Genomic DNA, 72089 nt, shown 5'->3' on the forward strand with positions numbered 1-72089 from the left:
TATTTACACACTGCAGGTCATCATACGCCTCAATATATTTACACACTGCAGGTCACCATAGACCTCAATACACACTGCAGGTCACCTTCCACCTCAATATATTTACACACTGCAGGTCACCTTCCACCTCAATATATTTACACACTGCAGGTCACCATACACCTCAATATATTTACACACTGCAGGTCACCATACACCGCAATATATTTACACACTGCAGGTCACCATACACCTCAATATATTTACACATTGCAGGTAATCATACACCTCAATATATTTACACACTGCAGGTCACCTTCCACCTCAATATATTTACACACTGCAGGTCACCTTCCACCTCAATATATTTACACACTGCAGGTCACCATACACCTCAATATATTTACACACTGCAGGTCACCATACACCTCAATATATTTACACACTGCAGGTCACCATACACCTCAATATATTTACACACTGCAGGTCACCTTCCACCTCAATATATTTACACACTGCAGGTCACCATACACCTCAATATATTTACACACTGCAGGTCACCATACACCTCAATATATTTACACACTGCAGGTCATCATACACCTCAATATATTTACACACTGCAGGTCATCATACACCTCAATATATTTACACACTGCAGGTCACCATACACCTCAATATATTTACACACTGCAGGTCACCATACACCTCAATATATTTACACACTGCAGGTCATCATACACCTCAATATATTTACACACTGCAGGTCATCATACACCTCAATATATTTACACACTGCAGGTCACCATACACCTCAATATATTTACACACTGCAGGTCATCATACACCTCAATATATTTACACACTGCAGGTCATCATACACCTCAATATATTTACACACTGCAGGTCACCATAGACCTCAATACACACTGCAGGTCATCATACACCTGAATATATTTACACACTGCAGGTCATCATACGCCTCAATATATTTACACACTGCAGGTCACCATAGACCTCAATACACACTGCAGGTCACCTTCCACCTCAATATATTTACACACTGCAGGTCACCTTCCACCTCAATATATTTACACACTGCAGGTCACCATACACCTCAATATATTTACACACTGCAGGTCACCATACACCTCAATATATTTACACACTGCAGGTCACCATACACCTCAATATATTTACACACTGCAGGTCATCATACACCTCAATATATTTACACACTGCAGGTCACCTTCCACCTCAATATATTTACACACTGCAGGTCACCTTCCACCTCAATATATTTACACACTGCAGGTCACCATACACCTCAATATATTTACACACTGCAGGTCACCATACACCTCAATATATTTACACACTGCAGGTCACCATACACCTCAATATATTTACACACTGCAGGTCACCTTCCACCTCAATATATTTACACACTGCAGGTCACCATACACCTCAATATATTTACACACTGCAGGTCACCATACACCTCAATATATTTACACACTGCAGGTCATCATACACCTCAATATATTTACACACTGCAGGTCATCATACACCTCAATATATTTACACACTGCAGGTCACCATACACCTCAATATATTTACACACTGCAGGTCACCATACACCTCAATATATTTACACACTGCAGGTCATCATACACCTCAATATATTTACACACTGCAGGTCATCATACACCTCAATATATTTACACACTGCAGGTCACCATACACCTCAATATATTTACACACTGCAGGTCATCATACACCTCAATATATTTACACACTGCAGGTCATCATACACCTCAATATATTTACACACTGCAGGTCACCTTCCACCTCAATATATTTACACACTGCAGGTCACCCACCTTCCACCTCAATATATTTACACACTGCAGGTCACCATTCCCCTCAATATATTTACACACTGCAGGTCACCATACACCTCAATATATTTACACACTGCAGGTCACCATAGACCTCAATACACACTGCAGGTCACCATACACCTCAATATATTTACACACTGCAGGTCACCTTCCACCTCCATATATTTACACACTGCAGGTCATCATACACCTCAATATATTTACACACTGCAGGTCACTTTTACACACGTAGAGGAAAGAAAAAAGAACAACAAAAATAAATACATTCCCAACATGTGTAACGGATGTGAAACGGCTAGGTTAGTTAGCGGTGCGCTAAATAGTGTTTCAATCGGTTAGGGCCGCGGCTTTTGTGGAGCGATGGGTAACGTGGGTGACTGTTGTTGATGTGTGCAGAAGGTCCCTGGTTCGCGCCCGGGTATGGGCGAGGGGACGGTTTGCAATGTAACAGTATAATTTTAAACCGTCCCTCACCCATACACGGGCGCGAACCAGGGACCTTCTGCACACATCAACAACAGTCACCCACGAAGCATCGTTACCCATCGCTCCACAAAAGCCGCGTCCCTTGCAGAGCAAGGGGAACTACTACTTCAAGGTCTCAGAGCAAGTGACGTAACCGATTGAAACGCTAAATAAAGGTGATCTGGTCTACCTGGTTAAATAAAGGTGATCTGGTCTACCTGGTTAAATAAAGGTGATCCGGTCTACCTGGTTAAATAAAGGTGATCTGGTCTACCTGGTTAAATAAAGGTGATCTGGTCTACCTGGTTAAATAAAGGTGATCCGGTCTACCTGGTTAAATAAAGGTGATCTGGTCTACCTGGTTAAATAAAGGTGATCCGGTCTACCTGGTTAAATAAAGGTGATCTGGTCTACCTGGTTAAATGAAGGTGATCCGGTCTACCTGGTTAAATAAAGGTGATCTGGTCTACCTGGTTAAATAAAGGTGATCCGGTCTACCTGGTTAAATAAAGGTGATCTGGTCTACCTGGTTAAATAAAGGTGATCCGGTCTACCTGGTTAAATAAAGGTGATCTGGTCTACCTGGTTAAATAAAGGTGATCTGGTCTACCTGGTTAAATAAAGGTGATCTGGTCTACCTGGTTAAATAAAGGTGATCCGGTCTACCTGGTTAGATAAATGTGATCTGGTCTACCTGGTTAAATAAAGGTGATCCGGTCTACCTGGTTAAATAAAGGTGATCCGGTCTACCTGGTTAAATGAAGGTGATCTGGTCTACCTGGTTAAATAAAGGTGATCCGGTCTACCTGGTTAAATAAAGGTGATCTGGTCTACCTGGTTAAATAAAGGTGATCCGGTCTACCTGGTTAAATAAAGGTGATCCGGTCTACCTGGTTAAATAAAGGTGATCTGGTCTACCTGGTTAAATAAAGGTGATCCGGTCTACCTGGTTAAATAAAGGTGATCCGGTCTACCTGGTTAAATAAAGGTGATCTGGCATACCTGGTTAAATAAAGGTGATCCGGTCTACCTGGTTAAATAAAGGTGATCCGGTCTACCTGGTTAGATAAATGTGATCTGGTCTACCTGGTTAAATAAAGGTGATCTGGCCTACCTGGTCAAATAAAGGTGATCTGGTCTACCTGGTTAAATAAAGGTGATCTGGTCTACCTGGCTAAATGAAGGTGATTTGGTCTACCTGGTTAAATAAAGGTTATCTGGTCTACCTGGTTAAATAAAGGTGATCTGGTCTACCTGGTTAAATAAAGGTGATCCGGTCTACCTGGTTAAATAAAGGTGATCTGGTCTACCTGGTTAAATAAAGGTGATCTGGTCTACCTGGTTAAATAAAGGTGATCTGGTCTACCTGGTTAAATAAAGGTGATCCGGTCTACCTGGTTAAATAAAGGTGATCTGGTCTACCTGGTTAAATAAAGGTGATCCGGTCTACCTGGTTAAATAAAGGTGATCTGCTCTACCTGGTTAAATAAAGGTGATCTGGTCTACCTGGTTAAATAAAGGTGATCCGGTCTACCTGGTTAAATAAAGGTGATCTGGTCTACCTGGTTAAATAAAGGTGATCTGGTCTACCTGGTTAAATAAAGGTGATCTGGTCTACCTGGTTAAATAAAGGTGATCTGGTCTACTTGGTTAAATAAAGGTGATCCGGTCTACCTGGTTAAATAAAGGTGATCTGGTCTACCTGGTTAAATAAAGGTGATCTGGTCTACCTGGTTAAATAAAGGTAATCTGGTCTACCTGGTTAAATAAAGGTGATCCGGTCTACCTGGTTAAATAAAGGTGATCTGGTCTACCTGGTTAAATAAAGGTGATCTGGTCTACCTGGTTAAATAAAGGTGATCTGGTCTACCTGGTTAAATAAAGGTGGTCTGGTCTACCTGGTTAAATAAAGGTGATCTGGTCTACCTGGTTAAATAAAGGTGATCCGGTCTACCTGGTTAAATAAAGGTGATCTGGTCTACCTGGTTAAATAAAGGTGATCTGGTCTACCTGGTTAAATAAAGGTGATCTGGTCTACCTGGATAAATAAAGGTGATCCGGTCTACCTGGTTAAATAAAGGTGATCTGGTCTACCTGGTTAAATAAAGGTGATCAGGTCTACCTGGTTAAATAAAGGTGATCTGGTCTACCTGGTTAAATAAAGGTGATCCGGTCTACCTGGTTAAATAAAGGTGATCTGGTCTACCTGGTTAAATAAAGGTGATCTGGTCTACCTGGTTAAATAAAGGTGATCTGGTCTACCTGGTTAAATAAAGGTGATCCGGTCTACCTGGTTAAATAAAGGTGATCCGGTCTACCTGGTTAAATAAAGGTGATCCGGTCTACCTGGTTAAATAAAGGTGATCCGGTCTACCTGGTTAAATAAAGGTGATCCGGTCTACCTGGTTAAATAAAGGTGATCTGGTCTACCTGGTTAAATAAAGGTGATCTGGTCTACCTGGTTAAATAAAGGTGATCTGGTCTACCTGGTTAAATAAAGGTGATCTGGTCTACCTGGTTAAATAAAGGTGATCCGGTCTACCTGGTTAGATAAATGTGATCTGGTCTACCTGGTTAAATAAAGGTGATCCGGTCTACCTGGTTAAATAAAGGTGATCCGGTCTACCTGGTTAAATAAAGGTGATCTGGTCTACCTGGATAAATAAAGGTGATCTGGTCTACCTGGTTAAATAAAGGTGATCTGGTCTACCTGGTTAAATAAAGGTGATCTGGTCTACCTGGTTAAATAAAGGTGATCCGGTCTACCTGGTTAAATAAAGGTGATCTGGTCTACCTGGTTAAATAAAGGTGATCCGGTCTACCCGGTTAAATAAAGGTGATCTGGTCTACCTGGTTAAATAAAGGTGATCTGGTCTACCTGGTTAAATAAAGGTGATCCGGTCTACCTGGTTAAATAAATGTGATCTGGTCTACCTGGTTAAATAAAGGTGATCCGGTCTACCTGGTTAAATAAAGGTGATCTGGTCTACCTGGTTAAATAAAGGTGATCTGGTCTACCTGGTTAAATAAAGGTGATCTGGTCTACCTGGTTAAATAAAGGTGATCTGGTCTACCTGGTTAAATAAAGGTGATCTGGTCTACCTGGTTAAATAAAGGTGATCTGGTCTACCTGGTTAAATAAAGGTGATCTGGTCTACCTGGTTAAATAAAGGTGATCTGGCATACCTGGTTAAATAAAGGTGATCTGGTCTACCTGGTTAAATAAAGGTGATCTGGTCTACCTGGTTAAATAAAGGTGATCCGGTCTACCTGGTTAAATAAAGGTGATCTGGTCTACCTGGTTAAATAAAGGTGATCTGGTCTACCTGGTTAAATAAAGGTGATCTGGTCTACCTGGTTAAATAAAGGTGATCTGGTCTACCTGGTTAAATAAAGGTGATCCGGTCTACCTGGTTAGATAAATGTGATCTGGTCTACCTGGTTAAATAAAGGTGATCCGGTCTACCTGGTTAAATAAAGGTGATCCGGTGTACCTGGTTAAATAAAGGTGAACTGGTCTACCCGGTTAAATAAAGGTGATCTGGTCTACCTGGTTATATAAAGGTGATCCGGTCTACCTGGTTATATAAAGGTGAACTGGTCTACCCGGTTAAATAAAGGTGATCTGGCCTACCTGGTTATATAAAGGTGAACTGGTCTACCTGGTTAAATAAAGGTGATCTGGTCTACCTGGTTAAATAAAGGTGATCTGGTCTACCTGGTTAAATAAAGGTGATCTGGTCTACCTGGTTAAATAAAGGTGATCTGGTCTACCTGGTTAAATAAAGGTGATCCGGTCTACCTGGTTAGATAAATGTGATCTGGTCTACCTGGTTAAATAAAGGTGATCCGGTCTACCTGGTTAAATAAAGGTGATCCGGTCTACCTGGTTAAATAAAGGTGAACTGGTCTACCCGGTTAAATAAAGGTGATCTGGTCTACCTGGTTATATAAAGGTGATCCGGTCTACCTGGTTATATAAAGGTGAACTGGTCTACCCGGTTAAATAAAGGTGATCTGGCCTACCTGGTTATATAAAGGTGAACTGGTCTACCTGGTTAAATAAAGGTGATCTGGTCTACCTGGTTATATAAAGGTGATCTGGTCTACCTGGTTAAATAAAGGTGATCTGGCCTACCTGGTTAAATAAAGGTGATCTGGTCTACCTGGTTAAATAAAGGTGATCTGGTCTACCTGGTTATATAAAGGTGATCTGGTCTACCTGGTTAAATAAAGGTGATCCGGTCTACCTGGTTAAATAAAGGTGATCTGGTCTACCTGGTTATATAAAGGTGATCTGGTCTACCTGGTTAAATAAAGGTGATCTGGTCTACCTGGTTAAATAAAGGTGATCTGGTCTACCTGGTTTAAATAAAGGTGATCTGGTCTACCTGGTTGAATAAAGGTGATCTGGTCTACCTGGTTAAATAAAGGTGATCTGGTCTACCTGGTTAAATAAAGGTGATCTGGTCTACCTGGTTAAATAAAGGTGATCTGTTCTACCTGGTTAAATAAATGTGATCTGGTCTACCTGGTTAAATAAAGGTGATCTGGTCTACCTGGTTAAATAAAGGTGATCTGGTCTACCTGGTTAAATAAAGGTGATCTGGTCTACCTGGTTAAATAAAGGTGGTCTGGTCTACCTGGTTAAATAAAGGTGATCTGTTCTACCTGGTTAAATAAAGGTGATCTGTTCTACCTGGTTAAATAAAGGTGGTCTGGTCTACCTGGTTAAATAAAGGTGATCTGGTCTACCTGGTTAAATAAAGGTGATCTGGTCTACCTGGTTAAATAAAGGTGATCTGGTCTACCTGGTTAAATAAAGGTGATCTGGTCTACCTGGTTTAAATAAAGGTGATCTGGTCTACCTGGTTGAATAAAGGTGATCTGGTCTACCTGGTTAAATAAAGGTGATCTGGTCTACCTGGTTAAATAAAGGTGATCTGGTCTACCTGGTTAAATAAAGGTGATCTGTTCTACCTGGTTAAATAAAGGTGATCTGGTCTACCTGGTTAAATAAAGGTGATCTGGTCTACCTGGTTAAATAAAGGTGATCTGGTCTACCTGGTTAAATAAAGGTGATCTGGTCTACCTGGTTAAATAAAGGTGGTCTGGTCTACCTGGTTAAATAAAGGTGATCTGTTCTACCTGGTTAAATAAATGTGATCTGTTCTACCTGGTTAAATAAAGGTGGTCTGGTCTACCTGGTTAAATAAAGGTGATCTGGTCTACCTGGTTAGATAAAGGTGATCTGGTCTACCTGGTTAAATAAAGGTGGTCTGGTCTACCTGGTTAAATAAAGGTGATCTGGTCTACCTGGTTAAATAAAGGTGGTCTGGTCTACCTGGTTAAATAAAGGTGATCTGGTCTACCTGGTTAAATAAAGGTGATCTGGTCTACCTGGTTAAATAAAGGTGATCTGGTCTACCTGGTTAAATAAAGGTGATCTGGTCTACCTGGTTAAATAAAGGTGATCTGGTCTACCTGGTTAAATAAAGGTGATCTGGTCTACCTGGTTAAATAAAGGTGATCCGGTCTACCTGGTTAAATAATAATAATAATAATAATATAAATAAAGGTGATCTGGTCTACCTGGTTAAATAAAGGTGATCTGGTCTACCTGGTTAAATAAAGGTGATCCGGTCTACCTGGTTAAATAAAGGTGATCTGGTCTACCTGGTTAAATAAAGGTGATCTGGTCTACCTGGTTAAATAAAGGTGATCTGGTCTACCTGGTTAAATAAAGGTGATCTGGTCTACTTGGTTAAATAAAGGTGATCCGGTCTACCTGGTTAAATAAAGGTGATCTGGTCTACCTGGTTAAATAAAGGTGATCTGGTCTACCTGGTTAAATAAAGGTAATCTGGTCTACCTGGTTAAATAAAGGTGATCCGGTCTACCTGGTTAAATAAAGGTGATCTGGTCTACCTGGTTAAATAAAGGTGATCTGGTCTACCTGGTTAAATAAAGGTGATCTGGTCTACCTGGTTAAATAAAGGTGGTCTGGTCTACCTGGTTAAATAAAGGTGATCTGGTCTACCTGGTTAAATAAAGGTGATCCGGTCTACCTGGTTAAATAAAGGTGATCTGGTCTACCTGGTTAAATAAAGGTGATCTGGTCTACCTGGTTAAATAAAGGTGATCTGGTCTACCTGGATAAATAAAGGTGATCCGGTCTACCTGGTTAAATAAAGGTGATCTGGTCTACCTGGTTAAATAAAGGTGATCAGGTCTACCTGGTTAAATAAAGGTGATCTGGTCTACCTGGTTAAATAAAGGTGATCCGGTCTACCTGGTTAAATAAAGGTGATCTGGTCTACCTGGTTAAATAAAGGTGATCTGGTCTACCTGGTTAAATAAAGGTGATCTGGTCTACCTGGTTAAATAAAGGTGATCCGGTCTACCTGGTTAAATAAAGGTGATCCGGTCTACCTGGTTAAATAAAGGTGATCCGGTCTACCTGGTTAAATAAAGGTGATCCGGTCTACCTGGTTAAATAAAGGTGATCCGGTCTACCTGGTTAAATAAAGGTGATCCGGTCTACCTGGTTAAATAAAGGTGATCCGGTCTACCTGGTTAAATAAAGGTGATCTGGTCTACCTGGTTAAATAAAGGTGATCTGGTCTACCTGGTTAAATAAAGGTGATCCGGTCTACCTGGTTAGATAAATGTGATCTGGTCTACCTGGTTAAATAAAGGTGATCCGGTCTACCTGGTTAAATAAAGGTGATCCGGTCTACCTGGTTAAATAAAGGTGATCTGGTCTACCTGGATAAATAAAGGTGATCTGGTCTACCTGGTTAAATAAAGGTGATCTGGTCTACCTGGTTAAATAAAGGTGATCTGGTCTACCTGGTTAAATAAAGGTGATCCGGTCTACCTGGTTAAATAAAGGTGATCTGGTCTACCTGGTTAAATAAAGGTGATCCGGTCTACCCGGTTAAATAAAGGTGATCTGGTCTACCTGGTTAAATAAAGGTGATCTGGTCTACCTGGTTAAATAAAGGTGATCCGGTCTACCTGGTTAAATAAATGTGATCTGGTCTACCTGGTTAAATAAAGGTGATCCGGTCTACCTGGTTAAATAAAGGTGATCTGGTCTACCTGGTTAAATAAAGGTGATCTGGTCTACCTGGTTAAATAAAGGTGATCTGGTCTACCTGGTTAAATAAAGGTGATCTGGTCTACCTGGTTAAATAAAGGTGATCTGGTCTACCTGGTTAAATAAAGGTGATCTGGTCTACCTGGTTAAATAAAGGTGATCTGGTCTACCTGGTTAAATAAAGGTGATCTGGCATACCTGGTTAAATAAAGGTGATCTGGTCTACCTGGTTAAATAAAGGTGATCTGGTCTACCTGGTTAAATAAAGGTGATCCGGTCTACCTGGTTAAATAAAGGTGATCTGGTCTACCTGGTTAAATAAAGGTGATCTGGTCTACCTGGTTAAATAAAGGTGATCTGGTCTACCTGGTTAAATAAAGGTGATCTGGTCTACCTGGTTAAATAAAGGTGATCCGGTCTACCTGGTTAGATAAATGTGATCTGGTCTACCTGGTTAAATAAAGGTGATCCGGTCTACCTGGTTAAATAAAGGTGATCCGGTGTACCTGGTTAAATAAAGGTGAACTGGTCTACCCGGTTAAATAAAGGTGATCTGGTCTACCTGGTTATATAAAGGTGATCCGGTCTACCTGGTTATATAAAGGTGAACTGGTCTACCCGGTTAAATAAAGGTGATCTGGCCTACCTGGTTATATAAAGGTGAACTGGTCTACCTGGTTAAATAAAGGTGATCTGGTCTACCTGGTTAAATAAAGGTGATCTGGTCTACCTGGTTAAATAAAGGTGATCTGGTCTACCTGGTTAAATAAAGGTGATCTGGTCTACCTGGTTAAATAAAGGTGATCTGTTCTACCTGGTTAAATAAATGTGATCTGGTCTACCTGGTTAAATAAAGGTGATCTGGTCTACCTGGTTAAATAAAGGTGATCTGGTCTACCTGGTTAAATAAAGGTGATCTGGTCTACCTGGTTAAATAAAGGTGGTCTGGTCTACCTGGTTAAATAAAGGTGATCTGTTCTACCTGGTTAAATAAAGGTGATCTGTTCTACCTGGTTAAATAAAGGTGGTCTGGTCTACCTGGTTAAATAAAGGTGATCTGGTCTACCTGGTTAAATAAAGGTGATCTGGTCTACCTGGTTAAATAAAGGTGATCTGGTCTACCTGGTTAAATAAAGGTGATCTGGTCTACCTGGTTTAAATAAAGGTGATCTGGTCTACCTGGTTGAATAAAGGTGATCTGGTCTACCTGGTTAAATAAAGGTGATCTGGTCTACCTGGTTAAATAAAGGTGATCTGGTCTACCTGGTTAAATAAAGGTGATCTGTTCTACCTGGTTAAATAAAGGTGATCTGGTCTACCTGGTTAAATAAAGGTGATCTGGTCTACCTGGTTAAATAAAGGTGATCTGGTCTACCTGGTTAAATAAAGGTGATCTGGTCTACCTGGTTAAATAAAGGTGGTCTGGTCTACCTGGTTAAATAAAGGTGATCTGTTCTACCTGGTTAAATAAATGTGATCTGTTCTACCTGGTTAAATAAAGGTGGTCTGGTCTACCTGGTTAAATAAAGGTGATCTGGTCTACCTGGTTAGATAAAGGTGATCTGGTCTACCTGGTTAAATAAAGGTGGTCTGGTCTACCTGGTTAAATAAAGGTGATCTGGTCTACCTGGTTAAATAAAGGTGGTCTGGTCTACCTGGTTAAATAAAGGTGATCTGGTCTACCTGGTTAAATAAAGGTGATCTGGTCTACCTGGTTAAATAAAGGTGATCTGGTCTACCTGGTTAAATAAAGGTGATCTGGTCTACCTGGTTAAATAAAGGTGATCTGGTCTACCTGGTTAAATAAAGGTGATCTGGTCTACCTGGTTAAATAAAGGTGATCTGGTCTACCTGGTTAAATAAAGGTGATCTGGTCTACCTGGTTAAATAAAGGTGATCTGGTCTACCTGGTTAAATAAAGGTGATCTGGTCTACCTGGTGAAATAAAGGTGATCTGATCTACCTGGTTAAATAAAGGTGATCTGGCCTACCTGGTTAAATAAAGGTGATCTGGTCTACCTGGTTAAATAAAGGTGATCTGGCCTACCTGGTTAAATAAAGGTGATCTGGTCTACCTGGTTAAATAAAGGTGATCTGGTCTACCTGGTTAAATAAAGGTGATCTGGCCTACCTGGTTAAATAAAGGTGATCTGGTCTACCTGGTTAAATAAAGGTGATCTAGTCTACCTGGTTAAATAAAGGTGATCTGGTCTACCTGGTTAAATAAAGGTGATCTGGTCTACCTGGTTAAATAAAGGTGATCTAGTCTACCTGGTTAAATAAAGGTGATCTGGTCTACCTGGTTAAATAAAGGTGATCTGGTCTACCTGGTTAAATAAAGGTGATCTGGTCTACCTGGTTAAATAAAGGTGATCTGGTCTACCTGGTTAAATAAAGGTGATCTGGTCTACCTGGTTAAATAAAGGTGATCTGGTCTACCTGGTTAAATAAAGGTGATCTGGTCTACCTGGTTAAATAAAGGTGATCTGGTCTACCTGGTTAAATAAAGGTGATCCGGTCTACCTGGTTAAATAAAGGTGATCTGGTCTACCCGGTTAAATAAAGGTGATCTGGTCTACCTGGTTAAATAAAGGTGATCCGGTCTACCTGGTTAAATAAAGGTGATCTGGTCTACCCGGTTATATAAAGGTGATCTGGTCTACCTGGTTAAATAAAGGTGATCTGGTCTACCTGGTTAAATAAAGGTGATCTGGTCTACCTGGTTAAATAAAGGTGATCTGGTCTACCTGGTTAAATAAAGGTGATCTGGTCTACCTGGTTAAATAAAGGTGATCTGGTCTACCTGGTTAAATAAAGGTGATCTGGTCTACCTGGTTAAATAAAGGTGATCTGGTCTACCTGGTTAAATAAAGGTGATCTGGTCTACCTGGTTAAATAAAGGTGATCCGGTCTACCTGGTTAAATAAAGGTGATCCGGTGTACCTGGTTAAATAAAGGTGAACTGGTCTACCCGGTTAAATAAAGGTGATCTGGTCTACCTGGTTATATAAAGGTGATCCGGTCTACCTGGTTATATAAAGGTGAACTGGTCTACCCGGTTAAATAAAGGTGATCTGGCCTACCTGGTTATATAAAGGTGAACTGGTCTACCTGGTTAAATAAAGGTGATCTGGTCTACCTGGTTAAATAAAGGTGATCTGGTCTACCTGGTTAAATAAAGGTGATCCGGTCTACCTGGTTAAATAAAGGTGATCTGGTCTACCTGGTTAAATAAAGGTGATCTGGTCTACCTGGTTAAATAAAGGTGATCTGGTCTACCTGGTTAAATAAAGGTGATCTGGTCTACCTGGTTAAATAAAGGTGATCCGGTCTACCTGGTTAAATAAAGGTGATCTGGTCTACCTGGTTAAATAAAGGTGATCTGGTCTACCTGGTTAAATAAAGGTGATCCGGTCTACCTGGTTAAATAAAGGTGATCTGGTCTACCCGGTTAAATAAAGGTGATCTGGTCTACCTGGTTAAATAAAGGTGATCCGGTCTACCTGGTTAAATAAAGGTGATCTGGTCTACCCGGTTATATAAAGGTGATCTGGTCTACCTGGTTAAATAAAGGTGATCTGGTCTACCTGGTTAAATAAAGGTGATCTGGTCTACCTGGTTAAATAAAGGTGATCTGGTCTACCTGGTTAAATAAAGGTGATCTGGTCTACCTGGTTAAATAAAGGTGATCTGGTCTACCTGGTTAAATAAAGGTGATCTGGTCTACCTGGTTAAATAAAGGTGATCTGGTCTACCTGGTTAAATAAAGGTGATCTGGTCTACCTGGTTGAATAAAGGTGATCCGGTCTACCTGGTTAAATAAAGGTGATCCGGTGTACCTGGTTAAATAAAGGTGAACTGGTCTACCCGGTTAAATAAAGGTGATCTGGTCTACCTGGTTATATAAAGGTGATCCGGTCTACCTGGTTATATAAAGGTGAACTGGTCTACCCGGTTAAATAAAGGTGATCTGGCCTACCTGGTTATATAAAGGTGAACTGGTCTACCTGGTTAAATAAAGGTGATCTGGTCTACCTGGTTAAATAAAGGTGATCTGGTCTACCTGGTTAAATAAAGGTGATCTGGTCTACCTGGTTAAATAAAGGTGATCTGGTCTACCTGGTTAAATAAAGGTGATCCGGTCTACCTGGTTAGATAAATGTGATCTGGTCTACCTGGTTAAATAAAGGTGATCCGGTCTACCTGGTTAAATAAAGGTGATCCGGTCTACCTGGTTAAATAAAGGTGAACTGGTCTACCCGGTTAAATAAAGGTGATCTGGTCTACCTGGTTATATAAAGGTGATCCGGTCTACCTGGTTATATAAAGGTGAACTGGTCTACCCGGTTAAATAAAGGTGATCTGGCCTACCTGGTTATATAAAGGTGAACTGGTCTACCTGGTTAAATAAAGGTGATCTGGTCTACCTGGTTATATAAAGGTGATCTGGTCTACCTGGTTAAATAAAGGTGATCTGGCCTACCTGGTTAAATAAAGGTGATCTGGTCTACCTGGTTAAATAAAGGTGATCTGGTCTACCTGGTTATATAAAGGTGATCTGGTCTACCTGGTTAAATAAAGGTGATCCGGTCTACCTGGTTAAATAAAGGTGATCTGGTCTACCTGGTTATATAAAGGTGATCTGGTCTACCTGGTTAAATAAAGGTGATCTGGTCTACCTGGTTAAATAAAGGTGATCTGGTCTACCTGGTTTAAATAAAGGTGATCTGGTCTACCTGGTTGAATAAAGGTGATCTGGTCTACCTGGTTAAATAAAGGTGATCTGGTCTACCTGGTTAAATAAAGGTGATCTGGTCTACCTGGTTAAATAAAGGTGATCTGTTCTACCTGGTTAAATAAATGTGATCTGGTCTACCTGGTTAAATAAAGGTGATCTGGTCTACCTGGTTAAATAAAGGTGATCTGGTCTACCTGGTTAAATAAAGGTGATCTGGTCTACCTGGTTAAATAAAGGTGGTCTGGTCTACCTGGTTAAATAAAGGTGATCTGTTCTACCTGGTTAAATAAAGGTGATCTGTTATACCTGGTTAAATAAAGGTGGTCTGGTCTACCTGGTTAAATAAAGGTGATCTGGTCTACCTGGTTAAATAAAGGTGATCTGGTCTACCTGGTTAAATAAAGGTGATCTGGTCTACCTGGTTAAATAAAGGTGATCTGGTCTACCTGGTTTAAATAAAGGTGATCTGGTCTACCTGGTTGAATAAAGGTGATCTGGTCTACCTGGTTAAATAAAGGTGATCTGGTCTACCTGGTTAAATAAAGGTGATCTGGTCTACCTGGTTAAATAAAGGTGATCTGTTCTACCTGGTTAAATAAAGGTGATCTGGTCTACCTGGTTAAATAAAGGTGATCTGGTCTACCTGGTTAAATAAAGGTGATCTGCTCTACCTGGTTAAATAAAGGTGGTCTGGTCTACCTGGTTAAATAAAGGTGATCTGTTCTACCTGGTTAAATAAATGTGATCTGTTCTACCTGGTTAAATAAAGGTGGTCTGGTCTACCTGGTTAAATAAAGGTGATCTGGTCTACCTGGTTAAATAAAGGTGATCTGGTCTACCTGGTTAAATAAAGGTGATCTGGTCTACCTGGTTAAATAAAGGTAATCTGGTCTACCTGGTTAAATAAAGGTGATCTGGTCTACCTGGTTAAATAAAGGTGATCTGGTCTACCTGGTTAAATAAAGGTGATCTGGTCTACCTGGTTAAATAAAGGTGATCTGGTCTACCTGGTTAAATAAAGGTGATCTGGTCTACCTGGTTAAATAAAGGTGATCTGGTCTACCTGGTTAAATAAAGGTGATCTGGTCTACCTGGTTAAATAAAGGTGGTCTGGTCTACCTGGTTAAATAAAGGTGATCTGGTCTACCTGGTTAAATAAAGGTGATCTGGTCTACCTGGTTAAATAAAGGTGATCTGGTCTACCTGGTTAAATAAAGGTGATCTGGTCTACCTGGTTAAATAAAGGTGATCTGGTCTACCTGGTTAAATAAAGGTGATCTGGTCTACCTGGTTAAATAAAGGTGATCTGGTCTACCTGGTTAAATAAAGGTGATCTGGTCTACCTGGTTAAATAAAGGTGATCTGGTCTACCTGGTTAAATAAAGGTGGTCTGGTCTACCTGGTTAAATAAAGGTGATCTGGTCTACCTGGTTAAATAAAGGTGGTCTGGTCTACCTGGTTAAATAAAGGTGATCTGGTCTACCTGGTTAAATAAAGGTGATCTGGTCTACCTGGTTAAATAAAGGTGATCTGGTCTACCTGGTTAAATAAAGGTGATCTGGTCTACCTGGTTAAATAAAGGTGATCTGGTCTACCTGGTTAAATAAAGGTGATCTGGTCTACCTGGTTAAATAAAGGTGATCTGGTCTACCTGGTTAAATAAAGGTGATCTGGTCTACCTGGTTAAATAAAGGTGATCTGGTCTACCTGGTTAAATAAAGGTGATCTGGTCTACCTGGTGAAATAAAGGTGATCTTATCTACCTGGTTAAATAAAGGTGATCTGGCCTACCTGGTTAAATAAAGGTGATCTGGTCTACCTGGTTAAATAAAGGTGATCTGGCCTACCTGGTTAAATAAAGGTGATCTGGTCTACCTGGTTAAATAAAGGTGATCTGGTCTACCTGGTTAAATAAAGGTGATCTGGCCTACCTGGTTAAATAAAGGTGATCTGGTCTACCTGGTTAAATAAAGGTGATCTAGTCTACCTGGTTAAATAAAGGTGATCTGGTCTACCTGGTTAAATAAAGGTGATCTGGTCTACCTGGTTAAATAAAGGTGATCTGGTCTACCTGGTTAAATAAAGGTGATCTGGTCTACCTGGTTAAATAAAGGTGATCTGGTCTACCTGGTTAAATAAAGGTGATCTGGTCTACCTGGTTAAATAAAGGTGATCTGGTCTACCTGGTTAAATAAAGGTGATCTGGTCTACCTGGTTAAATAAAGGTGATCCGGTCTACCTGGTTAAATAAAGGTGATCTGGTCTACCTGGTTAAATAAAGGTGATCTGGTCTACCTGGTTAAATAAAGGTGATCCGGTCTACCTGGTTAAATAAAGGTGATCTGGTCTACCGGTTAAATAAAGGTGATCTGGTCTACCCGGTTAAATAAAGGTGATCCGGTCTACCTGGTTAAATAAAGGTGATCCGGTCTACCCGGTTATATAAAGGTGATCTGGTCTACCCGGTTAAATAAAGGTGATCTGGTCTACCTGGTTAAATAAAGGTGATCTGGTCTACCTGGTTAAATAAAGGTGATCTGGTCTACCCGGTTAAATAAAGGTGATCTGGTCTACCTGGTTAAATAAAGGTGATCTGGTCTACCTGGTTAAATAAAGGTGATCTGGTCTACCTGGTTAAATAAAGGTGATCTGGTCTACCTGGTTAAATAAAGGTGATCTGGTCTACCTGGTTAAATAAAGGTGATCTGGTCTACCTGGTTAAATAAAGGTGATCTGGTCTACCTGGTTAAATAAAGGTGATCTGATCTACCTGATTAAATAAAGGTGATCTAGTCTACCTGGTTAAATAAAGGTGATCTAGTCTACCTGGTTAAATAAAGGTGATCTAGTCTACCTGGTTAAATAAAGGTGATCTGGTCTACCTGGTTAAATAAAGGTGATCTGGTCTACCTGGTTAAATAAAGGTGATCTGGTCTACCTGGTTAAATAAAGGTGATCTGGTCTACCTGGTTTAAATAAAGGTGATCTGTTCTACCTGGTTAAATAAAGGTGATCTGGTCTACCTGGTTAAATAAAGGTGATCTAGTCTACCTGGTTAAATAAAGGTGATCTAGTCTACCTGGTTAAATAAAGGTGATCTGGTCTACCTGGTTAAATAAAGGTGATCTGGTCTACCTGGCTAAATAAAGGTGATCTGGTCTACCTGGTTAAATAAAGGTGATCTGGTCTACCTGGTTAAATAAAGGTGATCTGGTCTACCTGGTTAAATAAAGGTGATCTGGTCTACCTGGTTAAATAAAGGTGATCTGGTCTACCTGGTTAAATAAAGGTGATCTGGTCTACCTGGTTAAATAAAGGTGATCCGGTCTACCTGGTTAAATAAAGGTGATCTGGTCTACCTGGTTAAATAAAGGTGATCTGGTCTACCTGGTTAAATAAAGGTGATCCGGTCTACCTGGTTAAATAAAGGTGATCTGGTCTACCTGGTTAGATCAAGGTGATCTGGTCTACCTGGTTAAATAAAGGTGATCTGGTCTACATGGTTAAATAAAGGTGATCTGGTCTACCTGGTTAGATAAAGGTGATCTGGTCTACCTGGTTAAATAAAGGTGATCTGGTCTACATGGTTAAATAAAGGTGATCTGGTCTACCTGGTTAAATAAATGTGATCTGGTCTACCTGGTTAAATAAAGGTGATCTGGTCTACCTGGTTAAATAAAGGTGATCCGGTCTACCTGGTTAAATAAAGGTGATCTGGTCTACCTGGTTAGATCAAGGTGATCTGGTCTACCTGGTTAAATAAAGGTGATCTGGTCTACATGGTTAAATAAAGGTGATCTGGTCTACCTGGTTAGATAAAGGTGATCTGGTCTACCTGGTTAAATAAAGGTGATCTGGTCTACATGGTTAAATAAAGGTGATCTGGTCTACCTGGTTAGATAAAGGTGATCTGGTCTACCTGGTTAAATAAAGGTGATCTGGTCTACCTGGTTAGATAAAGGTGATCTGGTCTACCTGGTTAAATAAAGGTGATCTGGTCTACCTGGTTAAATAAAGGTGATCTGGTCTACATGGTTAAATAAAGGTGATCTGGTCTACCTGGTTAGATAAAGGTGATCTGGTCTACCTGGTTAAATAAAGGTGATCTGGTCTACCTGGTTAGATAAAGGTGATCTGGTCTACCTGGTTAAATAAAGGTGATCTGGTCTACCTGGTTAAATAAAGGTGATCCGGTCTACCTGGTTAAATAAAGGTGATCTGGTCTACCTGGTTAAATAAAGGTGATCTGGTCTACCTGGTTAAATAAAGGTGATCTGGTCTACCTGGTTAAATAAAGGTGATCTGGTCTACCTGGCTAAATAAAGGTGATCTGGTCTACCTGGTTAAATAAAGATGATCTGGTCTACCTGGTTAAATAAAGGTGATCTGGTCTACCTGGTTAAATAAAGGTGATCCGGTCTACCTGGTTAAATAAAGGTGATCTGGTCTACCTGGTTAAATAAAGGTGATCTGGTCTACCTGGTTAAATAAAGGTGATCCGGTCTACCTGGTTAAATAAAGGTGATCTGGTCTACCTGGTTAGATCAAGGTGATCCGGTCTACCTGGTTAAATAAAGGTGATCTGGTCTACATGGTTAAATAAAGGTGATCTGGTCTACCTGGTTAGATAAAGGTGATCTGGTCTACCTGGTTAAATAAAGGTGATCTGGTCTACATGGTTAAATAAAGGTGATCTGGTCTACCTGGTTAAATAAATGTGATCTGGTCTACCTGGTTAAATAAAGGTGATCTGGTCTACCTGGTTAAATAAAGGTGATCCGGTCTACCTGGTTAAATAAAGGTGATCTGGTCTACCTGGTTAGATCAAGGTGATCTGGTCTACCTGGTTAAATAAAGGTGATCTGGTCTACATGGTTAAATAAAGGTGATCTGGTCTACCTGGTTAGATAAAGGTGATCTGGTCTACCTGGTTAAATAAAGGTGATCTGGTCTACATGGTTAAATAAAGGTGATCTGGTCTACCTGGTTAGATAAAGGTGATCTGGTCTACCTGGTTAAATAAAGGTGATCTGGTCTACCTGGTTAGATAAAGGTGATCTGGTCTACCTGGTTAAATAAAGGTGATCTGGTCTACCTGGTTAAATAAAGGTGATCTGGTCTACATGGTTAAATAAAGGTGATCTGGTCTACCTGGTTAGATAAAGGTGATCTGGTCTACCTGGTTAAATATAAAGGTGATCTGGTCTACCTGGTTAGATAAAGGTGATCTGGTCTACCTGGTTAAATAAAGGTGATCTGGTCTACCTGGTTAAATAAAGGTGATCTGGTCTACATGGTTAAATAAAGGTGATCTGGTCTACCTGGTTAGATAAAGGTGATCTGGTCTACCTGGTTAAATAAAGGTGATCTGGTCTACCTGGTTAAATAAAGGTGATCTGGTCTACCTGGTTAAATAAAGGTGATCCGGTCTACCTGGTTAAATAAAGGTGATCTGGTCTACATGGTTAAATAAAGGTGATCTGGTCTACCTGGTTAAATAAATGTGATCTGGTCTACCTGGTTAAATAAAGGTGATCTGGTCTACCTGGTTAAATAAAGGTGATCCGGTCTACCTGGTTAAATAAAGGTGATCTGGTCTACCTGGTTAGATCAAGGTGATCTGGTCTACCTGGTTAAATAAAGGTGATCTGGTCTACATGGTTAAATAAAGGTGATCTGGTCTACCTGGTTAGATAAAGGTGATCTGGTCTACCTGGTTAAATAAAGGTGATCTGGTCTACATGGTTAAATAAAGGTGATCTGGTCTACCTGGTTAGATAAAGGTGATCTGGTCTACCTGGTTAAATAAAGGTGATCTGGTCTACCTGGTTAGATAAAGGTGATCTGGTCTACCTGGTTAAATAAAGGTGATCTGGTCTACCTGGTTAAATAAAGGTGATCTGGTCTACATGGTTAAATAAAGGTGATCTGGTCTACCTGGTTAGATAAAGGTGATCTGGTCTACCTGGTTAAATAAAGGTGATCTGGTCTACCTGGTTAGATAAAGGTGATCTGGTCTACCTGGTTAAATAAAGGTGATCTGGTCTACATGGTTAAATAAAGGTGATCTGGTCTACCTGGTTAGATAAAGGTGATCTGGTCTACCTGGTTAAATAAAGGTGATCTGGTCTACCTGGTTAGATAAAGGTGATCTGGTCTACCTGGTTAAATAAAGGTGATCTGGTCTACCTGGTTAAATAAAGGTGATCTGGTCTACATGGTTAAATAAAGGTGATCTGGTCTACCTGGTTAGATAAAGGTGATCTGGTCTACCTGGTTAAATAAAGGTGATCTGGTCTACCTGGTTAGATAAAGGTGATCTGGTCTACCTGGTTAAATAAAGGTGAAATACATTTTAAAAAAAAATAATAATAATACATCCAGTGTGATTTCAACATATTTTTGTCAAATTAACAAATGATTGTGTTTTGTTGATTTTATATAACAACATTCCAACATCGTTTTTAGCATGATCTATTCAATTATGGCTTAATTCCACTATTTGTATTAGTTTTCGTCACCATCAATTACATACTTTTATTTTGAAGGCCGGCTAATCCTTACTGTGGCTAGCTTCACATAGATCGGACCGACCACCGTTAATCAAATAATCTTATATTTTATATGATGACACCCAGCTAGATAGTTAGCTAGCCTACTATAGGTACTGAAACAGATTAGGTCATTTTGCTATATTTGGGGGGGCATTGATTGTATCCATCAGCTAGCTAGCTTTTTTTAATGACCAGCGCTGTCCAGAGCCTGGGGAAGGGCAGGTCCAGAGCTTCGGGAAGGCCAGGTCCAGAGCTTGGGGAAGGGCAGGTCCAGAGCTTGGGGGTCCAGAGCTTGGAGAAGGGCAGGTCCAGAGCCTGGGGAAGGGCAGGTCCAGAGCTTGGAGAAGGGCAGGTCCAGAGCTTGGGAAAGGGCAGGTCCAGAGCATGGAGAAGGGCAGGTCCAGAGCTTGGAGAAGGGCAGGTCCAGAGCTTGGAGAAGGGCAGGTCCAGAGCTTGGGGGTCCAGAGCTTGGAGAAGGGCAGGTCCAGAGCTTGGAGAAGGGCAGGTCCAGAGCTTGGGGAAGGGCAGGTCCAGAGCTTGGACAAGGGCAGGTCCAGAGCTTGGGGAAGGGCAGGTCCAGAGCTTGGGGAAGGGCAGGTCCAGAGCTTGGAGAAGGGCAGGTCCAGAGCTTGAGGAAGGGCAGGTCCAGAGCTTGGGGAAGGGCAGGTCCAGAGCTTGGGGAAGGGCAGGTCCAGAGCTTGGAGAAGGTCAGGTCCAGAGCTTGGGGAAGGGAAGGTCCAGAGCTTGGGGAAGGGCAGGTCCAGAGCCGTGATTGGGAGTCCCATAGGGCGGTGCACAATTTGCCCAGCGTCGTCTGGATTTTTCCGGGGTAGGCCGTCATTGAGACTAGGGGGCAGTATTGTCATTTTGGAAAAATAACGTTCCCGTAGTAAACGGGATATTTTGTCAGGACAAGATGCTAGAATATGCATATAATTGACAGCTTGGGATAGAAAACACTCTAAAGTTTCCAAAACTGTAAAAATATTGTCTGTGAGTACAACATAACTGATATTGCAGGCGAAAGCCTGAGAAAAATCCAATCCGGAAGTGCCTCATCTTTTGAAAGCTCTGCGTTCCAATGCGTCCCTATTGAGCAGTGAATAGGCTATCAACCAGATTACTTTTTATCCGTATTCCCGATGGTGTCTACAGCATTGTGACGTAGTTTTACGCATTTATGTTGAAGAATACCCGTAAGTGGCTACATTGCGCAAGTGGTCACCTGATGGCTCCCAGAGTGATTCTCGCGCAAAATACAGAGGTAGCCATTATTCCAACCGGTCCTACTGAAAAACCACTTGTCGGTGGATATACAGTATTATCGAATAGATATTTGAAAAACACCTTGATGATTGATTATAAACAACGTTTGCCATGTTTCTGTCGATATTATGGAGCGTGACTGCAATTTCCGAGTGATTTCTCAGCCAAATGTGAAGAACAAACGGAGCTATTTCGCCTACAAAAATAATATTTTGGGAAAAAAGGAACATTGGCTATTTAGCTGGGAGTCTCGTGAGTGAAAACATCCGAAGCTCATCAAAGGTAAACAATTTAATTTGATTGCTTTTCTGATTTCCGTGACCAAGTTACCTGCTGCTAGCTGGACAAAATGCTATGCTAGGCTATCGATAAACTTACACAAATGCTTGTCTAGCTTTGGCTGTAAAGCATATTTTGACAATCTGACATGACAGGGTGATTAACAAAAGTCTCAATATATTTCACTTGTGATTTTCATGAATAGGAATACTTTCCAGGAATATTTATGTCCGTTGCGTCATGCTAATTAGTGTCAGTCGATGATTACGCTCCCGCACGCGGGATGGGGAGTCACTGGAGGTTTTAACTGACTTGCCTAATTAAATAAATGTTAAATAAACCTAATAAAAAGAAGAAGAATACATTATACAATGATAGATGACTCCATGGCATTGTAAACATGGAGTAACTGTCATGGCAACCAGTAGCAGTACCGGTGGCAGAGGCCTAGATTTGGTTCTGGTTGCTGTGACAACAACCCCGTTATTTGACCTGTTCTGTTTTGTTGTTGTTGTTTTTTGTTTTGTTTTTTTTTTGGGGGGCACTTGATCTAAGAGACAGAGTTGGGGGGGGCACTTGATCTAAGAGACAGAGTTGGGGGGGACACTTGATCTAAGAGACAGAGTTGGGGGGACACTTGATCTAAGAGACAGAGTTGGGGGGCACTTGATCTAAGAGACAGAGTTGGGGGGGACACTTGATCTAAGAGACAGAGTTGGGGGGACACTTGATCTAAGAGACAGAGTTGGGAGGGGGACACTTGATCTAAGAGACAGAGTTGGGGGGGACACTTGATCTAAGAGACAGAGTTGGGGGGGCACTTGATCTAAGAGACAGAGTTGGGGGGGACACTTGATCTAAGAGACAGAGTTGGGGGGGACACTTGATCTAAGAGACAGAGTTGGGGGGGACACTTGATCTAAGAGACAGAGTTGGGAGGGGGACACTTGATCTAAGAGACAGAGTTGGGGGACACTTGATCTAAGAGACAGAGTTGGGGGGGGCACTTGATCTAAGAGACAGAGTTGGGGGGGACACTTGATCTAAGAGACAGAGTTGGGGGGGGACACTTGATCTAAGAGACAGAGTTGGGGGGGACACTTGATCTAAGAGACAGAGTTGGGGGAGGGACACTTGATCTAAGAGACAGAGTTGGGGGACACACTTGATCTAAGAGACAGAGTTGGGGGGACACTTGATCTAAGAGACAGAGTTGGGGGGGGACACTTGATCTAAGAGACAGAGTTGGGGGGGACACTTGATCTAAGAGACAGAGTTGGGAGGGGGACACTTGATCTAAGAGACAGAGTTGGGGGACACTTGATCTAAGAGACAGAGTTGGAGGGGACACTTGATCTAAGAGACAGAGTTGGGGGGCACTTGATCTAAGAGACAGAGTTGGGGGACACTTGATCTAAGAGACAGAGTTGGAGGGGGACACTTGATCTAAGAGACAGAGTTGGGGGGCACTTGATCTAAGAGACAGAGTTGGGGGGACACTTGATCTAAGAGACAGAGTTGGGGGGCACTTGATCTAAGAGACAGAGTTGGGGGGACACTTGATCTAAGAGACAGAGTTGGGGGACTTGATCTAAGAGACAGAGTTGGGGGCACTTGATCTAAGAGACAGAGTTGGGGGCACTTGATCTAAGAGACAGAGTTGGGGGCACTTGATCTAAGAGACAGAGTTGGGGGGGGCACTTGATCTAAGAGACAGAGTTGGGGGCACTTGATCTAAGAGACAGAGTTGGGGGGCACTTGATCTAAGAGACAGAGTTGTTTTTTGGGGGACACTTGATCTAAGAGACAGAGTTGGGGGCACTTGATCTAAGAGACAGAGTTGGGGGGGGCACTTGATCTAAGAGACAGAGTTGGGGGCACTTGATCTAAGAGACAGAGTTGGGGGGACACTTGATCTAAGAGACAGGGTTGGGGGCACTTGATCTAAGAGACAGAGTTGTTTTTTGGGGGACACTTGATCTAAGAGACAGAGTTGGGGTGAGAAACATTTGATCTAAGAGACAGAGTTGTTTTTTTGGGGGACACTTGATCTAAGAGACAGAGTTGTTTTTTGGGGGGACACTTGATCTAAGAGACAGAGTTGGGGGGGGGGGACACTTGATCTAAGAGACAGAGTTGGGGGACACTTGATCTAAGAGACAGAGTTGGGGGGCACTTGATCTAAGAGACAGAGTTGGGGGGGACACTTGATCTAAGAGACAGAGTTGGAGGGGGACACTTGATCTAAGAGACAGAGTTGGGGGCACTTGATCTAAGAGACAGAGTTGGGGGACACTTGATCTAAGAGACAGAGTTGGGGGGCACTTGATCTAAGAGACAGAGTTGGGGGACACTTGATCTAAGAGACAGAGTTGGGGGGACACTTGATCTAAGAGACAGAGTTGGGGGACACTTGATCTAAGAGACAGAGTTGGGGGCACTTGATCTAAGAGACAGAGTTGGGGGGCACTTGATCTAAGAGACAGAGTTGGGGGGGGCACTTGATCTAAGAGACAGAGTTGGGGGGACACTTGATCTAAGAGACAGAGTTGGGGGGGCACTTGATCTAAGAGACAGAGTTGTTTTTGGGGGGGACACTTGATCTAAGAGACAGAGTTGGGGGGGCACTTGATCTAAGAGACAGAGTTGGGGGGCACTTGATCTAAGAGACAGAGTTGGGGGGGCACTTGATCTAAGAGACAGAGTTGGGGGGGGACACTTGATCTAAGAGACAGGGTTGGGGGCACTTGATCTAAGAGACAGAGTTGTTTTTTGGGGGACACTTGATCTAAGAGACAGAGTTGGGGGTGAGAAACATTTGATCTAAGAGACAGAGTTGTTTTTTTGGGGGGACACTTGATCTAAGAGACAGAGTTGTTTTTTGGGGGACACTTGATCTAAGAGACAGAGTTGGGGGGTGAGAAACATTTGATCTAAGAGACAGAGTTGTTTTTTTTTTTTTTGGGGGACACTTGATGTAGCTCAGTTGATAGAGCATGGCGCTTGTAACGCCAGGGTAGTGGGTTCGATTCCCGGGACCACCCATACGTAGAATGTATGCACACATGACTGTAAGTCGCTTTGATAAAAGCGTCTGCTAAATGGCATATATTATTATTATATTATTATTATTATTATCTAAGAGACAGAGTTGGGGGGTGAGAAACATTTGATCTAAGAGACAGAGTTGGGGGGGTGAGAAACATTTGATCTAAGAGACAGGAGTTGCATGTCATACAGAAAGTGTCAGACCTCACAACGAAACCAACACTACACACTCACTACTTCTCAGTCTAACCAAGGGGAGAATAAAGGACACGTTGAATCAGACGGAGGACCAACAAGGGGATTTCAGTGAAAGCTTTATTTCTTTATTTATGGAAACCAAAGCATCTTTTGAACTCAAGACTCAGAGGTTCAGAGGCCGGGACGCGTGGCGCAGACAAAGGCAGACTTGTTGGAGCAGAATGTGTCGTTCCACAGCTTGTCATTCTGGGAGTTAGTGTGAACACAGTTCTCCGGATAGAGACCAACTCCATTATTGGGCTCACCTGAAGACCAGCTCGTGTAGACCACCTTGGAGCCGTCCGTCCACATCCATCTCCCTTCCTTGTGGAGGTCACTCAGCCCGATCCAGGTGTAGCTCTCAGCAGGGTCGAAGCTCTTGATCAGGTTTTTCACGAAGCTGAATTCCCCTTTGTTGTTCACAGAGGCCAGATCGGCTCCCAGGGACACGCAGTAGGACTCTGCATCGGCCCAGTCCAGCTGAGAGGCGACGTACCTGAAGCACCGGTGTTGTAGCTTGACCAGTCCTGGGGACAGTCGGTATAATGAGGCTCTGAAAGCTCCCCTCCTGGTCAGACACGGGAGTGCAGTGTAGAGCACCAACAGCCAGGCTGAGAAGACAGAGGAAGCGGAGGGGAACAGACTGTTTACCAGTCTGATGGCCTGGCTGTTTACCAGTCTGATGGCCTGGCTGTTTACCAGTCTGATGGCCTGGCTGTTTATCAGTCTGATGGCTTGGCTGTTTACCAGTCTGATGGCCTGGATGTTTATCATTCTGTTTACCAGTCTGATGGCCTGGATGTTTATCAGTCTGATGGCCTGGCTGTTTACCAGGCCTGGCTGTTTATCAGTCTGATGGCCTGGATGTTTATCAGTCTGATGGCCTGGCTGTTTATCAGTCTGATGGCCTGGCTGTTTATCAGTCTGATGGCCTGTCTGTTTACCAGTCTGATTGCCTGACTGTTTATCAGTCTGATGGCCTGGCTGTTTATCAGTCTGATGGCCTGGCTGTTTATCAGTCTGATGGCCTGGCTGTTTATCAGTCTGATGGCCTGGCTGTTTATCAGTCTGATGGCTTGGCTGTTTACCAGTCTGATGGCCTGGCTGTTTACCAGTCTGATGGCTTGGCTGTTTACCAGTCTGATGGCCTGGCTGTTTATCAGTCTGATGGCCTGGCTGTTTACCAGTCTGATGGCCTGGCTGTTTACCAGTCTGATGGCCTGGCTGTTTACCAGTCTGATGGCCTGGCTGTTTATCAGTCTGATGGCCTGGCTGTTTACCAGTCTGATGGCCTGACTGTTTATCAGTCTGATGGCCTGGCTGTTTACCAGTCTGATGGCCTGTCTGTTTACGAGTCTGATGGCCTGGCTGTTTACCAGTCTGATGGCCTGGCTGTTTACCAGTCTGATGGCCTGGCTGTTTACCAGTCTGATGGCCTGGCTGTTTACCAGTCTGATATCCTGTCTCACCCAAACAGACAACGGCATTAGTTCAGTTTCTATCCAGATAGTGACACTCTGCTGCTCAGCTTTTTCCAACATGACCTGTGTTGCTGTGATGCCTGGTTCCCAGCACTTAGAGGCATCTAATTCTCCTCCGGTCCTCTTTAGTGATGTTAACGAGCCACTTGAGACCCTGGAGCTTTCTAACAGCGGCTGTGATCCAAAACGGCAGCCTATTCCCTTTTATAGTGCACTAGTGTTGTCCATGCTCTGATGAAACGTAGTGCACTATATAGGGTGACATTTGGGAGCAGCCAGCTGGATAACTCTAACAGCCTGCTGGGAGATGCTGCCACTCTAACAGATCTAACAGGGTGAACCCACAGCCAGGATCTGGTCAGTCAGCTGGATAGATGGTCTTACAGAATGAAACATGGTCTTCAGCCAGCAGATCTAACATGAACCCACAGCCAGGTTCTGGTCAGCCAGCTGGATAGATCTAACAGGGTGAACCCACAGCCAGGTTCTGGTCAGTCTAGGTCTATACAGATGGTTCCTAATGACTGACTGATGCTGGGTTACGATGGTCAGCCTGGGTCTATAGAGATGGTTCTGTCACTAAACACTATAGCTAACACGTTTGGGTAAATGGCTCAAGGTTTTCTTTGCGTGACCTGTCTTTGTCTGCTCCCTCTGAGATTGTTTCTTCGTCTTTATTCTTCAGAGAGGGATCATCAGTGAACCTGAACCATCCTTCTCCCTGCTCTAAAACTCTCACCCTGATTATTGTGTTGTGTGAAGTATTGATTACAATATATCTAGAAGGTATCAATGTCTTAGGAACAGACCCTGTTGGTAATGGACCTTGTCTGTAATGATCGGTTTAGCCGCCTAGCGCCCAGCGCCGATTTCCCAGAGCCCACTTCCAAAACACGCAGACAATACTTTATGTTTTAATGGCTTTCCTATTTTTATAAAACGCATTTATTTTCTTTGTCTGCGTTACCTAGGAACAGAACAGCCGTGAATGGAAATACCCGACGTCGTTCTCCCTAAGTTCTCTACCTCACTGTTGTGTTGTCTGAAGTGTTGATTACAGGGATGTTGAGATGGGTTGCAACATAGAGATGTATACGTCTAGATCAGGGATCAACTAGAATCAGCCCAGGGAAGTGTTGATGACAGGATGTTGAGATGGTTGCAACATAGAGATTATACGTTAGATCAGGGATCAACTAGAATCAGCCCAGGGAAGTGTTGATGACAGGATGTTGAGATGGTTGCAACATAGAGATTAGATCAGGGATGATTGATTTTTCTTGAGCTCATAAAAAAAAAACATAATTACAAATAATTTGAAGACTGCAAAGAAACAACAATCATTTCAAAACTTTCTTAAAAAATGTTTATACAATCACGTGTCTCTCTATTATCAGTGGGAATACTTAGGAACAGATTTAAAACATTTAAAATGACTAGGAACGGATTTCCTGGTGTTTTTATAACAATTAAAATTATCAACAAACATTATTGTGATGGGCGCTGTTGGGGATGGGCCCTGTTGGGGATGGGCCCTGTTGGGGATGGACCCTGTTGGGGATGGGCCCTGTTGGGTATGGGCCCTGTTGGGGATGGGCCCTGTTGGGGATGGACCCTGTTGGGGAAGGACCCTGTTGGGGATGGGCCCTGTTGGGGAAGGACCCTGTTGGGGATGGGCCCTGTTGGGGAAGGACCCTGTTGGGGATGAAAACCTGTTGGGGAAGGACCCTGTTGGGGATGGACCCTGTTGGGGAAGGACCCTGTTGGGGATGGGCCCTGTTGGGGAAGGACCCTGTTGGGGATGGGCCCTGTTGGGGAAGGACCCTGTTGGGGATGGGCCCTGTTGGGGATGGGCCCTGTTGGGGATGGGCCCTGTTGGGGATGGACCCTGTTGGGGAAGGACCCTGTTGGGGATGGGCCCTGTTGGGGAAGGACCCTGTTGGGGATGGGCCCTGTTGGGGATGGACCCTGTTGGGGATGGGCCCTGTTGGGGATGGGCCCTGTTGGGGATGGGCCCTGTTGGGGATGGACCCTGTTGGGTATTGGCCCTGTTGGGTATTGGCCCTGTTGGGATGGGTCCTGTTGGGAAGGACCCTGGTGGGGATGGGTCCTGTTGGGAAGGGTCCTGTTGGGAAGGACCCTGTTGGGTATTGGCCCTGTTGGGATGGGCGTGTTGTATTATATTGTATTTTGTTGTGTTGTATTGTGTTGTATTATATTGTATTGTGTTGTATTATATTGTATTGTGTTGTATTGTGTTGTATTATATTGTATTGTGTTGTATTATATTGTGTTGTATTGTATTGTATTATGTTGTGTTGTATTGTATTGTGTTGTATTATATTGTATTGTGTTGTATTATATTGTATTGTGTTGTACTGTGTTGTACTATATTGTGTTGTATTGTATTGTATTTTGCTGTGTTGTACTGTACTGTATTGTATTGTGTTGTGTTGTATTGTATTATATTGTATTGTGTTGTATTGTGTTGTGTTGTATTGTGTTGTATTGTGTTTGTGTTGTGTTGTATTTGTATTGTATTGTATTGTATTGTGTTGTGTTGTATTGTGTTATATTGTGTTGTATTGTGTTGTATTGTGTTGTATTGTATTGTATTGTATTGTGTTGTTGTATTGTGTTATATTGTGTTGTATTGTGTTGTGTTGTATTGCATTTGTGTGTTATATTGTGTTGTGTTGTGTTGTATTGTGTTGTGTTGTATTGTGTTGTGTTGTATTGTGTTGTATTGTATTGTGTTGTATTGTGTTGTATTGTGTTGTATTGTGTTGTGTTGTATTGTGTTGTATTGTGTTGTATTGTGTTGTGTTGTATTGTGTTGTGTTGTATTGTGTTGTGTTGTATTGTGTTGTGTTGTGTTGTGTTGTGTTGTGTTGTATTGTGTTGTGTTGTGTTGTGTTGTATTGTATTGTGTTGTGTTGTGTTGTGTTGTGTTGTATTGTGTTGTATTGTGTTGTATTGTGTTGTATTGTGTTGTATTGTGTTGTGTTGTGTTGTGTTGTGTTGTATTGTGTTATATTGTGTTGTATTGTGTTGTATTGTGTTGTGTTGTATTGTGTTGTATTGTGTTGTATTGTGTTGTGTTGTATTGTATTGTGTTGTATTATATTGTATTGTGTTGTATTATATTGTATTGTGTTGTATTATATTGTATTGTGTTGTATTGTGTTGTATTATATTGTGTTGTATTGTATTGTATTTTGTTGTGTTGTATTGTATTGTGTTGTATTATATTGTATTGTGTTGTATTATATTGTATTGTGTTGTACTGTGTTGTACTATATTGTGTTGTATTGTATTGTATTTTGCTGTGTTGTACTGTACTGTATTGTATTGTGTTGTATTGTATTGTATTGTATTGTGTTGTATTGTGTTGTATTGTGTTGTATTGCGTTGTATTGTGTTGTATTGTGTTGTATTGTGTTGTGTTGTATTGCGTTGTATTGTGTTGTATTGTGTTGTATTGTGTTGTATTGCGTTGTATTGTGTTGTATTGTATTGTGTTGTATTGTGTTGTATTATATTGTGTTGTGTTGTGTTGTATTGTGTTGTGTTGTGTTGTGTTGTGGTGTGGTGTGTATTGTATTGTGTGGTGTGTATTGTATTGTATTGTATTGTGTGGTGTGGTGTGTATTGTATTGTGTGGTGTGGTGTGTATTGTATTGTGTGGTGTGGTGTGTATTGTATTGTATTGTGTGGTGTGTATTGTATTGTATTGTGTGGTGTGGTGTGTATTATATTGTGTGGTGTGGTGTGGTGTGGTGTGTATTGTATTGTGTGGTGTGGTGTGGTGTGTATTATATTGTGTTGTGTTGTATTGTGTGGTGTGGGTTGTATTGTATTGTGTGGTGTGGTGTGGTGTGTATTGTATTGTGTGGTGTGTATTGTATGGTGTGGTGTGGTGTGGTGTGTATTGTATTGTGTGGTGTGGTGTGGTGTGTATTGTATTGTGTGGTGTGGTGTGGTGTGGTGTGGTGTGTATTGTATTGTGTGGTGTAGTGTGTATTGTGTGGTGTGGTGTGGTGTGTATTGTATGGTGTGGTGTGGTGTGGTGTGTATTGTATTGTGTGGTGTGGTGTGGTGTGTATTGTATGGTGTGGTGTGGTGTGTATTGTATTGTGTGGTGTGGTGTGGTGTGGTGTATTGTATGGTGTGGTGTGGTGTGGTGTGTATTGTATTGTATTGTGGTGTTGTGTGTTGTGTTGTGGTGTGGTGTGGTGTGTATTGTATTGTATTGTGGTGTTGTGTGTTGTGTTGTGGTGTGGTGTGGTGTGGTGTGTATTGTATTGTATTGTGTGGTGTGGTGTGGTGTGTATTGTATGGTGTGGTGTGGTGTGGTGTGTATTGTATGGTGTGGTGTGGTGTGGTGTGTATTGTATTGTGGTGTTGTGTGTGTGGTGTGGTGTGGTGTGTATTGTATGGTGTGGTGTGGTGTGGTGTGTATTGTATGGTGTGGTGTGGTGTGTATTGTATGGTGTGGTGTGGTGTGGTGTGTATTGTATGGTGTGGTGTGGTGTGTATTGTATGGTGTGGTGTGGTGTATATTGTATGGTGTGGTGTGGTGTGGTGTGTATTGTATGGTGTGGTGTGGTGTGTATTGTATGGTGTGGTGTGGTGTGTATTGTGTGGTGTGGTGTGGTGTGGTGTGTATTGTATTGTGTGGTGTGTATTGTATTGTATTGTATTGTATTGTGTGGTGTGGTGTGTATTATATTGTGTTGTGTTGTATTGTGTGGTGTGTGTTGTATTGTGTTGTGTTGTGTTGTGTGGTGTGGTGTGTATTGTATTGTGTGGTGTGTATTGTATTGTGTGGTGTGGTGTGGTGTGTATTGTATTGTGTGGTGTGTATTGTATTGTATTGTGTGGTGTGGTGTGTATTGTATTGTGTGGTGTGGTGTGGTGTGGTGTGGTGTGGTGTGTATTGTATTGTATTGTGTGGTGTGGTGTGGTGTGGTGTGTATTGTATTGTATTGTGTGGTGTGGTGTGTATTGTATTGTGTGGTGTGGTGTGGTGTGGTGTGTATTGTATTGTATTGTGGTGTGGTGTGGTGTGTATTGTGTGGTGTGGTGTGGTGTGGTGTGTATTGTATGGTGTGGTGTGGTGTGGTGTGTATTGTATGGTGTGGTGTGGTGTGGTGTGTATTGTATTGTGTGGTGTGGTGTGGTGTGTATTGTATTGTGTGGTGTGGTGTGTATTGTATTGTGTGGTGTGGTGTGTGTGTGTATTGTATGGTGTGGTGTGGTGTGGTGTGTATTGTATTGTGTGGTGTGGTGTGGTGTGTATTGTATTGTGTGGTGTGGTGTGGTGTGTATTGTATGGTGTGGTGTGGTGTGTATTGTATTGTGTGGTGTGGTGTGTATTGTATTGTATTGTATTGTGGTGTTGTGTGTTGTGGTGTGGTGTGGTGTGGTGTGTATTGTATTGTATTGTGGTGTTGTGTGTTGTGTTGTGGTGTGGTGTGGTGTGTATTGTATTGTATTGTGGTGTGGTGTGGTGTGTATTGTATGGTGTGGTGTGGTGTGGTGTGGTGTGTATTATATTGTGGTGTGTGTGTTGTGGTGTGGTGTGTATTGTATTGTATTGTGTGGTGTGGTGTGGTGTGTATTGTATGGTGTGGTGTGGTGTGTATTGTGTGGTGTGGTGTGGTGTGTATTGTATGGTGTGGTGTGGTGTGGTGTGTATTGTATGGTGTGGTGTGGTGTGGTGTGTATTGTATGGTGTGGTGTGGTGTGTATTGTATGGTGTGGTGTGGTGTGTATTGTATGGTGTGGTGTGGTGTGGTGTGTATTGTATTGTGTGGTGTGGTGTGGTGTGTATTGTATGGTGTGGTGTGGTGTGTATTGTATGGTGTGGTGTGGTGTGTATTGTATGGTGTGGTGTGGTGTGGTGTGTATTGTATGGTGTGGTGTGGTGTGGTGTGTATTGTATGGTGTGGTGTGGTGTATTGTATTGTATTGTATTGTATTGTATTGTATTGTATTGTATTGTTGTGTGTGTGGTGTGGTGTGGTGTGTATTGTATTGTATTGTGGTGTTGTGTGTTGTGTTGTGTTGTGGTGTGGTGTGTATTGTATTGTATTGTGTGGTGTGGTGTGTATTGTATGGTGTGGTGTGGTGTGTATTGTATGGTATGGTGTGGTGTGTATTGTATTGTATTGTGGTGTTGTGTGTTGTGTTGTGGTGTGGTGTGTATTGTATTGTGTTCATGTGGTGTGTTGTATTGTATTGTATTGTATTGTGTTCATGTATTGTATTGTATTGTATTGTATTGTATTGTATTGTATTGTATTGTGTTCATGTGGTGTATTGTATTGTATTGTATTGTATTGTATTGTGTTCATGTGTTATATGTACTACTGGTTATATGAACACGCTGACAACTTCCTCCTGACCTCTTGCCAGGTTCACCTCGTAAAAAGAGGTGTGTAACCTCTTCCTCCTGACCTCTTGCCAGGTTCACCTCGTAAAAAGAGGTTTGTAACCTCCGGGGTCTTTTTCAAGGTTAAATAAAGGTCAACTTAAAAAGTAATATTCAGTAGGTAGGCCGTTTCCCACACATCCTCACTGTAGCTTTGCGTGACGTATTGATTACAACATGTCTAAATGATCTGGTGACCAATTCCCTGGGAAAGGACCCCCTGTTGGGTAATGGCTTTCAGAGCTTTGAGAGTAAAATGGGTTCTACACACGTCCATCTGTATTCCCGCGTTTGTCACCCTTATCAGTCAGGTACCTTCATATCACCCTTATCAGTCAGGTACCTTCATATCACCCTTATCAGTCAGGTACCTTCATATCACCCTTATCAGTCAGGTACCTTCATATCACCCTTATCAGTCAGGTACCTTCATGTCACCCTTATCAGTCAGGTACCTTCATATCACCCTTATCAGTCAGGTACCTTCATATCACCCTTATCAGTCAGGTACCTTCATATCAACCTTATCACCCTTATCAGTCAGGTACCTTCATATCACCCTTATCAGTCAGGTACCTTCATGTCACCCTTATCAGTCAGGTACCTTCATATCATCCTTATCAGTCAGGTACCTTCATATCACCCTTATCAGTCAGGTACCTTCATGTCACCCTTATCAGTCAGGTACCTTCATGTCACCCTTATCAGTCAGGTACCTTCATATCACCCTTATCAGTCAGGTACCTTCATATCACCCTTATCAGTCAGGTACCTTCATATCACCCTTATCAGTCAGGTACCTTCATATCACCCTTATCAGTCAGGTACCTTCATATCACCCTTATCAGTCAGGTACCTTCATATCACCCTTATCAGTCAGGTACCTTCATATCACCCTTATCACCCTTATCAGTCAGGTACCTTCATGTCACCCTTATCAGTCAGGTACCTTCATGGCACCCTTATCAGTCAGGTACCTTCATATCACCCTTATCAGTCAGGTACCTTCATATCACCCTTATCAGTCAGGTACCTTCATATCACCCTTATCAGTCAGGTACCTTCATGTCACCCTTATCAGTCAGGTACCTTCATATCACCCTTATCAGTCAGGTACCTTCATATCACCGTTATCAGTCAGGTACCTTCATATCACCCTTATCACCCTTATCAGTCAGGTACCTTCATATCACCCATATCAGTCAGGTACCTTCATATCACCCTTATCAGTCAGGTACCTTCATATCACCCTTATCAGTCAGGTACCTTCATATCACCCTTATCAGTCAGGTACCTTCATATCACCCTTATCAGTCAGGTACCTTCATATCACCCTTATCAGTCAGGTACCTTCATATCACCCTTATCACCCTTATCAGTCAGGTACTTTCATATCACCCTTATCAGTCAGGTACCTTCATATCACCCTTATCAGTCAGGTACCTTCATATCACCCTTATCAGTCAGGTACCTTCATATCACCCTTATCGCCCTTATCAGTCAGGTACCTTCATGTCACCCTCATCAGTCAGGTACCTTCATGTCACCCTTATCAGTCAGGTACCTTCTTATCACCCTTATCAGTCAGGTACCTTCATATCACCCTTATCAGTCAGGTACCTTCATATCACCCTTATCAGTCAGGTACCTTCATATCACCCTTATCAGTCAGGTACCTTCATATCACCCTTATCACCCTTATCAGTCAGGTACCTTCATGTCACCCTTATCAGTCAGGTACCTTCATATCACCCTTATCAGTCAGGTACCTTCATATCACCCTTATCAGTCAGGTACCTTCATGTCACCCTTATCAGTCAGGTACCTTCATGTCACCCTTATCAGTCAGGTACCTTCATATCACCCTTATCAGTCAGGTACCTTCATGTCACCCTTATCAGTCAGGTACCTTCATATCACCCTTATCAGTCAGGTACCTTCATATCACCCTTATCAGTCAGGTACCTTCATATCACCCTTATCAGTCAGGTACCTTCATATCATCCTTATCAGTCAGGTACCTTCATATCACCCTTATCACCCTTATCACCCTTATCAGTCAGGTACCTTCATATCACCCTTATCACCCTTATCACCCTTATCACCCTTATCACCCTTATCCGTCAGGTACCTTCATATCACCCTTAACACCCTTATCACCCTTATCAGTCAGGTACCTTCATATCACCCTTATCACCCTTATCAGTCAGGTACCTTCATATCACCCTTATCACCCTTATCAGTCAGGTACCTTCATATCACCCTTATCACCCTTATCAGTCAGGTACCTTCATATCACCCTTATCACCCTTATCAGTCAGGTACCTTCATATCACCCTTATCACCCTTATCAGTCAGGTACCTTCATATCACCCTTATCACCCTTATCAGTCAGGTACCTTCATATCACCCTTATCACCCTTATCAGTCAGGTACCTTCATATCACCCATATCAGTCAGGTACCTTCATATCACCCTTATCACCCTTATCAGTCAGGTACCTTCATATCACCCTTATCAGTCAGGTACCTTCATGTCACCCTTATCACCCTTATCAGTCAGGTACCTTCATGTCACCCTTATCAGTCAGGTACCTTCATATCACCCTTATCAGTCAGGTACCTTCATATCACCCTTATCATCCTTATCAGTCAGGTACCTTCATATCACCCTTATCATCCTTATCAGTCAGGTACCTTCATATCACCCTTATCAGTCAGGTACCTTCATATCACCCTTATCACCCTTATCAGTCAGGTACCTTCATATCACCCTTATCACCCTTATCAGTCAGGTACCTTCATATCACCCTTATCACCCTTATCAGTCAGGTACCTTCATATCACCCTTATCAGTCAGGTACCTTCATATCACCCTTATCACCCTTATCAGTCAGGTACCTTCATATCACCCTTATCACCCTTATCAGTCAGGTACCTTCATATCACCCTTATCACCCTTATCAGTCAGGTACCTTCATATCACCCTTATCACCCTTATCAGTCAGGTACCTTCATATCACCCTTATCACCCTTATCAGTCAGGTACCTTCATATCACCCTTATCAGTCAGGTACCTTCATATCACCCTTATCACCCTTATCAGTCAGGTACCTTCATATCACCCTTATCAGTCAGGTACCTTCATATCACCCTTATCACCCTTATCAGTCAGGTACCTTCATATCACCCTTATCACCCTTATCAGTCAGGTACCTTCATATCACCCTTATCACCCTTATCAGTCAGGTACCTTCATATCACCCTTATCAGTCAGGTACCTTCATATCACCCTTATCACCCTTATCAGTCAGGTACCTTCATATCACCCTTATCAGTCAGGTACCTTCATGTCACCCTTATCACCCTTATCAGTCAGGTACCTTCATATCACCCTTATCAGTCAGGTACCTTCATATCACCCTTATCAGTCAGGTACCTTCATATCACCCTTATCAGTCAGGTACCTTCATATCACCCTTATCAGTCAGGTACCTTCATATCACCCTTATCACCCTTATCAGTCAGGTACCTTCATGTCACCCTTATCAGTCAGGTACCTTCATATCACCCTTATCACCCTTATCAGTCAGGTACCTTCATATCACCCTTATCAGTCAGGTACCTTCATATCACCCTTATCACCCTTATCAGTCAGGTACCTTCATATCACCCTTATCAGTCAGGTACCTTCATATCACCCTTATCACCCTTATCAGTCAGGTACCTTCATATCACCCTTATCAGTCAGGTACCTTCATATCATCCTTATCATCAGGTACCTTCATATCACCCTTATCAGTCAGGTACCTTCATATCACCCTTATCACCCTTATCAGTTAGGTACCTTCACATCACCCTTATCAGTCAGGTCATGTCACCCTTATCAGTCAGGTACCTTCATATCACCCTTATCAGTCAGGTACCTTCATATCACCCTTATCAATCAGGTACCTTCATATCACCCTTATCAGTCAGGTACCTTCATATCACCCTTATCAGTCAGGTACTTTCATATCACCCTTATCAGTCAGGTACCTTCATATCACCCTTATCAGTCAGGTACCTTCATATCACCCTTATCAGTCAGGTACCTTCATATCATCCTTATCAGTCAGGTACCTTCATATCACCCTTATCAGTCAGGTACCTTCATATCACCCTTATCACCCTTATCAGTTAGGTACCTTCATATCACCCTTATCAGTCAGGTACCTTCATGTCATCCTTATCAGTCAGGTACCTTCATATCACCCTTATCACCCTTATCAGTCAGGTACCTTCATATCACCCTTATCAGTCAGGTACCTTCATATCACCCTTATCAGTCAGGTACCTTCATGTCATCCTGTGGGAACACTGCAACCCGGTTCATTTGTTTTGTTTGAACAGTTGACACTGTTGTCCCCCGGAGTTCCCCCGTCTCCTCAGATGACGCTGGTCTGATAAGAGGTTTTACGACAGCCGCCCCATAACGGGACCTGCTTCTTTAGATTTGACATCGTCCACAGCTCAAAGATCCACTCTGGGGTTTTTTTTTTTGCTTTGTGTTGTTTCAAAATATGGTTAAAACTATCTAACCTTATTATATTATTATTATTATTATTATTATTATTTATTATTATTATTATTAACCTCACGGACTGTCAGTCCTTTCCCGAAGCTCCGTCTGTCAATCCCTCCGTTTTATAACTCCTCAAACCTTTGTTTTTTAATCATCACAAAGTGGGCCTTTCTCTGCTATCCTCCTTACACTAAAATCCTCCCCGGAATTCACGTCTAATTACGCTGACACGCGCTATTGGACGTCTCCTCACTTAGCAGAGGTCGTCACGGTGATTGTTGGATCATGGTGTGTGTGTGTGTGGGGGGTTCAGGATCGTGATTGGATAATTGCTCTGACATCACCAGGGTATCTTTGAGAGAACAGAGTCTCAGGTGGAACTCTATTCCCAAGTCAGTGGAGTTATCTGGACCGGGCCCTGACAGTAGTAGTGGACTATATAGGGGAGAGGTAGTTATCTGGACCGGGCCCTGACAGTAGTAGTGGACTATATAGGGGAGAGGTAGTTATCTGGACCGGGCCCTATGGTAGTAGTGGACTATATAGGGGAGAGGTAGTTATCTGGACCGGGCCCTATGGTAGTAGTGGACTATATAGGGAAGAGGTAGTTATCTGGACCGGGCCCTGACAGTAGTAGTGGACTATATAGGGGAGAGGTAGTTATCTGGACCGGGCCCTATGGTAGTAGTGGACTATATAGGGGAGAGGTAGTTATCTGGACCGGGCCCTATGGTAGTAGTGGACTATATAGGGAAGAGGTAGTTATCTGGACCGGGCCCTGACAGTAGTAGTGGACTATATAGGGGAGAGGTAGTTATCTGGACCGGGCCATATGGTAGTAGTGGACTATATAGGGGAGAGGTAGTTATCTGGACCGGGCCCTGACAGTAGTAGTGGACTATATAGGGGAGAGGTAGTTATCTGGACCGGGCCCTGACAGTAGTAGTGGACTATATAGGGAAGAGGTAGTTATCTGGACCGGGCCCTGACAGTAGTAGTGGACTATATAGGGGAGAGGTAGTTATCTGGACCGGGTCATATGGTAGTAGTGGACTATATAGGGAAGAGGTAGTTATCTGGACCGGGCCCTATGGTAGTAGTGGACTATATAGGGAAGAGGTAGTTATCTGGACCGGGCCCTGACAGTAGTAGTGGACTATATAGGGGAGAGGTAGTTATCTGGACCGGGCCCTGACAGTAGTAGTGGACTATATAGGGAAGAGGTAGTTATCTGGACCGGGCCCTGACAGTAGTAGTGGACTATATAGGGGAGAGGTAGTTATCTGGACCGGGCCCTGACAGTAGTAGTGGACTATATAGGGGAGAGGTAGTTATCTGGACCGGGCCCTGACAGTAGTAGTGGACTATATAGGGAGAGGTAGTTATCTGGACCGGGCCCTGACAGTAGTAGTGGACTATATAGGGAAGAGGTAGTTATCTGGACCGGGCCCTATGGTAGTAGTGGACTATATAGGGGAGAGGTAGTTATCTGGACCGGGCCCTGACAGTAGTAGTGGACTATATAGGGGAGAGGTAGTTATCTGGACCGGGCCCTGACAGTAGTAGTGGACTATATAGGGGAGAGGTAGTTATCTGGACCGGGCCCTGACAGTAGTAGTGGACTATATAGGGAGAGGTAGTTATCTGGACCGGGTCATATGGTAGTAGTGGACTATATAGGGAAGAGGTAGTTATCTGGACCGGGCCCTGACAGTAGTAGTGGACTATATAGGGGAGAGGTAGTTATCTGGACCGGGCCCTGACAGTAGTAGTGGACTATATAGGGGAGAGGTAGTTATCTGGACCGGGCCCTATGGTAGTAGTGGACTATATAGGGGAGAGGTAGTTATCTGGACCGGGCCCTATGGTAGTAGTGGACTATATAGGGGAGAGGTAGTTATCTGGACCGGGCCCTATGGTAGTAGTGGACTATATAGGGGAGAGGTAGTTATCTGGACCGGGTCATATGGTAGTAGTGGACTATATAGGGGAGAGGTAGTTATCTGGACCGGGCCCTGATGGTAGTAGTGGACTATATAGGGGAGAGGTAGTTATCTGGACCGGGCCATATGGTAGTAGTGGACTATATAGGGGAGAGGTAGTTATCTGGACCGGGCCATATGGTAGTAGTGGACTATATAGGGGAGAGGTAGTTATCTGGACCGGGCCCTGACAGTAGTAGTGAACTATATAGGGGAGAGGTAGTTATCTGGACCGGGCCCTGACAGTAGTAGTGGACTATATAGGGGAGAGGTAGTTATCTGGACCGGGCCATATGGTAGTAGTGGACTATATAGGGGAGAGGTAGTTATCTGGACCGGGCCCTGACAGTAGTAGTGAACTATATAGGGGAGAGGTAGTTATCTGGACCGGGTCCTGACAGTAGTAGTGGACTATATAGGGGAGAGGTAGTTATCTGGACCGGGCCCTGACAGTAGTAGTGGACTATATAGGGGAGAGGTAGTTATCTGGACCGGGCCCTGACAGTAGTAGTGGACTATATAGGGGAGAGGTAGTTATCTGGACCGGGCCATATGGTAGTAGTGGACTATAAAGGGGAGAGGTAGTTATCTGGACCGGGTCCTGACAGTAGTAGTGAACTATATAGGGGAGAGGTAGTTATCTGGACCGGGTCCTGACAGTAGTAGTGGACTATATAGGGAAGAGGTAGTTATCTGGACCGGGTCATATGGTAGTAGTGGACTATATAGGGAGAGGTAGTTATCTGGACCGGGCCCTGATGGTAGTAGTGGACTATATATGGGAGAGGTAGTTATCTGGACCGGGCCCTGATGGTAGTAGTGGACTATATATGGGTGAGTAGTTATCTGGACCGGGCCCTATGGTAGTAGTGGACTATATAGGGAAGAGGTAGTTATCTGGACCGGGCCCTGACAGTAGTAGTGGACTATATAGGGGAGAGGTAGTTATCTGGACCGGGTCATATGGTAGTAGTGGACTATATAGGGAGAGGTAGTTATCTGGACCGGGCCCTGACAGTAGTAGTGGACTATATAGGGGAGAGGTAGTTATCTGGACCGGGCCCTATGGTAGTAGTGGACTATATAGGGGAGAGGTAGTTATCTGGACCGGGCCCTATGGTAGTAGTGGACTATATAGGGGAGAGGTAGTTATCTGGACCGGGCCATATGGTAGTAGTGGACTATATAGGGGAGAGGTAGTTATCTGGACCGGGCCCTATGGTAGTAGTGGACTATATAGGGAAGAGGTAGTTATCTGGACCGGGCCCTATGGTAGTAGTGGACTATATAGGGGAGAGGTAGTTATCTGGACCGGGCCCTATGGTAGTAGTGGACTATATAGGGGAGAGGTAGTTATCTGGACCGGGCCCTGACAGTAGTAGTGGACTATATAGGGAGAGGTAGTTATCTGGACCGGGCCCTGACAGTAGTAGTGGACTATATAGGGAGAGGTAGTTATCTGGACCGGGCCATATGGTAGTAGTGGACTATATGGGGAGAGGTAGTTATCTGGACCGGGCCCTGACAGTAGTAGTGAACTATATAGGGAGAGGTAGTTATCTGGACCGGGCCCTGACAGTAGTAGTGAACTATATAGGGGAGAGGTAGTTATCTGGACCGGGCCCTGACAGTAGTAGTGAACTATATAGGGAGAGGTAGTTATCTGGACTGGGCCCTGACAGTAGTAGTGGACTATATAGGGGAGAGGTAGTTATCTGGACCGGGCCCTGACAGTAGTAGTGGACTATATAGGGGAGAGGTAGTTATCTGGACCGGGCCATATGGTAGTAGTGGACTATAAAGGGGAGAGGTAGTTATCTGGACCGGGTCCTGACAGTAGTAGTGAACTATATAGGGGAGAGGTAGTTATCTGGACCGGGTCCTGACAGTAGTAGTGGACTATATAGGGAAGAGGTAGTTATCTGGACCGGGTCATATGGTAGTAGTGGACTATATAGGGGAGAGGTAGTTATCTGGACCGGGCCCTGACAGTAGTAGTGGACTATATAGGGGAGAGGTAGTTATCTGGACCGGGCCCTGACAGTAGTAGTGGACTATATATGGGTGAGGTAGTTATCTGGACCGGGCCCTGACCCCAGGTGCTCGGTAACACGGTAGTAGTGGACTATATAGGGAAGAGGTAGTTATCTGGACCGGGCCCTGACAGTAGTAGTGGACTATATACGGGAAGAGGTAGTTATCTGGACCGGGTCATATGGTAGTAGTGGACTAACAGGGGAGAGGTAGTTATCTGGACCCCCTGACAGTAGTAGTGGACTATATATATATATATAATAATATATGCCATTTGGCAGAGCTTTTACCCCAAAGCGACTTACAGTCATGTGATACGTATGGGTGGTCCCGGGATCGAACCCACTACCCTGGCGTTGCAAGCGCCATGCTCTACCAACTGAGCTACAGAAGGATATAGGGAAGAGGTAGTTATCTGGACCGGGCCCTGACGGTAGTAGTTCTGGTTATATACACGCTGTGCAGATACAGACCCCAACACCCAGCAGGTGATCTGTAACACGCTGTGTAGATACAGACCCCAACACCCAGCAGGTGATCGGTAACACGCTGTGTAGATACAGACCCCAACGCCCAGCAGGTGATCGGTAACACGCTGTGTAGATACAGACCCCAACACCCAGCAGGTGATCGGTAACACGCTGTGTAGATACAGACCCCAACACCCAGCAGGTGATCGGTAACACGCTGTGTAGATACAGACCCCAACACCCAGCAGGTGATCGGTAACACGCTGTGTAGATACAGACCCCAACACCCAGCAGGTGATCGGTAACACGCTGTGTAGATACAGACCCCAACACCCAGCAGGTGATCGGTAACACACTGTGTAGATACAGACCCCAACACCCAGCAGGTGATCGGTAACACGCTGTGTAGATACAGACCCCAACACCCAGCAGGTGATCGGTAACACGCTGTGTAGATACAGACCCCAACACCCAGCAGGTGATCGGTAACACGCTGTGTAGATACAGACCCCAACACCCAGCAGGTGATCGGTAACACGCTGTGTAGATACAGACCCCAACACCCAGCAGGTGATCGGTAACACGCTGTGTAGATACAGACCCCAACACCCAGCAGGTGATCAGTAACACGCTGTGTAGATACAGACCCCAACACCCAGCAGGTGATCGGTAACACGCTGTGTAGATACAGACCCCAACACCCAGCAGGTGATCGGTAACACGCTGTGTAGATACAGACCCCAACACCCAGCAGGTGATCAGTAACACGCTGTGTAGATACAGACCCCAACACCCAGCAGGTGATCGGTAACACACTGTGTAGATACAGACTCCAACACCCAGCAGGTGATCGGTAACACGCTGTGTAGATACAGACCCCAACACCCAGCAGGTGATCGGTAACACGCTGTGTAGATACAGACCCCAACACCCAGCAGGTGATCGGTAACACGCTGTGTAGATACAGACCCCAACACCCAGCAGGTGATCGGTAACACGCTGTGTAGATACAGACCCCAACACCCAGCAGGTGATCGGTAACACGCTGTGTAGATACAGACCCCAACACCCAGCAGGTGATCGGTAACACGCTGTGTAGATACAGACCCCAACACCCAGCAGGTGATCGGTAACACGCTGTGTAGATACAGACTCTAGACAGGGGAAGATACAGACCCAAACACCCAGCAGGTGATCGGTAACACGCTGTGTAGATACAGACCCAACACCCAGCAGGTGATCGGTAACACGCTGTGTAGATACAGACCCCAACACCCAGCAGGTGATCGGTAACCCGCTGTGTAGATACAGACTCTAGACAGGGGAAGATACAGACCCCAACACCCAGCAGGTGATCGGTAACACGCTGTGTAGATACAGACCCCAACACCCAGCAGGTGATCGGTAACACGCTGTGTAGATACAGACCCCAACACCCAGCAGGTGATCGGTAACACGCTGTGTAGATACAGACCCCAACACCCAGCAGGTGATCGGTAACACGCTGTGTAGATACAGACCCCAACACCCAGCAGGTGATCGGTAACACGCTGTGTAGATACAGACCCCAACACCCAGCAGGTGATCGGTAACACGCTGTGTAGATACAGACCCCAACACCCAGCAGGTGATCGGTAACACGCTGTGTAGATACAGACCCCAACACCCAGCAGGTGATCGGTAACACACTGTGTAGATACAGACCCCAACACCCAGCAGGTGATCGGTAACACGCTGTGTAGATACAGACCCCAACACCCAGCAGGTGATCGGTAACACGCTGTGTAGATACAGACCCCAACACCCAGCAGGTGATCGGTAACACGCTGTGTAGATACAGACCCCAACACCCAGCAGGTGATCGGTAACACGCTGTGTAGATACAGACCCCAACACCCAGCAGGTGATCGGTAACACGCTGTGTAGATACAGACCCCAACACCCAGCAGGTGATCGGTAACACGCTGTGTAGATACAGACCCCAACACCCAGCAGGTGATCGGTAACACGCTGTGTAGATACAGACCCCAACACCCAGCAGGTGATCGGTAACACGCTGTGTAGATACAGACCCCAACACCCAGCAGGTGATCGGTAACACGCTGTGTAGATACAGACCCCAACACCCAGCAGGTGATCGGTAACACGCTGTGTAGATACAGACCCCAACACCCAGCAGGTGATCGGTAACACGCTGTGTAGATACAGACCCCAACACCCAGCAGGTGATCGGTAACACACTGTGTAGATACAGACCCCAACACCCAGCAGGTGATCGGTAACACGCTGTGTAGATACAGACCCCAACACCCAGCAGGTGGTAGATCGGTAACACGCTGTGTAGATACAGACCCCAACACCCAGCAGGTGATCGGTAACACGCTGTGTAGATACAGACCCCAACACCCAGCAGGTGATCGGTAACACGCTGTGTAGATACAGACCCCAACACCCAGCAGGTGATCGGTAACACGCTGTGTAGATACAGACCCCAACACCCAGCAGGTGATCGGTAACACGCTGTGTAGATACAGACCCCAACACCCAGCAGGTGATCGGTAACACGCTGTGTAGATACAGACCCCAACACCCAGCAGGTGATCGGTAACACGCTGTGTAGATACAGACCCCAACACCCAGCAGGTGATCGGTAACACGCTGTGTAGATACAGACCCCAACACCCAGCAGGTGATCGGTAACACGCTGTGTAGATACAGACCCCAACACCCAGCAGGTGATCGGTAACACGCTGTGTAGATACAGACCCCAACACCCAGCAGGTGATCGGTAACACGCTGTGTAGATACAGACCCCAACACCCAGCAGGTGATCGGTAACACGCTGTGTAGATACAGACCCCAACACCCAGCAGGTGATCGGTAACACACTGTGTAGATACAGACCCCAACACCCAGCAGGTGATCGGTAACACGCTGTGTAGATACAGACCCCAACACCCAGCAGGTGATCGGTAACACGCTGTGTAGATACAGACCCCAACACCCAGCAGGTGATCGGTAACACGCTGTGTAGATACAGACCCCAACACCCAGCAGGTGATCGGTAACACGCTGTGTAGATACAGACCCCAACACCCAGCAGGTGATCAGTAACACGCTGTGTAGATACAGACCCCAACACCCAGCAGGTGATCGGTAACACGCTGTGTAGATACAGACCCCAACACCCAGCAGGTGATCGGTAACACGCTGTGTAGATACAGACCCCAACACCCAGCAGGTGATCGGTAACACGCTGTGTAGATACAGACCCCAACACCCAGCAGGTGATCGGTAACACGCTGTGTAGATACAGACCCCAACACCCAGCAGGTGATCGGTAACACGCTGTGTAGATACAGACCCCAACACCCAGCAGGTGATCGGTAACACGCTGTGTAGATACAGACCCCAACACCCAGCAGGTGATCGGTAACACACTGTGTAGATACAGACCCCAACACCCAGCAGGTGATCAGTAACACGCTGTGTAGATACAGACCCCAACACCCAGCAGGTGATCGGTAACACACTGTGTAGATACAGACCCTACCCTAGCCTCCCTCCCCACAGTGGCCCCCCGCTGATATTTGTAATTTCGGTTTGTTTCTTTTCTGAAGGGGACAGCAGGAGTGTCTGTGTGTGTGTGTGTGTGTGTGTGTGTGTGTGTGTGTGTGTGTGTGTGTGTGTGTGTGTGTGTGTGTGTGTGTGTGTGTGTGTGTGTGTGTGTGTGTGTGTGTGTGTGTGTGTGTTTGTGTTTTTATAGTTTATATGCACCACTCGACTGTGACTCTCCATGACTCTATAATAGTATCTATAATGAGATGTTCTAGTCTGAAGGACCTCTTCTTTATGGACAGAAATGAAGATCAAAACCTCCCTACAGAGGACATTTCCTCTGAAAGGAAGTAAATACCGCCATCTCTTGGACAATATTAGAAGTACAAGTTTTGTGCCAAGACAGGAAGTTCATGAAGTAACCACTAGAGGGTAGGAGTCTGTAAAATTCCGGGTAAATTGACCATTAAACATCATGATTGTTGTTTAAAAGTTAGAGCGGATGTTTTGGGATATCTATCCTGTTCCTTTATCCATCTTTATATTTTGTTGTACCTTCCAATAAGTCTTAAACAGGCCATACATAACTTCACAGAGCTCTTGAGCCAAAATGGGGTCCCTGAAATGGACAGAAATCATAGTCTTAAACAGGCCATTCATAACTTCACAGAGCTCTTGAGCCAAAATGGGTTCCTGAAATGGACAGAAATCATAGTCTTAAACAGGCCATACATAACTTCACAGAGCTCTTGAGCCAAAATGGGTCCCTGAAACCATAGAATTAGGCATTAGAACAATAGAATGGACATGAACTATATGTGTCTGCTAAATGACTTAAATGTAAATGTAAATGTAGAGGGGCGACAGGGTAGCCTAGTGGTTAGAGTGAAGGGGCGGCAGGTAGCCTAGTGGTTAGATTGGAGGGGAGGCAGCGCAGCCTAGTGGTTAGATTGGAGGGGCGGCAGGGTAGCCTATTGGTTAGAGTGGAGGGGCTGCAGGGTAGCCTAGTGGTTAGAGTGGAGGGGAGGCAGGGTAGCATAGTGGGTAGAGTGGAGGGGCGACAGGGTAGCCTAGTGGTTAGAGTGGAGGGACGGCAGGGTAGCCTAGTGGTTAGAGTGGAGGGGCTGCAGGGTAGTCTAGTGGTTAGAGTGGAGGGGTGGCAGGGTAGCCTAGTGGTTAGAGTGGAGGGGCGACAGGGTAGCCTAGTGGTTAGAGTGGAGGGAGGCAGGGTAGCCTAGTGGTTAGAGTGGAGGGCGACAGGGTAGACTAGTGGTTAGACTGGAGGGGCTGCAGGGTAGCCTAGTGGTTAGAGTGGAGGGGTGGCAGGGTAGCCTAGTGGTTAGAGTGGAGGGGAGGCAGGGTAGCCTAGTGGTTAGAGTGGAGGGGCGACAGGGTAGACTAGTGGTTAGACTGGAGGGGCTGCAGGGTAGCCTAGTGGTTAGAGTGGAGGGGTGGCAGGGTAGCCTAGTGGTTAGAGTGGAGGGGAGGCAGGGTAGCCTAGTGGTTAGAGTGGAGGGGAGGCAGGGTAGGCTAGTGGTTAGAGATACATAACTTCACAGAGCTCTTGAGCCAAAATGGTTCACTGAAACCATAGAATTAGGCATTAGAACAATAGAATGGACATGAACTATCTTATGACAGTATAGAGGGGCGACAGGGTAGCCTAGTGGTTAGAGTGGAGGAGGCAGCGCAGCCTAGTGGTTAGATTGGAGGGGCGGCAGGGTAGCCTAGTGGTTAGAGATACATAACTTCACAGAGCTCTTGAGCCAAAATGGTTCACTGAAACCATAGAATTAGGCATTAGAACAATAGAATGGACATGAACTATCTTATGACAGTATAGAAGGTCTGACATTTTGGTAAAGAGGTTGGTCAACCATGGTCAGCTAATGCTGTGATAATATATTTTGTCAAACAATGAATTTTAAGATTATCTGCACAGTTTATTAGCTAGCTAGCTAGACACTTATCTGCACAGTTTATTAGCTAGCTAGCTAGACACTTATCTGCACAGTTTATTAGCTAGCTAGCTAGACGCTTATCTGCACAGTTTATTATCTAGCTAGCTAGACACTTATCTACACAGTTTATTAGCTAGCTAGCTAGACGCTTATCTGCACAGTTTATTATCTAGCTAGCTAGACACTTATCTACACAGTTTATTAGCTAGCTAGCTAGACACTTATCTGCACAGTTTATTATCTAGCTAGCTAGACACTTATCTGCACAGTTTATTAGCTAGCTAGCTAGACACTTATCTGCACAGTTTATTAGCTAGCTAGCTAGACACTTATCTGTATGTTTATTAGCTAATAAGATAGACACTTATCTGTATGTTTATTAGCTAATAAGATAGACACTTATCTCTATGTTTATTAGCTAATAAGATAGACACTTATCTCTATGTTTATTAGCTAATAAGATAGACACTTATCTCTATGTTTATTAGCTAATAAGATAGACACTTATCTGTATGTTTATTAGCTAATAAGATAGACACTTATCTCTATGTTTATTAGCTAATAAGATAGACACTTATCTGTATGTTTATTAGCTAATAAGATAGACACTTATCTGTATGTTTATTAGCTAATAAGATAGACACTTATCTGTATGTTTATTAGCTAATAAGATAGACTTATCCTATGTTTATTAGCTTTATTCTCCTAACCTGACACTTATCTCTATGTTAATTCTAATAACCTGAGCCTACTTTTAGGCTAACCTGATAGTTAATTCTCCTTCTGTTGTTAATTCTCCTAACCCTGAACATTAATTCTCTAAAAAGCTAACCTGATACACTTAATTCTCTAACCTGATTTAAGCTAAGACCTGTTAATTCTCCTAACCTGATATGTTAATTCTCCTAATTTAGCTAACCTATTTGTTAATTCTCCTAACCTAATGTTTAACTCCTAATAAGAAATTAACCTGATACGTTAATTCTCCTAACCTGATACGTTAATTCTCCTAATTCTAGGCTCCTAACCTGATTCGTTAATTCTCCTAACCTGATACGTTAATTCTCCTAACCTGCAGTTAATTCTCCTAACCTGATACCTAATTCTCCTAACCTGATACGTTAATTCTCCTAACCTGATACGTTAATTCTCCTAACCTGATTCGTTAATTCTCCTAACCTGCAATCTAAATTCTCCTAACCCTGATACGTTAATTCTCCTAACCTGATACGTTAATTCTCCTAACCTGATTCGTTAATTCTCCTAACCTGATACGTTAATTCTCCTAACCTGATACGTTAATTCTCCTAACCTGATACGTTAATTCTCCTAACCTGATACGTTAATTCTCCTAACCTGATACGTTAATTCTCCTAACCCGATACGTTAATTCTCCTAACCTGATATGTTAATTCTCCTAACCTGATACGTTAATTCTCCTAACCTGATTTGTTAATTCTCCTAACCTGCAGTCTAAATTCTCCTAACCTGATACTTTAATTCTCCTAACCTGCAGCCTAAATTCTCCTAACCTGATACGTTAATTCTCCTAACCTGATACGTTAATTCTCCTAACCTGCAGCCTTAATTCTCCTAACCTGATACGTTAATTCTCCTAACCTGATACGTTAATTCTCCTAACCTGATACGTTAATTCTCCTAACCTGCAGTTAATTCTCCTAACCTTCGTTAATTCTCCTAACCCTGATACGTTAATTCTCCTAACCTGAGCCTTAATTCTCCTAACCTGATACGTTAATTCTCCTAACCTGATACGTTAATTCTCCTAACCTGATACGTTAATTCTCCTAACCTGATACGTTAATTCTCCTAACCTGATACGTTAATTCTCCTAACCTGATACGTTAATTCTCCTAACCTGATACGTTAATTCTCCTAAACGTTAATTCTCCTAACCCTGATACGTTAATTCTCCTAACCTGCGTTAATTCTCCTAACCTGATACGTTAATTCTCCTAACCTGCAGTTAATTCTCCTAACCTGATACGTTAATTCTCCTAACCCTACGTTAATTCTCCTAACCTGATACGTTAATTCTCCTAACCTGATACGTTAATTCTCCTAACCTGATACGTTAATTCTCCTAACCTGATACGTTAATTCTCCTAACCTGAGCCTTAATTCTCCTAACCTGATACATTAATTCTCCTAACCTGAGCCGTTAATTCTCCTAACCCTGATACGTTAATTCTCCTAACCTGATACGTTAATTCTCCTAACCTGATACGTTAATTCTCCTAACCTGATACGTTAATTCTCCTAACCTGATACGTTAATTCTCCTAACCTGATACGTTAATTCTCCTAACCTGAGCGTTAATTCTCCTAACCTGATACGTTAATTCTCCTAACCTGATACGTTAATTCTCCTAACCTGATACGTTAATTCTCCTAACCTGATACGTTAATTCTCCTAACCTGATACGTTAATTCTCCTAACCTGATACGTTAATTCTCCTAACCTGATACGTTAATTCTCCTAACCTGATACGTTAATTCTCCTAACCTGATACGTTAATTCTCCTAACCTGCAGCCTAAATTCTCCTAACCTGATACGTTAATTCTCCTAACCTGATACGTTAATTCTCCTAACCTGATACGTTAATTCTCCTAACCTGATACGTTAATTCTCCTAACCTGATACGTTAATTCTCCTAACCTGATACGTTAATTCTCCTAACCTGATACGTTAATTCTCCTAACCTGCTACGTTAATTCTCCTAACCTGATACGTTAATTCTCCTAACCTGATACCTTAATTCTCCTAACCTGATACGTTAATTCTCCTAACCTGATACGTTAATTCTCCTAACCTGATACGTTAATTCTCCTAACCTGATACGTTAATTCTCCTAACCTGATACGTTAATTCTCCTAACCTGATACGTTAATTCTCCTAACCTGCTACGTTAATTCTCCTAACCTGATACGTTAATTCTCCTAACCTGATACGTTAATTCTCCTAACCTGATACGTTAATTCTCCTAACCTGATACGTTAATTCTCCTAACCTGATACGTTAATTCTCCTAACCTGATACGTTAATTCTCCTAACCTGATACGTTAATTCTCCTAACCTGATACGTTAATTCTCCTAACCTGATACGTTAATTCTCCTAACCTGATACGTTAATTCTCCTAACCTGCAGCCTAAATTCTCCTAACCTGATACGTTAATTCTCCTAACCTGATACGTTAATTCTCCTAACCTGATACGTTAATTCTCCTAACCTGCAGCCTAAATTCTCCTAACCTGATACGTTAATTCTCCTAACCTGATACGTTAATTCTCCTAACCTGATACGTTAATTCTCCTAACCTGATACGTTAATTCTCCTAACCTGATACGTTAATTCTCCTAACCCTGATACGTTAATTCTCCTAACCTGCAGCCTTAATTCTCCTAACCTGCAGCCTAAATTCTCCTAACCTGATACGTTAATTCTCCTAACCTGATACGTTAATTCTCCTAACCTGATACGTTAATTCTCCTAACCTGCAGCCTTAATTCTCCTAACCTGCAGCCTAAATTCTCCTAACCTGATACGTTAATTCTCCTAACCCTGATACGTTAATTCTCCTAACCTGATACGTTAATTCTCCTAACCTGATACGTTAATTCTCCTAACCTGCAGCCTAAATTCTCCTAACCTGATACGTTAATTCTCCTAACCTGCTACGTTAATTCTCCTAACCTGATACGTTAATTCTCCTAACCTGATACGTTAATTCTCCTAACCTGATACGTTAATTCTCCTAACCTGATACGTTAATTCTCCTAACCTGATACGTTAATTCTCCTAACCTGATACGTTAATTCTCCTAACCTGATACGTTAATTCTCCTAACCTGATACGTTAATTCTCCTAACCTGATACGTTAATTCTCCTAACCTGCAGCCTAAATTCTCCTAACCTGATACGTTAATTCTCCTAACCTGATACATTAATTCTCCTAACCTGATACATTAATTCTCCTAACCTGATACGTTAATTCTCCTAACCTGCAGCCTAAATTCTCCTAACCTGATACGTTAATTCTCCTAACCTGATACGTTAATTCTCCTAACCTGATACGTTAATTCTCCTAACCTGATACGTTAATTCTCCTAACCTGCAGTCTAAATTCTCCTAACCTGATACGTTAATTCTCCTAACCTGATACGTTAATTCTCCTAACCTGATACGTTAATTCTCCTAACCTGATACGTTAATTCTCCTAACCTGATACGTTAATTCTCCTAACCTGATACCTTAATTCTCCTAACCTGATACGTTAATTCTCCTAACCTGCATCCTAAATTCTCCTAACCCTGATACCAAAAAAGACTAATCTGACTTTAATTTGACAAAAGCTGTATCTCTTCTAGCCATGACCCAGTTTTAAGTTGGGATGATTCTATGTAACTTTATAAAGATAACTGTCAATATGCCGACATTCCTTACATAGAATGCAGACATTCCACAGCCATGCACCGGCTGAAATAATGTCGATTGCACTTAACAACTTGTAAAAGCAACCAGTACGAATATTTTATCATATTGTAACCCTCACAGCTTTCCAAGAGAACAAACATTGAGACATTTATGGTCTGTTTACATATTTTAGAGGCTATTTATCCAACAACAAAAAACGGTATATAAACGATTTCTAATTATATGACATTATTTCTATTACACAGTTTCTGATATATCACATGCCTTACTTTTATTTCTCCTTGAGTAAAAGCAGGACATGCACCGCCTCTGTATCTAATGCCATTCATTACAATTAGACTGGTCAGGATTTCTCCCTGACCAAAATGGCTGCCATTATCCAACCATTCTGGAACTATGAGGGTTAATGACATTTCCCTGTCTAGAGATTTAATAGGCTTTCTATGACAGAAATATTGTCCAGAATTCTGCCATCAGAAATGAATTGTCAAAATCAAAACAGATCTTTCTATATCTAGTCTTTAACTATTGGCCCGAGGCTACGGATCCTATTTAACAGCACCATTAATTCTCCTCCAACCCTGGACAGATCCGTATCACATTCATTGGTTCTTAACCTCTACTTTACACCCCTGGACAGATCCGTATCACATCATGTGGTTCTTAACCTCTACTTTAATTCCCCTGGACAGATCCTGTATCACGTTCATGTGGTTCTTAACCTCTACTTTACATTCCCTGGACAGATCCTTAATCACTAATCCTGTTCTTAACCTCTACTTTACACCCCTGGACAGATCCGTATCACATTCATGTGGTTCTTAACCTCTACTTTACACCCCCTGGACAGATCCGTATCACATTCATGTGGTTCTTAACCTCTACTTTACACCCCTGGACAGATCCATATCACGTTCATGTGGTTCTTAACCTCTACTTTACACCCCTGGACAGATCCGTATCACGTTCATTGGTTCTTAACCTCTACTTTACACCCCCTGGACAGATCCGTATCACGTTCTCTACTTTACACCCCTGACAGATCCGTATCACGTTCATGTGGTTCTTAACCTCTACTTTACACCCCCTGGACAGATCCCTATCACGTTCATGTGGTTCTTAACCTCTACTTTACACCCCCTGGACAGACCTGTATCACGTTCATGTGGTTCTTAACCTCTACTTTACACCCCTGGACAGATCCGTATCACGTTCATGTGGTTCTTAACCTCTACTTTACACCCCTGGACAGATCCGTATCACGTTAATTGGTTCTTAACCTCTACTTTACATTCCCCTGGACAGACCTGTATCACGTTCATGTGGTTCTTAACCTCTACTTTACACCCCTGGACAGATCCGTATCACGTTCATGTGGTTCTTAACCTCTACTTTACACCCCTGGACAGATCCGTACGTTAATTGGTTCTTAACCTCTACTTTACATTCCCTACAGATCCGATCACGTTCATGTGGTTCTTAACCTCTACTTTACCCCTGGACAGATCCGTATCACGTTCATGTGGTTCTTAACCTCTACTTTACACCCCTGGACAGATCCGTATCACGTTCATGTGGTTCTTAAATTCTTTAACCCCTGGACAGATCCGTATCACGTTCATGTGGTTCTTAACCTCTACTTTACACCCCTGACAGATCCGTATCTGCGTTCATGTGGTTCTTAACCTCTACTTTACACCCCCTGGACAGATCCGTATCAAATCATGTGGTTCTTAACCTCTACTTTACACCCCTGGACAGATCTACATGTGGTTCTTAATTCTACTTTACACCCCTGGACAGATATCACGTTTGTGGTTCTTAACCTCTACTTTACACACCATTGTTGTGGTCACCCTCCCTACACATTTCAAAACGTCAACTGGTCTGACTGTGTCTCTGTGGTGTGTCTGGTCTGGATGTGGTCTCTGTGGTGTGTCTGGTTTGGTCTCTTGGGATGATTCTATTAACTTTATGTGTCTGGTCTGACTGTGGTCTCTGTGGTGTGTCTGGTCTGGATGTGGTCCATGTGTCTGGTCTGAAATAATGTCTCTGTGATTGTCTGGTCTGACTTGTGGTCTCTGTGGTGTGTCTGGTACGAATATTTTGTCTACTTGGTCTCTGTGGTGTGTCTGGTCAAACATTGAGTCTCTTATGTGTCTGGTCTGACTGTGGTCTCTAGGTGTGTCTGGTCTGGCTGTGGTCTCTGTGGTGTGTCTGGTCTGACTGTGGTCTCTGTGATGTGTCTGGTCTGACTTGGTCTCTGTGATGTCTCTGTGGTGTGTCTGGTCTGACTGTGGTCTCTGTGGTGTGTCTGGTCTGGCTGTGGTCTCTGTGGTGTGTCTGGTGACTGGTCTCTGTGATGTCTCTGTGGTGTGTCTGGTCTGACTGTGGTCTCTGTGGTGTGTCTGGTCTGGTCTCTGTCTGGTCTGCCTGTGGTCTCTATGTCTGGGCTGTGGTCTCTGTGGTGTGTCTGGTCTGACTGTTTCTCTGTGGTGTGTCTGGTCTCTGTGGTCTCTGTGTTGTGTCTGGTCTGACTGTGGAAATGGTGTGTCTGGTCTGGCTGTGGTCTCTGTGGTGTGTCTGGTCTGACTGTGGTCTCTGTGATGTCTCTGTGGTGTGTCTGGTCTGACTGTGGTCTCTGTGGTGTGTCTGGTCTGGCTGTGGTCTCTGTGGTGTGTCTGGTCTGGTGGTCTCTGTGATGTCTCTGTGGTGTGTCTGGTCTGACTGTGGTCTCTGTGGTGTGTCTGGTCTGGTCTGTGATGTCTCTGTGGTGTGTCTGGTCTGGCTGTGGTCTCTGTGGTGTGTCTGGTCTGGCTGTGGTCTCTGTGATGTCTCTGTGGTTGTCTGGTCTACTGTGGTCTCTGTGGTGTGTCTGGTCTGATGGTCTCTGTGGTGTGTCTGGTCTGACTGTGGTCTCTGTGGTGTGTCTGGTCTGGTCTCTGTGGTCTCTGTGGTGTGTCTGGTCTCTGTGGTCTCTGTGGTGTGTCTGGTCTACTGTTCTGTGGTGTGTCTGGTCTGGCTGGTCTGTGTCTGGTCTGGCTGTGGTCTCTGTGGTGTGTCTGGTCAAACACCCTCTGGTGTCTGGTCTGGCTGTGGTCTCTGTGGTGTGTCTGGTCTGACTGTGGTCTCTGTGGTGTGTCTGGTCTGGCTGTGGTCTCTGTGGTGTGTCTGGTCACTGTGGTCTCTGTGGTGTGTCTGGTCTGATGGTCTCTGTTCATGTGTGTCTGGTCTGACTGTGGTCTCTGTGGTGTGTCTGGTCCCCTGGGTGTGTCTGGTCTCTGTGGTCTCTGTGGTTCTTCTGGTCTACTTTACTGTGATGTCTCTGTGGTGTGTCTGGGACTGTGGTCTCTGTGGTGTGTCTGGTCTGGCTGTGGTCTCTGTGTGTGTCTGGTCTAACCTCTCTGTGGTGTGTCTGGTCACTGTGGTCCCTGTCTGACTGTGTCTGGTCACTGTGGTTCATGGTGTGTCTGGTCTGACTGTGGTCTCTCTGTGGTGTGTCTGGACTGTGGTCTCTGTGGTGTGTCTATCACTGTTCTCTGTGTTAACCTCTACACCTGGTCTGGACTGTGGTCTCTATGGTGTGTGTGGTCTAACTGTGGTCTCTTTACACCCCTGGACAGATCTCTGTCACGTCTCATGTGGTTCTTCTGACTGTGGTCTACTGTGTCTGGTCTGGCTGTGGTCTCCCCTGGTCTCAGATCTGGTCTGACTGTGGTCCGTATCACGTTCATGTGTTCTTAACCTCTACTTTATGTCCTGGACAGATCCGTATCTGTGGTCTCATGTGGTTCTTAACCTCTACTTTACACCCTGTGGATGTCTGGTCTGACTGTGGTCTCTGTGGTTGTCTGGTCTGGCTGTGGTCTCTGTGTTGTGTTCTTATGGTGTGTCTGGTCTACGGTGGTCTCTGTGGTGTGTCTGGTCTGACTGTGGTCTCTGTGGTGTGTCTGGTCTGACTGTGGTCTCTGTGATGTCTCTGTGGGTGTCTGGTCTGACTGTGTCTCTGTGGTTGTCTGGTCTGGCTGTGGTCTCTACTGTCTTGTGGTGTGTCTGGTCTGACTGTGGATCTGTATGTCGTTCATGTGGTTCTGGTCTGGCTGTGGTCTCTGTGGTGTGTCTGGTCTGGCTGTGGTCTCTGTGGTGTGTCTGGACTGTGGTCTCTTGGTGTGTCTGGTCTGACTGTGGTCTCTGTGGTGTGTCTGGTCTGTGGTCTCTGTTCATGTGGTCTGACTGTGGTTCTTAACTGTGGTCTCTACTGTGTACACCTCTGTGGTGTGTCTGGTCTGACTGTGGTCTCTGTGATGTCTCTGTGGTGTCTGGTCTGACTGTGGTTCTGTGATGTCTCTGTGGTGTGTCTGGTCTGGCTGTGGTCTCTGTGGTGTGTCTGGTCTCTGTGGTCTCTGTGGTGTGTCTGGTCTGGCTGTGGTCTCCCTGTGTGTCTGGTCTGGCTGTGGTCTCTGTGGTGTGTCTGGTTCTTGGTCTCTGTGACTCTCTGTGGTGTGTCTGGTCCTGTGGTCTCTGTGGTGTGATCCTGGCTGTCTGGTCACTGTGGTGTGTCTGGTCTGGCTGTGGTCTCTGTAACCTGGTCTACTGTACATGTCTCTGTGGTGTGATGGTCTGGCTGTGGTGGTGTGTCTGGTCTGGCTGTGGTCTCTGTGGTGTGTCTGGTCTGGCTGTGGTCTCTGTGATGTCTCTGTGGTGTGTCTGGTCTGGCTGTGGTCTCTGTGGTGTGTCTGGTCTCTGGCTGTGGTCTCTGTGGTGTGTCTGGTCTGGCTGTGGTCTCTGTGGTGTGTCTGGTCTGGCTGTGGTCTCTGTGGTGTGTCTGGTCTGGCTGTGGTCTCTGTGGTGTGTCTGGTCTGGCTGTGGTCTCTGTGATGTCTCTGTGGTGTGTCTGGTCTGGCTGTGGTCTCTGTGGTGTGTCTGGTCTGGCTGTGGTCTCTGTGGTGTGTCTGGTCTGACTGTGGTCTCTGTGGTGTGTCTGGTCTGGCTGTGGTCTCTGTGGTGTGTCTGGTCTGGCTGTGGTCTCTGTGGTGTGTCTGGTCTGGCTGTGGTCTCTGTGGTGTGTCTGGTCTGGCTGTGGTCTCTGTGGTCTCTGTGGTGTGTCTGGTCTGGCTGTGGTCTCTGTGGTGTGTCTGGTCTGACTGTGGTCTCTGTGGTGTGTCTGGTCTGGCTGTGGTCTCTGTGGTGTGTCTGGTCTGGCTGTGGTCTCTGTGATGTCTCTGTGGTGTGTCTGGTCTGGCTGTGGTCTCTGTGGTGTGTCTGGTCTGACTGTGGTCTCTGTGGTCTCTGTGGTGTGTCTGGTCTGGCTGTGGTCTCTGTGGTGTGTCTGGTCTGGCTGTCTCTGGTCTCTGTGGTGTGTCTGGTCTGGCTGTGGTCTCTGTGGTGTGTCTGGTCTGGTCTCTGTGATGTCTCTGTGGTGTGTCTGGTCTGGCTGTGGTCTTTCCCATCTCTGTGGTGTGTCTGGTCTGACTGTGGTCTCTGTGGTTGTGTGTCTGGTCTGGCCTGTCTGTGGTCTCCAGTGAGTCTGGTCTGTGTCTGTGGGTCTGGTCTGGAAGGGATCTCTGTGCTGTGTGTGTCTGCCTGTGGGCTGGCCTGTCTGTGAAGGGATGACCAGAGACTGTGTTTCCATGTGAACAGCCTGCTGGGCCGGCCCTCTGTGTTTGGCTGTAAAACAGCCTCTGGGTGGCCTGTCTGGTCTGACCTGTGGTCTCTGTGGTGTGTCTGGTCTGGCTGTGGTCTCTGTGGTGTGTCTGGTCTGACTGTGGTCTCTGTGTGTGTCTGGTCTGGCTGTGGTCTCTGTGGTGTGTCTGGTCTGGCTGTGGTCTCTGTGGTGTGTCTGGTCTGAGCCTGCTGGTCTCTGTGGTGTGTCTGGTCTGGACTGTGGTCTCTGTGGTGACCAGTGTCTGGTCTGGCTGTGGTCTCTGTGGTGTGTCTGGTCTGGCTGTGGTCTCTGTGGTGTGTCTGGTCTGGCTGTGGTCTCTGTGGTGTGTCTGGTCTGGCTGTGGTCTCTGTGGTGTGTCTGGTCTGACTGTGGTCTCTGTGGTGTGTCTGGTCTGGCTGTGGTCTCTGTGGTGTGTCTGGTCTGACTGTGATGTCTCTGTGGTGTGTCTGTCTGTGAAGGGATGACCAGAGAGTGGTTGTCTGGACTGGCTCTGTCTGTGGTCTCTGTGGTGTGTCTGGTCTGGCTGTGGTCTCTATGGTGTGTCTGGTCTGACTGTGGTCTCTGTGGTGTGTCTGGTCTGGCTGTGGTCTCTGTGGTGTGTCTGGTCTGGCTGTGGTCTCTGTGGTGTGTCTGGTCTGGCTGTGGTCTCTGTGGTGTGTCTGGTCTGACTGTGGTCTCTGTGGTGTGTCTGGTCTGGCTGTGGTCTCTGTGGTGTGTCTGGTCTGGCTGTGGTCTCTGTGGTGTGTCTGGTCTGGCTGTGGTCTCTGTGGTGTGTCTGGTCTGGCTGTGGTCTCTGTGGTGTGTCTGGTCTGGCTGTGGTCTCTGTGGTGTGTCTGGTCTGGCTGTGGTCTCTGTGGTGTGTCTGGTCTGGCTGTGGTCTCTGTGGTGTGTCTGGTCTGGCTGTGGTCTCTGTGCCTGTCTGTGAAGGGATGACCATGTCTGGTCTGCTGTGGTCTCTGTGGTGCTGTGTCTGGTCTGGCTGTGTGTCTCTGTGGTGTGTCTGGTCTGGCTGTGGTCTCTGTGGTGTGTCTGGTCTGCCTGCTGTGGTCTCTGTGGTGTGTCTGGTCTGGCTGTGGTCTCTGTGGTGTGTCTGGTCTGGCTGTGGTCTGTTTCCCCTGTGGTTCTGTGGTGTGTCTTCTGCTGGGCTGGTTAAGGATTGGTGTGTCTGTTTCCATGTCTGTGACAGAGAGTGGTTGCTGTGTGTTTCCTGTACAGCCTCTGGGCTGTGGTGTCTGTGAAGTGATATCTGGTTGCTGTGTCATGTTCCCTGCTGGGTTGTCTGTGAAGGGATGTGGTTGCTGTGTGTTTCCATGTGAACAGCCTGCTGGGCTGGCCTGTCTGTGTGAAGGTCATGACCTGGAGTGGTTGTCGTGTGTTTCCATGTGAACAGCCTGCTGGGCTGGCCTGTCTGTGAAGGGATGACCAGAGAGTGGTTGTCGTGTGTTTCCATGTGAACAGCCTGCTGGGCTGGCCTGTCTGTGAAGGGATGACCAGGACAGAGAGGGAGGATCTTCTTAACAGCAGTGACCGCTGCCCAGATCCACAGCCCTATTTAACCTGCTTGGCCGTCTCCTATAGCATCACACACACTGGATACAACAGGAGGATACTAAGGAGGATACTACAGGAAGATACTACAGGAGGAGGATCCTACAGGAAGATACTACAGGAGGATCCTACAGGAAGATACTACAGGAGGATCCTACAGGAGGAAAATACTACAGGAGGATACTACAGGAGGATCCTACAGGAAGATACTACAGGAGGATACTACAGGAAGATATTACAGGAGGATCCTACAGGAGGATCCTACAGGAGGGGCACTGAGCCTGACACTCTCTGTAAGTAGACTGACACCGATAGTGCAACAGGTGACTATAACCGCAGGGAGTCAATGGATCAGGCTTGAATGTGCTCTTACATTCAAGATCATTTCCTTTACAGTAAAAAAACCTTCTGTGGTCAACTATCAGTGTACCAGGATACAGGGATTGTTATTTCAATTCATTGAATTGAAAAAAGGAACTGAATTTAATTCATATATTACATGATGAGGGAGAATTGGCTTTGCAGTTATTGGTTTTGAAACAATTGTAGACTTTGTTGCTTGTGTTTTTTGGTTTTTAAAAAGTTGCCTGTGATCTGTCCTTACTGTTAATTTTCTTCCTTGTCTTTCTCCAGAGCTGTGATCCTGACAAACGCTCATGTAATGTGGGTCGCTGAACAGATCCGTGTTTCAGTGGCCAAAAACAACCTTCTGTTGCCAATAGCGGAGTACAGCCTCCGCATCACGTTGGGAGAAAGAACACCTCGGGAGAACGGAATGAAAACGATCTCTCTGTGTCCTAACATCATCACTCCGAATACAATCCCAGAGTTCTGCATCCCACCAATGATCTCGCCACAGCAGGAGCTAAAGACGGTGGACTGGAGTAAAACTAGCCCTGTTGGAAAGGTGTCCTTTTCACCTGAGAAGGGCAGCAGCCCGGCGAGGGAGGTAGCAGTGAGAGAACCCTTCATCAACACTCATCCAACCCTCATCCAGATAGAGAGCGTGGATGAGACTCCATACGACCAGGGCTTCAGTGATGAGGAGAGGACCAACGCCGACCCCCAGAGCCAAGCAGCTCTCTCCCTGCCCCACCTGGCCAAGGCCCAGACCTGCTACGGTTTCTGTACCCTCCTGGAGAGCCCCCACACCCGGAGAAAAGAGTCTCTGTTCCACAGCCATCCCAACGCCTGCCCCCTCCCCCTGATCGCTGACTCTCCCGGGCCTCGCGGCCGCTCCAAAACCTACTCCTCCAGAACCTCATCTCTACCCCACTCCCAGTCATCCTCCTTCAGCCTCACCAAGCTGACCTCCGGCAGGCTGTCTCCGGGAGGCTCCAGGCTGGTGGCTCTCCAGAGACAGAGCACCCTGGACAGTGACACCACCTCCTCCGCCGAGTCTTCCCCCTTCAGCTCCCCTCTCCTGGCCAGGCCGCCTCCCAAGTCCTCCCTGCTCAAAGTCCTGAGCCACGACAGACTGCTGTCCCGCACTATGAGAAAAGCTGTGCTCTCCAGAAACAACTCTCTGTCCACGGATGAAGGCAGCTCCACGGACAACAGCCCCAATATCATCCGGAGAGCCTCTGATGCTGGATTAGTAGAACCCCTTCCCGGTGCCTTCACCCTGGCTCCCCCTGCCATCTTCCCCATAGACCTGGTCCTCCACAGAGAGAGGGTCATGAAGGAGAGTCTAGCTCCTGTAGGTAGAGAGGGGGCACTACGGCTCTCAGCAGAATACTGCCTAGACAACCAGAGACTCAGAGTGAGGTTGATCAGTGCTGAGGGACTGTATGCTATCGCTGTGGATCCTAAGAGCATCAACTGCACCATGAGTATCTGTCTGTTACCGGGGAAGATTCAGAAGCAACGCAGCGCGGTGATTAAGAGAAGCAGGAACCCCCTCTTCAACGAGGATTTCTTCTTCTATGGTATCTCACAGGAAGATATCTGCTGTCGGTCGCTGCGGTTCAAAGTTGTCAACAAAATGTCCTCCATGAAAAGGGACTATATTTTGGGAGACTGTGAGATTTTGCTGAAAAGTTTATTATCTATGTAGAAATGGTTTATTTGCTTTTAATTCTTTTTTTAAAACTAGGCGAGTCAGTTAAAGAACAAATTCTTACTTTCAAAGATGGCCTAGGAACTGTGGGTTAACTGCCTGTTCAGGGGCAGAACAACAGATTTGTACCTTGTCAGCTCAGGGGTTTGAACTTGCAACCTTCCAGTTACTAGTCCAACACTCTAACCACTAGGCTACCTGCTGGTTACTAGTCCAACACTCTAACCACTAGGCTACCTGCTGGTTACTAGTCCAACACTCTAACCACTAGACTACGCTGCTGGTTACTAGCCCAACACTCTAACCACTAGACTACCTGCTGGTTACTAGTCCAACACTCTAACCACTAGACTACCTGATGGTTACTAGTCCAACACTCTAACCACTAGACTACCTGCTGGTTACTAGTCCAACACTCTAACCACTAGACTACCTGCTGGTTACTAGTCCAACACTCTAACCACTAGGCTACCTGCTGGTTACTAGTCCAACACTCTAACCACTAGGCTACCTGCTGGTTACTAGTCCAACACTCTAACCACTAGACTATCTGCCGGTTACTAGTCCATCACTCTAACCGCTAGACTACCTGCTGGTTACTAGTCCAACACTCTAACCACTAGTCTACCCTGCCGCCCCTCCACTCTAACCACTAGTCTACCCTGCCACCCCTCCACTCTAACCACTAGTCTACCCTGCCGCCCCTCCACTCTAACCACTAGTCTACCCTGCCACCCCTCCACTCTAACCACTAGGCTACCCTGCCACCCCTCCACTCTAACCACTAGTCTACCCTGCCACCCCTCCACTCTAACCACTAGGCTACCCTGCCACCCCTCCACTCTAACCACTAGGCTACCCTGCTGATTGTGTTATACTGCTACATATTTATTAAATCAACGTAAAAAAACAAAAAAACATTCTGGTTATTTTGAGTCTTGTCCTACTAAAGTGTGCCTGTATTCAGAGACAGTTTATTTCACAGGAGGTTGGTGGTACCTTAATTGGGGAGGACGGGCTCGTGGTAATGGCTGGAGCGGAATCAGTGGTGCGGAGTGGAATCCGTGTTTGGTTTCCATGGTTTCCATGGTTTCCATGGTTTCCATGTGTTTGGTGTCATTCCATTTGCTCCGTTCCAGACGTTTATGAGCCGTCCTCCCCTCAGCAGCCTCCACTGGTCTATTTCAACAGCTGCAACCGTCTACACAACAGCCTACATCGGACACAAGGAAGGATTTAGAAATTGAATTCATGATTTAGATTTGGTCCATAAATGGAAACAATACAATGTTGGGCGGACGTTTGATCTTTGAAGAGGTTGCTTATTTTATTTGATACCTTTCTCAGACGTTGACGCATCAACCACTGGCTGCCTGCTACGTCATCGACTGTGTCTCGTCGACTGACAGATTGCCAGGACATGTGATGTGGTTTGCTGATGAGTAAAATACCTATCCAGACGTTGTACGATCTGTCAGGCGCCAGCAATGTAGGAATGTGCAGCGACATAATTTGTTTTTCCCCTCTCCATACAACGCACAAATAATTATAATATTTTCCTAATTTTAAACCATTGAAATACATGACAACATGAATGGGGAAAATGTATTTAAAGGAAAAAGAAGAATGAATTGGACCTGCTTGAAAACCTATAGTAAATCATCTTTAAGAGCATTACATTTTATAATATACATTTAATTAATTGGAAAAGCTTTTATTTAACAAATACATTACAATTACGTTGCCCTATGATGAGAAGGCTAAACACAAAATGGTTAATAACCTTGTCAAAGATGACACTACCAAATATAGTTAATCGATATGTGTTCCAAAGGACTTACATTCCCTCGTGTTTAAATGTCATTCAATGATTTAATTCTGGCCACAATATTTTTTTTTTAGCATGATCCTACTTGTGTTATTTGCATATACAGTTTCTACATCATTTGACACCACTGGCTGTCACAGTATTACAGGCATTACTAGTCGATTACCGAGGTGACTAGTCGATTACCGAGATGACTAGTCGATCGCAGAGCGAATCACTTTCATATTAAGCTCTTGTCATCTACGGAAAGAGGTTCGCACAGCAGAAGGAGATCACGGGATAATCTCGGCTATTTTACCCGCATCAACAAGGGTCGTAAAAGTGCCAGCCACGAAGTTCAACAATGGTGTTTGAATCTATGGTCAGTGATCTGCTGAACAGGTTCATCGGAGACTATGTGGAAAACCTCGACAAGTCCCAGTTGAAGATTGGCATTTGGGGAGGTAAAGTGAAAACGCACAGAGGAGGTTGGAATGCTAATGCGGCTAGGTTAGCTATCAGCATTTTAATTAAAAAACAAACGAGCCCTAATGCTAACTAGCTAACTAGCTATAACCAGTCTTTGGGGATATGATGATAACGAGAAAAAAAAACAAAAAAAATGTTTTGTAAACATGACCTGTAATGATATCGAGATGTTGTAGGAGCCTTGGGTGTCAGTCTAGAAAGTCACTGACTGGGGACACACAGCTAACATATTTACTTTGATCTGGCATTGCATAAATGGGCTGTCATACACCAACAACCTTATGTTTTGTCAGGTTTAGTCTACATTTATTAGTAATCTATTATTATATGGGGGGGGGGGGGGTACAACATGCAGACACAGACATAGACATAAACAAACATGCATTAATCCCAGTTGTTTCCTGCTGGACACAGTGTAGTCTAATGTCTAACTAATCTGTCTTCCCAACAATGTAATGCATACAGGACTGGGCGGACTGGTAAATCAAGACGGTATGATCTGGTCAGGAACTAAGGCATCAACCAGTTTCCAGTTGATGCCTTTCTCTCAGTGTGGATCTCTTGAGTGAAGTGGCAACTTTTCTATTAGCCATATGCTATACTTTACTAGCCTGGTACCAGATCTAGACCTTACTAGACTGGGCCCTGATCTATACTTTACTAGCCTGGGCCCTGATCTATACTTTACTAGCCTGGGCCCTGATCTATACTTTACTAGCCTGGGCCCTGATCTATACTTTACTAGCCTGGGCCCAGATCTAGACTTTACTAGCCTGGGCCCAGATCTAGACTTTACTAGCCTGGGCCCAGATCTAGACTTTACTAGCCTGGGCCCAGATCTAGACTTTACTGGCCTGGGCCCAGATCTGTACTTTACTAGCCTGGGCCCAGATCTGTACTTTACTAGCCTGGGCCCAGATCTGTACTTTACTAGCCTGGTCACAGATCTGTACTTTACTAGCCTGGGCACAGATCTAGACTTTACTAGCCTGGGCCCAGATCTGTACTTTACTAGCCTGGGCCCAGATCTGTACTTTACTAGCCTGGGCCCAGATCTGTACTTTACTAGCCTGGTCACAGATCTGTACTTTACTAGCCTGGTCACAGATCTATACTTTACTAGCCTGGGCACAGATCTAGACTTTACTAGCCTGGTCACAGATCTATACTTTACTAGCCTGGTCACAGATCTATACTTTACCAGCCTGGGCCCTGATCTTTACTTTACTAGCCTGGTCCCAGATCTATACTTTACTAGCCTGGTCCCAGATCTATACTTTACAGGCCTGGGCCCAGATCTATACTTTACTGTCCTGGGCCCTGATCTATACTCTACTAGCCTGGTCACAGAGCTATACCTTACTAGCCTGGGCCCTGATCTATACTTTACTATCCTGGGCCCTGATCTATACTTTACTAGCCTGGGCCCTGATCTAGACTTTACTAGCCTGGGTGCTGATCTAGACTTTACTAGCCTGGGCCCTGATCTAGACTTTACTAGCCTGGACCCTGATCTATACTTTACTATAGATCACAGATATTTGTATGCTCTATAATTGTCAAGCCAATGGCATAACCATTCGATAAGGAGTTGGCAAGAGAGCGGAAACAGACTGTGCCCAGGATAAGCCACAAGTTAGTTGCAAAGCTAGATAGTATATACCTAGCTAGTAGGGTATACATTATAATGTGAAGTCTAAATATTTAGTCACACATACAGCTGGTGAAAGAGGAGGCCTGTAACAATCAACATGTTGATCCTGGCAAACTGACACGAAGAAAGTACTTGACGTTTTGAGTTGTCACTGCAATGTTTGCTATGAAGGAAGTTCAGGATACTGCGGTAAGTCTCTAGGTAGGGCAACACCGTCCACACCCACCGTCACTATAATACCTGCAGAAACCATTGTGACTGTTGGGGCCTTCAGCCGTACCTGTCATACTCTCCCCGTCGTCTGAGCGTTGAGAGGTGGTGGACGAGGTAGGAGGGTAGGATCTTTGTCCCCCATGTTTGCACACCAAACCTGACGCCAGGATTAATACGGTAGTTGGATCAATACTGTAGTTGGATTAATACGGTAGTCGGATTAATACGGTAGTTGGATTAATACGGTAGTCGGATTAATACGGTAGTCGGATTAATACGGTAGTTTGATTAATACGGTAGTTGGATTAATACGGTAGTCGGATTAATACGGTAGTCGGATTAATACGGTAGTCGGATTAATACGGTAGTCGGATTAATACGGTAGTCGGATTAATACGGTAGTCGGATTAATACGGTAGTCGGATTAATACGGTAGTCGGATTCATACGGTAGTTGGATTCATACGGTAGTCGGATTAATACGGTAGTCGGATTAATACGGTAGTCGAATTAATACGGTAGTCGGATTAATACGGTAGTCGGATTAATACGGTAGTCGGATTAATACGGTAGTCGGATTAATACGGTAGTCGGGAATCTATGATTCCTTTCGCTAGACAGGACTCTTATTTTTTGTCATGGGTAGACCACAGTACGAGCCTAGCCGATATCTTTGGAACGTTGAAGCCCAGATAACAGCCATTGTATCTCATTTGCATAAGTGTCATATGTCCTAGTAAGACCAAAGATATCCGGCAGCACCATTTTGCTTTTGTTGTAATGCTATACTATAGGCTCATACAGGGAAAACCCCGACTACAAATACCAAAACAGTAACGAACAGATTCCTTTACTAGTCACTGTTTATTCTCTGTTTGGCCTAGTTATCATGTGTCTCAACCGTCGACTAGGCCCTATACAGAGCTTCATGGTTAAACGTTGGTCTGTTGGTTGTAACCGGCTGTATGGTCTGTTGGTTGTAACCGGCTGTATGGTCTGTCGGTTGTAACCGGCTGTATGGTCTGTCGTTTGTAACTGGCTATATGGTCTGTCGGTTGGAACCGGCTGTATGGTCTGTCGGTTGGAACCGGCTGTATGGTCTGTCGGTTGTAACCGGCTGTATGGTCTGTTGGTTGGAACCGGCTGTATGGTCTGTCGGTTGGAACCGGCTGTATGGTCTGTTGGTTGTAACCGGCTGTATGGTCTGTCGGTTGTAACCGGCTGTATGGTCTGTTGGTTGAAACCGGCTGTATGGTCTGTTGGTTGTAACCGGCTGTATGGTCTGTCGGTTGTAACCGGCTGTATGGTCTGTTGATTGTAACCGGCTGTATGGTCTGTCGGTTGTAACCGGCTGTATGGTCTGTTGATCTGTCTGTTTCACTAAGGAAGTCTTCTGTTTAGGCTTTCTGCCGTTGTTTTTTTTTCATACCGGAGGTTAGTTTACCCCTTGGTCCTTGATAAAAGGCCAAAGGTCAGCTAAGGTCGTTGTTTTGAGCACGGTAGTGTTTCTCCAGGTTAATATCTAAACTCTACACTAAATTTAAATTGATGTTGTTTAATTCAATCATTGATGGAAAAAGGCCTAGCACTAGATATGTGAATGGGAGGGCGAAGGAGTACAGAGTCTACCAACAACATATTCTGAAGAGATTATGATCACATGACTGTTCCATCTCAAAGCAAGCTCACTTTTACCTCACAACACTATGAATGCTTTTGTCACGCCTTGACATGGGAGGCTTGGTTGCTTTTAGGCCTGGGTTTATTTTTCCCAAGATCCCAAGGCAAGTTACCTGTCGGAGCCAGATCACCTTACGGTCCTGTGACTGCCTTCAGAGGTGATCAACAACACGGTTTCACCAGACGTGTTGTTTCTGTACACTGGACACTGATGTAGCATCTAGACCAACGCTAACTCACTGTGATGTAACATCTAGACGCTAACTCACTGTGATGTAACATCTAGTACGCTAACTCACTGTGATGTAACATCTAGACCTACGCTAACTCACTGTGATGTAACATCTAGACCTACGCTAACTCACTGTGATGTAACATCTAGACCTACGCTAACTCACTGTGATGTAACATCTAGACCTACGCTAACTCACTGTGATGTAACTCTGTGAGTAACATCTAGACCAACGCTAACTCACTGTGATGTAACATCTAGACCTACGCTAACTCACTGTGATGTAACATCTAGACCTACGCTAACTCACTGTGATGTAACATCTAGACCTACGCTAACTCACTGTGATGTAACATCTAGACCTACGCTAACTCACTGTGATGTAACATCTAGACCTACGCTAACTCACTGTGATGTAACATCTAGACCAACGCTAACTCACTGTGATGTAGATGCTAACTCACTCTGATGTAACATCTACGCTAACTCACTGTGATGTAACATCTAGACCTACGCTAACTCACTGTGATGTAACATCTAGACCTACGCTAACTCACTGTGATGTAACATCTAGACCTACGCTAACTCACTGTGATGTAACATCTAGACCTACGCTAACTCACTGTGATGTAACATCTAGACCTACGCTAACTCTAGACTGCTAACTCACTGTGATGTAACATCTAGACCTCACGCTAACTCACTGTGATGTAACATCTAGACCTACGCTAACTCACTGTGATGTAAACATCTAGACCTACGCTAACTCACTGTGATGTAACATCTAGACCTACGCTAATCTACGCTAACTCACTGTGATGTAACCTAGACGCTAACTCACTCACACTCACTGTGATGTAACATCTAGACCTACGCTAATCTCACTGTGATGTAGCATCTAGACCTACGCTAATTCACTGTGATGTAGCATCTAGACCTACGCTAACTCACTGTGATGTAGCATCTAGACCTACGCTAACTCACTGTGATGTAACATCTAGACCTACGCTAATTCACTGTGATGTAACATCTAGACCTACGCTAACTCACTGTGATGTAACATCTAGATTCAACGCTAACTCACTGTGATGTAACATCTAGACCAACGCTAATTCACTGTGATGTAGCATCTAGACCTACGCTAACTCACTGTGATGTAGCATCTAGACCTACGCTAACTCACTGTGATGTAACGTCTAGACCAACGCTAACTCACTGTGATGTAACATCTAGACCTACGCTAACTCACTGTGATGTAACATCTAGACCTACGCTAACTCACTGTGATGTAAGACCAGACCTCACTGTTGTAACTCACTGTGATGTAACATCTAGACCTACGCTAACTCACTGTGATGCTAACATCTATGTAACCTACGCTATATAACCACCAGGCACGGTTGTTTAACCTGTTAGGCCTAGGCTATATAACCACCAGGCATGGTTGTTTAACTTCCTGTTAGGCCTAGGCTATATAGCCAACAGGCATGGTTGTTTACTTCCTGTTTGGCCCAGGCTATATAACCACCAGGCATGGTTGTTTACTTCCTGTTAGGCCTAGGCTATATAACCACCAGGCATGGTTGTTTACTTCCTGTTAGGCCTAGGCTATATAACCACCAGGCATGGTTGTTCACTTCCTGTTAGGCCTAGGCTATATAACCAACAGGCATGGTTGTTTACTTCCTGTTTGGCCCAGGCTATATAACCACCAGGCATGGTTGTTTACTTCCTGTTTGGCCCAGGCTATATAACCACCAGGCATGGTTGTTTAACTTCCTGTTAGGCCTAGGCTATATAACCACCAGGCATGGTTGTTTACTTCCTGTTAGGCCTAGGCTATATGCCAACAGGCATGGTTGTTTACTTCCTGTTTGGCCCAGGCTATATAACCACCAGGCGTGGTTGTTTACTTCCTGTTAGGCCTAGGCTATATAACCACCAGGCATGGTTGTTTACTTCCTGTTAGGCCTAGGCTATATAACCACCAGGCATGGTTGTTTACTTCCTGTTAGGCCCAGGCTATATAACCACCGTGACTGACCTTTTGTAGTGGCCCGATGAAAGAAACCTGACACCCAGGTCGACACACACAGTTGATAATTGTCTGAATCTACTCTGCTAGCTAGCTGTAAGTCAAGCAGACTTCCTGTAACTAGTGTACGCACCAAGCAGACTTCCTGTAACTAGTGTACGCACCAAGCAGACTTCCTGTAACTAGTGTACGCACCAAGCAGACTTCCTGTAACTAGTGTACGCACCAAGCAGACTTCCTGTAACTAGTGTACGCACCAAGCAGACTTCCTGTAACTAGTGTATACGCACCAAACAGACTTCCTGTAACTAGTGTACGCACCAAGCAGACTTCCTGTAACCAGTGTTCCCATTATATTATCACTATTAACTTGTGTTTTCTCTCATCTTCTGTCCAGGCAATGTTGTTCTGGAGAACCTGAAAGTTAAAGAAAATGCTTTGGTAAGTCTGCATGACTTTGTCATCAACATGTGTAGCCTGTCATTTTAAATAGATGGTATTTACTTTCCAGGTGTCCATCCCTATTGTCCTCACCTCACAGAGGCCTGTAGTAGACTGGGTCTGGTTCTGATCTATCCCTATTGTCCTCACCTCACAGAGGCCTGTAGTAGACTAGGTCTGGTTCTGATCTATCCCTATTGTCCTCACCTCACAGAGGCCTGTAGTAGACTAGGTCTGGTTCTGATCTATCCCTATTGTCCTCACCTCACAGAGGCCTGTAGTAGACTAGGTCTGGTTCTGATCTATCCCTATTGTCCTCACCTCACAGAGGCCTGTAGTAGACTAGGTCTGGTTCTGATCTATCCCTATTGTCCTCACCTCACAGAGGCCTGTAGTAGACTAGGTCTGGTTCTGATCTATCCCTATTGTCCTCACCTCACAGAGGCCTGTAGTAGACTAGGTCTGGTTCTGATCTATCCCTATTGTCCTCACCTCACAGAGGCCTGTAGTAGACTAGGTCTGGTTCTGATCTATCCCTATTGTCCTCACCTCACAGAGGCCTGTAGTAGACTAGGTCTGGTTCTGATCTATCCCTATTGCCCTCACCCTCACAGAGGCCTGTAGTAGACTAGGTCTGGTTCTGATCTATCCCTATTGTCCTCACCTCACAGAGGCCTTATAGTAGACTAGGTCTGGTTCTGATCCATCCCTATTGTCCTCACCTCACAGAGAGAGGCCTGTAGTAGACTGGGTCAGGTTCTGATCTATCCCTATTGTCCTCACCTCACAGAGGCCTGTAGTAGACTAGGTCTGGTTCTGATCTATCCCTATTGTCCTCACCTCACAGAGGCCTGTAGTAGACTAGGTCTGGTTCTGATCTATCCCTATTGTCCTCACCTCACAGAGGCCTGTAGTAGACTAGGTCTGGTTCTGATCCATCCCTATTGTCTCACCTCACAGAGGCCTGTAGTAGACTGGGTCAGGTTCTGATCTATCCCTATTGTCCTCACCTCACAGAGGCCTGTAGTAGACTAGGGTCTGGTTCTGATCTATCCCTATTGTCCTCACCTCACAGAGGCCTGTAGTAGACTGGGTCTGGTTCTGATCTATCCCTATTGTCCTCACCTCACAGAGGCCTGTAGTTCTGGGTCTGGTTCTGATCTATCCCTATTGTCCCTCACCTCACAGAGGCCTGTAGTAGACTGGGTCAGGTTCTGAATCATTGATGTAGCCTATACCTGCCTGTTTTCCATACATTAATGATACATTATGTTGATCCCTGACCTTTTCCACTACAGCAACTTCATGTCGATCAAGGAGACAGTCTGTAATCATTATATCAACTATAGACTCTGCACAGAGAATGGTGGTCAGGGCTGTAGTGGTGAATCAGAGGTGGAAGCCTGGTGGTCAGGGCTGTAGTGTTCAGTAGAGGTGGAGGGTGAAGCCTGGTGTCAGGGCTGTAGGGTTGAATCAGAGGTCTGAAGCCTGGTGGTCAGGGCGGTAGTGTTCAGTAGAGGTGGAGGGTGAAGCCTGGTGGTCAGGGCTGTAGTGTTCAGTGGAGGGTGAAGCCTGGTGGTCAGGGTGGTAGTGTTCAGTAGAGGTGGAGGGTGAAGCCTGGTGGTCAGGGTGGTAGTGTTCAGTAGAGGTGGAGGGTGAAGCCTGGTGGTCAGGGCTGTAGTGTTCAGTAGAGGTGGAGGGTGAAGCCTGGTGGTCAGGGCTGTAGTGTTCAGTGGAGGGTGAAGCCTGGTGG

General features: G+C 44.6%; 1 protein-coding gene, 4 long non-coding RNA genes and 1 pseudogene across 6 annotated transcripts in view; 4 read left to right on the top strand and 2 right to left on the bottom strand.

Moving 5' to 3' along the window:
- The first annotated feature begins 5105 nt into the window (after positions 1-5105).
- LOC127919960 (uncharacterized) lies at positions 5106-16880 on the top strand. Its single transcript, XR_008104617.1, has 3 exons — positions 5106-5184; positions 9271-9298; positions 16553-16880. It is a non-coding gene; the product is annotated as an uncharacterized LOC127919960 (long non-coding RNA).
- Positions 16881-25704: 8824 nt separating this feature from the next.
- On the bottom strand, positions 25705-26346 carry LOC127919959 (galactose-specific lectin nattectin-like; annotated as a pseudogene).
- A 13643-nt stretch (positions 26347-39989) lies between these two features.
- On the top strand, positions 39990-42037 carry LOC127919958 (uncharacterized). Of its 2 annotated transcripts, none has more exons than XR_008104615.1 (4): positions 39990-40047; positions 40202-40408; positions 41180-41230; positions 42000-42037. It is a non-coding gene; the product is annotated as an uncharacterized LOC127919958 (long non-coding RNA). The 2 variants fall into 2 exon arrangements; XR_008104616.1 differs by lacking the exon at positions 39990-40047 and having other exon boundaries at positions 40133-40253; positions 40306-40408.
- An 18351-nt stretch (positions 42038-60388) lies between these two features.
- Positions 60389-62672, top strand: LOC127919961 (C2 calcium-dependent domain-containing protein 4C-like). The gene has a single exon (XM_052503787.1). It carries the CDS (start codon positions 60389-60391, stop codon positions 61781-61783), a length of 1395 nt encoding a protein of 464 aa, XP_052359747.1. The 3' UTR covers positions 61784-62672.
- Positions 62673-63816: 1144 nt separating this feature from the next.
- The window catches only part of LOC127919962 (uncharacterized), an 8840-nt gene continuing 567 nt past the window's right edge, over positions 63817-72089 (top strand). Inside the window, exons 1-2 of the long non-coding RNA XR_008104618.1 lie at positions 63817-64057; positions 70293-70336. This is a non-coding gene — a long non-coding RNA (uncharacterized LOC127919962). The remainder of the gene's footprint in view (positions 64058-70292; positions 70337-72089) is intronic.
- Positions 67917-68475, bottom strand: LOC127919963 (uncharacterized). The gene is made up of 3 exons (XR_008104619.1): positions 68371-68475; positions 68124-68255; positions 67917-68045 (listed from the first exon to the last, which is right to left on the bottom strand). It is a non-coding gene; the product is annotated as an uncharacterized LOC127919963 (long non-coding RNA).

Source organism: Oncorhynchus keta, unplaced genomic scaffold (genome assembly GCF_023373465.1).
Source record: "Oncorhynchus keta strain PuntledgeMale-10-30-2019 unplaced genomic scaffold, Oket_V2 Un_contig_17953_pilon_pilon, whole genome shotgun sequence".
NCBI lineage: Eukaryota > Metazoa > Chordata > Actinopteri > Salmoniformes > Salmonidae > Oncorhynchus > Oncorhynchus keta.

Excerpts from the sequence above, each read along its gene's own strand:
- LOC127919961 (XM_052503787.1), top strand. The coding sequence starts at position 60,389 with ATGTGGGTCGCTGAACAGATCCGTGTTTCAGTGGCCAAAAACAACCTT.